At 51.8% G+C, this 70,561-nt stretch overlaps 4 protein-coding genes across 5 annotated transcripts in view; 1 reads left to right on the top strand and 3 right to left on the bottom strand.

The window, feature by feature from the left end:
* Positions 1-7,544, bottom strand: part of ILVBL (ilvB acetolactate synthase like) — a 10,662-nt gene extending 3,118 nt beyond the window's left edge. The window contains exons 1-9 of one of the 2 annotated variants that reach the window (XM_081091396.1): positions 7,449-7,544; positions 6,808-6,952; positions 4,917-5,118; positions 4,666-4,793; positions 4,446-4,584; positions 4,244-4,355; positions 999-1,098; positions 767-864; positions 515-651 (exon numbers count right to left, since the gene is read on the bottom strand). In XM_081091396.1, coding sequence (XP_080947522.1) covers positions 515-651; positions 767-864; positions 999-1,098; positions 4,244-4,355; positions 4,446-4,584; positions 4,666-4,793; positions 4,917-5,118; positions 6,808-6,936 — 1,045 coding nt within the window. In that variant the 5' untranslated portion in view covers positions 6,937-6,952; positions 7,449-7,544. The remainder of the gene's footprint in view (positions 1-514; positions 652-766; positions 865-998; positions 1,099-4,243; positions 4,356-4,445; positions 4,585-4,665; positions 4,794-4,916; positions 5,119-6,807; positions 6,953-7,448) is intronic. The other variant, XM_081091397.1, reaches the window with a different exon arrangement.
* Positions 7,545-25,361: 17,817 nt separating this feature from the next.
* LOC308519361 (olfactory receptor 10T2-like) lies at positions 25,362-27,578 on the bottom strand (the record flags this gene model as incomplete). The annotated part of the gene is made up of 2 exons (XM_081091326.1): positions 25,362-26,315; positions 27,570-27,578. The coding sequence occupies 2 exons, from the start codon at positions 27,576-27,578 to the stop codon at positions 25,362-25,364; spliced, it is 963 nt and encodes a 320-aa protein (XP_080947452.1).
* A 5,616-nt stretch (positions 27,579-33,194) lies between these two features.
* On the top strand, positions 33,195-34,797 carry LOC308519420 (atlastin-2-like; the record flags this gene model as incomplete). The annotated part of the gene is given in 2 exon segments (XM_081091405.1): positions 33,195-34,340; positions 34,342-34,797. Coding segments are annotated over 2 exon segments (1,602 nt in total).
* Positions 34,798-37,859: 3,062 nt separating this feature from the next.
* NOTCH3 (notch receptor 3) lies at positions 37,860-69,857 on the bottom strand (the record flags this gene model as incomplete). The annotated part of the gene is made up of 33 exons (XM_081091385.1): positions 37,860-39,950; positions 40,720-40,817; positions 41,580-41,727; positions 41,971-42,275; positions 43,835-43,997; positions 45,071-45,155; positions 46,125-46,350; positions 46,441-46,595; positions 49,092-49,424; positions 50,567-51,132; positions 51,485-51,603; positions 51,684-51,941; positions 52,025-52,157; positions 53,004-53,188; positions 53,584-53,737; positions 53,910-54,111; positions 54,528-54,753; positions 56,100-56,255; positions 56,713-56,826; positions 57,031-57,182; positions 57,263-57,455; positions 57,884-57,994; positions 58,102-58,335; positions 59,124-59,237; positions 59,482-59,595; positions 60,186-60,371; positions 60,459-60,614; positions 61,193-61,426; positions 61,521-61,643; positions 61,735-62,073; positions 62,151-62,293; positions 67,102-67,180; positions 69,758-69,857. 33 exons carry the CDS (start codon positions 69,855-69,857, stop codon positions 38,898-38,900), a joined length of 6,957 nt encoding a protein of 2,318 aa, XP_080947511.1. The 3' UTR covers positions 37,860-38,897.
* Positions 69,858-70,561: the final 704 nt, after the last annotated feature.

The following is a 70,561-nucleotide window of genomic DNA, read 5'->3' as shown; positions in this document are numbered from 1 at the left end:
CACAGCTGCCCTCCTGCCGCCTCAACCAGACTCCTGAATGAGCCCTGCCAAAACCAGAAAACCTACCCCCTTACCTGTTGGTGGGTCTTGAGAAATAATAATTGCATTTTAAGCCACTGAATTTTGGAAAAGTTATTACACAGCAATAGCTAACGGATACAAGTATTATGTGTCCGGCAGACTTCAAAGCACTTTATGTGAAAATGTATATGCCGTATGTGTACATGCTGTATAAAGGATAAATGCTGTATAACGTGTACAAATGCAAATGCTGTGCACAAAGTTCCACAGAGCCCACTATCTGTGTGTCCTCCTTTGTGCAAAGCTGGGTCACAGCACACAACTACAACCTGGCACGAGTCCAGGTGAATTTCAAATTCAGAGTTGTTCAAAACCTTGAAAGGGGCAGGGGTAGGGCCGGTGAGCACCAGATTAGGAGGGGCAGGATCACAGGGTAAGGGGGGGGTCCTGGAGTGAGGGAAAGGGAAGAGAGGGGGTAGAGGCTAAAGCCCACCTGCCAGGAGAACGACGTCTGCCTTCTTCAGGGCGGCACCACGGTTCTGCCGGATGTGCAGGGGGTGGTTTCGGCCCAGCAGCCCCCGTGCCATCCCGCCCAGGAAGCAGGGGACACCCAGAGTCTCCATCGCAGCCCTGCAGGTCCAGGTAAGCAGAAGTGAGTGTGGCCCCGGGCCTGCCAGTCCCCACAGGGCACCAGGGGACCAGGGACCAGGAATGTGATAGTAAAGGCAGGGCTGAGGCTTCTCACCGAAGCTTGCTGGCAGGTGTCGGGGGCAGTAGGGCCTGGCTCCCCAGCACCACAAGGGGCCTTTTGGCCCGGCTGAAGATCTCCACACAGCGCTGAACCTGGGGCAAGAGGTGGGGCTCAAAGAGCCGACCCTGAGTCACCATTAGCCCCTAAGATCAAAGTCCCAATACTGACTCAGGGACAGGCAGTCCTGCCAGGTGGAGTCCTTGGCCAGGAAAGAGGGGCAATTTACCTGCTGGGGGGATGCCTGGGGGATGTCCAGAGGTAGGGGCCCTTCGGGCCGAGGCTCCCAGGCTCCTGCAAAGAGATTGGCCAGGTAATTCTCTAAGTACCTGCGAAGAGGAAAGGAAAGAGTGGTTACCAGGATTCATTACTGAGGTTCCAGGAGCTGAAGGAGGGAAGTCGGACAGGCACAGGGGTGGTCGAGCAATGGCCCAGGGACAAACCCCAGTGGTCAAGTCTCCAGCAGCCAGTTTCCCCTTGGAAGCTTCTGATGGCCACTCCCACCCGACACAGGCCCTCAGAAACAAGTGACACAGGCAGGAGTGCCAGGATCAGGGACGGCTGCAGGCGTAGGCAGAGGTGGCTCTGCCGCTTCCTCGCTGTGTGACTTTGGGCAAATGATATAACTTTTCTGAGCAAACTGCTCTGTAAAATGTAAAAGGAAGCCTCCCTCCCAAGGCTCAGTGAACTATCCATTCAGGATACAAAGCACTTGGCAAAACCCTCCATCAGTGGAGCCACTCACATCATCAGTACGCTTGCCTTTCTCTAGCTTCCGACATCCCCTTCTCTGTCTCCTTACTCACTGGGACACAGGGCCCTGGTTTTCCATGAAGCCCCGTGCAGGGCTCTGAAGATACACAGATAAATCCTGCTCAGCCCTGCCCTTTAGAACGCCCAATCCAGCCAAAACCAGATACATGGGTGTTGGCAGGAAGCAGTCGGAACGGGAAGCTTCTGTTTCTCTTTGAAGTCAAACTGCAGAGAATGAGAAGGGGCCAAGGAAGGAAGCATGGAGACCCCCAACATGAAAAGAAAAGGCAAAAGCTAGCCTTGCAAGGGCTGAGGAGGGAAGCCTGGGAAGAGGGGAGGTGGAGGGGACTATGAGGCCAGGGAGCAAAGAGGCTGTCAGGGCCACAGAACAGAACTGCTTAAAACTTCTGCCTCCCAGATATGACTACTGACCATTTCCTATGTGTTAGGATCCCTGAGCCCCACTCTCTATTCCTGGTTCCCTAACCATGTTGAAGGAAGGATAGGAGACACCTTGCCTTTCACCTGACATGACACGGGATTCAGCCGTGTTCTTATTTAAAACTAGAGGCCTGGTGCACGAAATTCATACACTCAGGGGGCGGCCCTCAGCCTGGCCTGCGCCCTCTCGCAGTTAGGGAGCCCTCAGGGGATGTCCAACTGACAGCTTAGGCCCACTCCCCACCTAAGCCATCAGTCAGACATCCTTAGCACTGGGGCGGAGGCAGGAGAGGCTCTCACCACCGCTGCCACTGTGCTCACCAGCTATGAGCCTGGCTTCTGGCTAAGCAGCACTCCCACAGCACACTGACACCAGGGGGCAGCTCCTACATTGAGCGTCTGCCCCCTGGTGGTCAGTGCGCGTCATAGCAACCAGTTGTTCTGCCGCCATTGGGCTGAAACCAGCTCTCCCAACATCCCCCAAGGGGTCCCGGATTGCAAGAGGGCACAGGCCAGGCCGAGAAACCCCACCTGTGCACAATCAGGGCCAGGAGGGACGCGGGAGGTTGGCCAGCCGGACAGGAACCACGGGAGGGCTCCAGGGCGTGTCCAGTCCATCTCGCTCAGTCCCGATTGGCTGGACCCCAGCAGCAAGCTAATCTACCAGTTGGAACGTCTGCCCCCTGGTGGTCAGTGCACATCATAACAAGCAATTGAGCAGCCTTAGCATTCATTATCATATTGTGCTTTGATTGGTTGAACAGCAGACCAGACAACTGGACACTTAGCATATTAGGCTTTTATTACATAGAATAATAATGGTTAATTCTTTAGACTTGAGCATTTGCACTATCAAAACTATCTCATTTTATTCTTCACAGACTTATAGTCTAGTGAAAAGCAGGCAACATTCATTCATTTTACAGATGAGAAAGCTGAAGCCAAAAAAGGTTTAATCACATTATATGTAAGTCAAATTGTTATGCTTTACACCATCAACTGAGAGTGCTGTCTGTCAATTATATCTCAATAAAAATGGGGGGAAATGGTTTAACCATTTGCTCAAGTTAACACAGCTAGTTAGCAGTAGTCCTGGAATGTGAACCCATGTCTCTGGACTTCCATTTCACTCATTAGAGATGGCCCACAGCTTTGTGGGTAAAGCGCTTGAAGGCTCCTCCAGGCTGAATCCTCATGTGCCATTAACAAGCTGGATGACTTCATGCAAGTCATTCAGTAAAATACCTTAATTCGAAGGGTTGTTATAAAAGACATGGAGTAAAACCGCTACTCCTTGAACTGCCCCTCAAGGTGCATTTCCCAAGCCCAGGGTTCAGGAACCTGTCTGTCTTGTTTACTGTCACCCATATTCACCCTGGTACATGGCACATAGCACACTTGCTCAATATATAAAGGAGGACTGGAAGGAGCAGGGGCAAGGATGGGCAAAGGTGGGAGGGAGGATTGATTCTTCCTCTTCCTGTGCAGTTTCAGCCAGGACCATAAATGGACCCTTTCACATACCTCTGCTTGAGCTGTGCCCCTACCCCTTTCTATCTGCTCAACTGAAGGAAGTGCCCCTCAAACTCCTTAGCTCTTTTAAAACCTTCAGGTTTACCCCAGGCCAGCCCCACTACCCTGCTCTCTCCAAGATCCTAGCCACTTGCCACTCAAAGCCCCAGAGTGAGCTGTGCCCATGTCACAGGCCTGCAGGGACCCACTCCAGTCCCTTTCTCCAGGTACCCATTAGTGATCCATCCATGTCTCTGCATCCCACAGCCACTACCCAGATCCAGGCCATCATCACCTCTCGTCCTGGGCACAACCATACCTCCTCCCTGGCTTCCCACCTCCCACCCAACTGGAGTCCATTCTCCAAACACCAGAGGAAACGTAATAAAAGCCTGAATCAGGGTATCCCACACCTCTGATTAAGGCCCTGCAATGCTTCTTAATGGACATCGAATTAAAAGTAAAACTGCAGGCACTCCCAGTGAGCCATGCTGGCTGCTCTAAACTCAGCCCCTGCCCCCGCTCCTCTTTGCTCACCTGCTGTAAACTCAGCCCCTGCCCTCACAGGCCACCTTGCTTTCCCAACCCACCAAGTTCATTCCTGCCTCAGGACCTTTGCATATGCTATACCCTCCACCTAGAATTCTCTTCCCATAATTGGTTACTCTCCATTAATGTGCAAATCAATAAATAGCTCAAAGAGGGATAAATGCTGGCAAAAGGTTGCAGGACAAGGGAGGAGGTCATGGTGGGAGTGGGGATACCCACCAATAAACTGCTCGACCCATGAGGCCCTTGGGTGGCTTGGCTGGCACCATCTCCTTCTGGACCATGAAGTAGGGATACAGCACATCGATGGGCAGCTCCACAAACACAGGGCCTGCGGGAGTAGGGAGGACACTGAGCTTGCTGGACTTCCCTAACCCCCAGGTCCTAGGACCTGACCACTACCCAGCCCTCTACCACCTACCCGGGGTGCCCGACTGGGCAGCAGCCATCGCAGTCCTCAGAGTGGGCATGATGTCCCGCACTCTGTGCACAGAAGCACAAAACTTGCAGAGTGGCCGGAACAAGGACATCTGATCAATGGCCTGGAGTGCGCCCCGGTTCTGGTGGAAACGGGTTCAAGGGAGTTATGGGGGAGGAGCCCTCCAAACCTCCCTGGAGCCCACCTCCTGAGGTCAGGGTACCTGCAGCAGGGTACTGGCGGCCCCACCCAGAAGCAGTACTGGGGACTGGGCTATCTGGGCATTCTTCACTGCTGTCACTGTGTTGGTGAGGCCAGGGCCTGCCGTCACTGCCACCACGCCCACCGTTCCTGGAATATAGACCCTGTCACCCTCTGCACCTAATGCCCATCCTACTGGCCACCCCCCAAAGAAAACCCTGCCCCTCAAAGATCCCCCATCCCAACCCCTAGCCCTCTCTGCTCTGCCCTCACCAGTCAGGCGGGCCACAGCATCAGCAGCAAACACGGCTGTGACTTCATGGCGCGTGTCCACCACGCGGATGCCCAGCTTCTCACAGGCCACCAGCAGCGGGGAAATATGCCCACCAACTAGTGTGAAGAGGAACTTCACACCATGAGCCCTCAGCACAGCTGCCACGCTCTCCCCACCATGCCGGTTGCTCACCTTGTCCACCTAAGCCCATGAAGCAGAAGAGGAAGACTGTCAAGAACTAGGGCAAGGGCACCAGGGCAGGTGGGAAGAGGGGTGATCCCCCACACCCAGGAAGGAGGGAGGGAGCAGGGCCAGAAGGATGTGGGGAAGGCACATATCTTACCATCCTCATGTCATTACAGTTGACCCTTGAACAACACAGGGGTTAGAGGTGCCAACCCCCACAAAGTCAAAAATTCACTAATAACTTCTGACTTCCCCAGAACTTAACTACTAATAGCCTATTAACCATAAGTCTTATCGATAATATAAACAGTTGATTAACACATATATTGCAGGTTATATGTAGATTATGCTGTATTCTTACAATAAAGTAAGCTAGGGGGAAAAAATGACATTATTAAGAAAGTCGTAAGAAAGCCCAGCTGGCATGGCTCAGTGGTTGAGCGTCAACCTATGAACCAGAAAATCAGTTTCATTCCCAGTCAGGGCACAAGCCCAGGTTGTGGACTCGATCCCCTGTGTGGGGTGGGCAGGAGGCAGCCAATCAATTATTCTCTCTCATCATTGATGTTTCTATCCCTCTCTCCCTCTCCCTTCCTCTCTGAAATCAATAAAAATATAGTTAGAAAAAGAAGAGGAAGGAAAAGAAAATCATAACGAAGAAAAAGCACATTTACTGTATTCTGTATTTATTGAAAAAATCTGCACATGAGAGGGCCCATGTTAGTCAAGAGTCAACTGTATATCCTTTTGCAGCTAAGGGGACCAAGACTTGCCCAAGCAAGATTCAAAGTCCCATACAATCAACGTTGTTAAGCTCCCTGCTCTGTTACACTGTCCACCCAGAGATGTTGGGAGAATCAGGGAGAGAGGGGGAAGGTGGATCTACAACACCCAGGGAAGTGTGGCCAAAAGCACGAGGCAGGAGTTACCAGCTGTGACTCCAGAACTGCCTGCCCTCCAATATCGGGGCCTGGCAGCCTGACTGTTGACTCCAGACTACCAGGTTCCCTCCCACTCCTGGGCCAGACCCAGTTGACAGGCTGCCAGCCACCAAATGCCTGGGAGTGGGAGCGGCCTCCCAGCCCAGCTTCCACACAACCCCAAAAACCAAGGGCCCTTTGCCTTAAAGCTCCACAAGTCTTCAAGGCCAGTGGTGCTGCTTCTGTCTAAAAGAAGAAGTTCTGGGAAGAGATCAAGGTTGCTCCAGGCTAGGAAAGATTGGGTAAGGAATCTGGGGAAGGGGTAAATTTCTGAGGCACCAAGTAGTTCAGAGCCAGGTCCAGCTTTTCTGCAAAGAGGTCATTTGAAGCAAGCAACCACACAACCTCTCTGAGCCTCCGCTTTCTCGAAGGAAAATGCAGACAGAAACAAGGGCATCTATTCTGGGACATGTTGGGTACATGAGATAATCACTCTGAAACACAGAGCTCAGCAGAGAGCAACTGTCCCAGCCACATTCTCCTGGGCTTGCCTTCCTAGCAGGAGCAATGGCCCCACTGTGTTCAGGGAAAAGGGCTCGAGCCCCCTGGGGAAGGAGGTGGATGGGGTGTTGAGTGCCCTGGCAGCGGTAACTTCCCCATTACCTCTCACAAGGCAAAGTCCAGGGCGTGTATGGGGTAGGGCCCTGGAAAGACTCTCCTGATAGTCCCTCGCTAGGTCTTCCTTTGGCTGCCCCCAGCTCGCCTCCCCTCGGTGCCCCCGCACCTTGTGCATCAACCGATATAAGAGCCCCAGGCGGTGCGCGGCACCCAGCACGGCAGCCACTAGCGTCCCGCAGACCAGAAGCTGGAAGGAGGGGGAGAAGCTCCCCGCAGGGGCGGCGGCCGTGGACATCTCCTTCTGGTGACACCTAAAGGAGAAAGGGCGGTTCCAGGGCCAGAACGCAGAGATCAATTACCCAGAGGAAGGCACGCCCCCTCTCCCGCACGGATCCCGGGCCACGCCCCCTCCCCGGAGTTTCAGCGTGGCCACGCCCCTGATGCGGCGAAGTCCGGCCCGAAGCCACGCCCCCCAGGCCAGGCCAGGCCACGCCTCTCGGGATCCAGACCGAGCCCCTAGTCACGCTAGGCTCCCTCCTTTAAGTTGCCAACACCCCCAGACTAGGCGACTACAGATCAGTGCAACTACAATGCCTTCAAAATAGTTTTTGCCCGCTTACCTACTTCTCCATGGATCGCCTACCTTTTACGTCCAGGTGCCGAATCTCAGCCCCAGCGGAGAGCCCCACCCGTCTAGCCAGGCCCCGCCCCCGAGCGAGCGCCAGAGCCCCAGCCTGACCCCAACCCCGAGCTTAGGTCACTTCGGGATGTTTCTCCAACTTCCCGGGCACTTCAACCTTCACCTACAAGAAATGACTCCACAGGAATTCCGCGCACCTTCTAGTCACGTGATCCAGGCGAACGGCCGCGTTCCTTTCACCCAAACTGATGGGCAGCGCCAAGTAGTATGGCCACTCGCGCGTGCGCAGAGCCGTAGCCACGCTTCTGGACACAGGCCCCGCCTTTTCTCGCTTCTCATTGGTTCGCAGTGCAAGCCTCACGCCCTTCTGTACAGGAGGCCACGCCCATCGACGTCTGCCATTTGCCAAGGCCCACTCAGGCCCACCTTCCGTGGTCTTCCATTGGCCCGACGCTGCAGGCCCTTATTTCGGGCCTTCCGAGTCCAGCCCGCTTTCCATGCCAGCCGTGCGGTATACCTTCAGGTTGGGCGGTCGTGGAAGGTCACGGGGCGGCTGCCCAAAGTCCACCATCTGGGGCCTCTTCCCAAACAAGTCCCACCCCTCGTTCTAACACCAGGTTCCGCCTCCTAGCCAATCGTAACCCGGCAAAGGCAGATGCCCCGCCCCCCCGTCGGTAGGCCCGCCTCCGCTGTTGGCCCCGCCCCGCCCTTGGAGTTTCTGGGCTCCAAGTGCTGTGAGTCCATGGTTCAAGCCCGTATTCCAGCCGTCTGGCCTCGGGAAAATTGTCTCCCCATCAGTAAAGGGAGAATGACTCTAGTACCGAGCACCCTGCTCTGGTCCAAGACAAATCCTGCCATTTTTGCACTGGCTCCCGTCCCTTGACAACTTTTGGGATTTTCCTCCGAGGATTACACACCATCGTTAATTTCATCATCTAGACACTAGATTCTAGGGAATCATTCCTAGGTTTTAATTTAACCTATTTTGAAAAAAGAGAGAAAGAAAATGAAAAAATATATATTTTAATACTTTTGGCCCCACATTCTCTACCTGTTGCTGTCCCTTTGCTCCTCTAAATTTTTAGCAAAATTCCTCCAATGAGTTACTTGCACTTGCTGTCCCCCTGAACCCTCCTACTTATCTTCTTGAAGAAAACTCTAAACAGGCTCTTCCCCATCACTCTGAGAGCTGTTCTGTATTATTCCAACAGTCTCCAAACAGGTCCCCTCTCCTTCCTGTCTCTCACCCACCAGCTCAACCCCGCTCTATAATTAACAGGATAAAATGCAAACTTCCTAAAAGGGTCTTCTAGGCCCAATTAAACTTCCTAAGCTAATAATGAAATAGTGATCATTATTTTTTGTCAAGCACTTATGTGCAAGGAGCTGTTCCATGCACTTTTGACATATTAACTCATTTAATCCTCACAACAGCCCGGCAAGGGAGGTGTATGATCATTATCCTATTTTACAGATGAGGAAACTGAAACACACAGAGGTGAAGGAACTTGCCCAAGGCCACACAGCTGGTAAGAGAAAGAGGCAGAATGTGAACTCAGGCAGTGCTGCCTGGGTTCCCATAGTGAGAGCATCTCAAGAATGGGTACACACACACACACACACACACACACACACACAAAGAATGGGTACAGTGTTTCAACCATATGGTTTCCCAATGCTTGCAGGGTATAGTGTTTGGGGCCCACCCAGGTCCCCTTGTGCTTACATCAGGTTTTATTCTAAGTTACTTGGGAAGCCAGAGAGGATTTTGAATAGACTAAGTCACACAGAATGCACATGGTTGTTTATAGGAGCGTTATTAGTAATAGCCCAAAACTAGAAAAGTCAAAATGTCCTCCCATAGAGGAGTGGTTAAGCAAACTATGATCCATCCTCACCACTGAACACTATTCAGCAATAGTAGGTTCAGCCCTAGCCCAGTTGGCTCAGTGGATAGAGCATTGGGCTGCAGACGGAAGGGTTCCAGGTTCGACTCCAGTCAAGGGCATGGTTGCAGGCTCAGTCCCTGGCCATGGGAGGCAACCAATCGATGTGTCTCTCTCACATCGATGGTACTCTCTGCGTGTCTCTCCCCCTCCCTTCCACTCTCTCTAAAAATCAATGGATCTGGTGAGGATTAACACCAACAAAAAAGTTACACACTGTATGATTCCATTGGTTTGATATTCTCCGAGTAACAAACCCACAGTGAGAGTGTACAGAGGAGCGGTTGCCGGAAATGTGGGATATAAATGGATGTGCTAACCACCACACCCACAGCCCTTAAAAAGGAGGGGTGTTTGCCCCTTTGAGCCCCTACACTGTTTCCTGTAGCCTGGGATGTAGATGCGATGGCTGGAACTAAAGGAGTTACTTTCAACCCAGAGGTGGGAGCCATGATTTCATTAAAGTAGAGCCACTTTACCAGTCCTGAACCACACACCTCTAGACGGTTGTTACATGAGGAAAACATAACATCTCTCTATTTTCAGCTACTGTGTCTCAGGGTGTCTTTGTTATAGCAGCTCACACTGTACAAAAACAACATAAGAGTTAATACCAGAAGTTGATGCTGCAGTCGTAAATGCCAGAAGTGGTGTTCTGGGATCATAAAAACCTCAGCTATGAGGCATCGACTTGCCAATGAGGCCATGAAGACACAGATGCAAGGCAGAAAACCAGTGATCTACACAATGTCGTCCATGACAGACTATTGTCTATTGAGTCTGTAGCCCTCCAGCCGGGAGGTGGTTGGGAGAAGCCACACTATTTGTGTGTTCGCTTCTTGACACTGTTTAGAGAGAGAGAGAGGTGGCCTGGGCAAGCAGCGATGCAAGGGACCATAATCATATTAAGGTAGTCTCCCTTCCTGCAGGCTACAATTTAAATTGACTAAGTCTGGTGATTTGGGACTCACAGGGAAGCAATAATACAAAGGTGGCCCTGAGGAGGCAATGATAGCAAGATATTTCGCCTTTCTCAGCCTCAGGAGAACGCCAAGGTCCAAGCATGGAGGCCAGGAACTCAATAAGGGCAGCATTCAGGTTTGAGGACTATGTCAGGTGGATGAACCTCGAGGACATGATGCTAAGTGAAATAAGGCAGTCACAAAAAGACAAACACTGAATGTTTCCACTTGCATGAGGTACCTAAAGCATTCAAAATCATACAGGCAGACAGCAGACGGATGGTTATCAGTGACTGAGGGGGGAGAATGGGGAGTTAGGGTTTATTGGGGACAGAGTTTCAGTTTACTAGGTAAATCAGTTCTGAAGATGGATGGTGGTTGCTCAACCATGTGAATGTATTTATTGGCACTGAACTGTACACTTAAAATGGTTAAGATGGTCAAAAAATTTATATTGATCTTTTTTGAGAGAGAGAGAGAGAGTGAGAGAGAGAAATGGGGAGAGGGAGAGGGAGAGAAAAACTTCGATGTGAGAGAGAAACATCAACTGCCTGCTTCCTGCACACCCCCTACTGGGAATCCAAGCCCAAAACCCAGGCAATGTATCCTGACTGAGATTTGAACCAGCAACCTTTGGGTGCATGGGATAACGCCCAACCAACTGAACTACACTGGCCAGGGCAAAATGGTCAATCTTTTTTTTTTTTAAATATATTTTATTGATTTTTCACAGAGAGGAAGGGAGAGAGATAGAGAGAGTTAGAAACATTGATCAGCTGCCTCTTGCACATCCTGTGCCCGCAACCCAGGTACATGCCCTTGACCGGAATCGAACCCGGGACCTCTCAGTCCGCAGGCTGACGCTCTATCCACTGAGCCAAACCGGTTTCGGCAAAATGGTCAATCTTATGTTATGTGTATTTTACCACAATTTTTAAAATTGAAAAAGGAAAGAACTTTATCAGAGGAAATGTTTGGCTGTGGTTGCTTGCACATGGAGCTGCCTGGCAACAAAAAGATCGGATGCTACTAAATTTTTGAGAGGAACCAGACCTGGACTGGAAAACGCTATGGCTATTTGGCTTATAAAACCGTGTCCCAAGGTTGAACCATGAGGCCCTCAAAATTAGACCAACAGGAAATGAGGTGCAAAAGCTTCAGCAGTAGCCATGGGGGACAGAGGACAGTGAGGAGCCTCCCTGAGGTCAGAGCCAAGGACCATGGAGGACAATAAACAAAGAACTTATTCACAGCGAGGGAAGGAAACTTACAATTCCTGCCTAACAAAATTTAAAATTGCAAGACTCAAAACTTCTGTGTGTTTCCCATGCTTCTACTAAAATTTTTTTTACTATGGTTTTAGCATTTATTTCTCATTTAGATCAGAAAAAAAAATTTAATCCTCACCCAAGGGTATTTTTTTTATTGATTTTAGAAAGGAAGGGAGAGGGGGGTAGGGGAGAATACACATCAATGTGAGAAAAAAACATCAATCAGTTGTCTCCCATACATGCCCCGATCCGGTGTCAAATCCACAACCTAGGTATGTGCCCTGACCGAGAATTGAAACTGCAACTTTTTGGTGTATGGGTTGACACACCAGCCAACTGAGAAATCCAGCCAAGGTGATGTGAATTTTTTTTTTTTTAAGCTTGTAGGTCACCAGACTAGGAGAGGCCTTCCCAGGGCTTGAAGGACAGATCTTAGATTTCAAAATGGATGCAGTGAATGGATGGCTCTTCAGGCTATATTCCTTGGAGTGGGGTACTGTATGTATGAGAAGGAGGGATACAAGGATATTTTGTGACTTTGTATCTGGCTTACTTTACTTAGCATAATGTCCTCTAAGTTCATCCTCATTGTAGCATGTGTCAGAATTTCCTTCCTTTTAAAAGCTGAATATAAAATGGTATGTATATACCACATATTGCTTACCCACTCACCCATTGATGAACACTTGTGTCGCTCCCACCTTTTGGCCTTTGTGAGTAACGCTGCTGTGAACATGGGTGCACAATACATCTTTGAGATCCTGCTTTCAGTTCTTTTGGATGTATATCCAGAAGATGAATTGCTGCATCATATGGTAGTTCTGATTTTTTATTTTTCAATGAACCACCATAATGTTTTTCATAGCAGCTGCATCGTTTTATATTCCCAACAACAGTGTACAAGGGTTCAAATTTCTCCATATCTCTGCTAACACTTGTCATTTTCAGGGGGAGGAGGGTTGTACTAGCCATCCTTGTATTGGGGCGACCCACAGAGACGACCACCAGGGACTCAGATCAAAATTTAGGAGCCTTTATTAAGCTGGCCAGCGACTACAGTTACAGCACCCTGCCGAAGCAGAGGCTGAGCTGCAGTGCCGACTACAGGAGTTACAGCGTTTTTATTTGCAAAAACCACAAAGTTAGTTACAAAGCCTTGTTTACACAATTTGTTCCCGACACAGTACAGCATCAGTACAGTGACTACCTTCCTATCTATGTGTTCTAGGAACAGAGAGCACAGCGTGCCCTATCTGGCCGAAGCGCCAGCACATTCCTATCTATGTGTTTTAGGAACAGAGAGCACAGCATGCCCCGCCTTGCCAAAGCACCAGATATGCAGCCCAGCACATTCCCCACTGGTTTCATGTACATGAGTCAAATCATCGACTCTTTTGGGTCATTGTTGGGGAGGGAGTTATATTGACCCCTGAGGACTATAAGCTTGATAGAATTAATTCTTTGCCGAATAAAGTCAGTGGGCCTGTTTATAAGATGAGGGCCTGGAATGAGGGCCAGGAGTAATCTCTAGAGGGTCCGAAGAGTCCTGGACTCTCTATTTTGCCTGGGCTGTCTTAAGCCAGGTGTGATAAAGCCACATCAGGATCCCGTCGACCTTGACTGCCGTGGGAGTGGTCCTTTCCAGGTAGAAGTCAGTCCTTGGGTGGCAAATTTCTTTACCCAAACAGAGTTACCAGGTTGGAAGGGATAAACCGGATGCAGGCAGAGCATCTCAGACGTGCTTCTTGTCTGCTTTTTTTGGTAGACTGTAAAGCCTGAAAGAACTTGAGTAAAGATTGGTTATGGATTTCAGCTTTTCTAGATTGGGTTTCCATGTAAGCTGGTGAGATGGGTAGTTCAGGGTCTGGAAGAGTCACAAGAATCTGTAGAGGCCCCACTGGTTTTAGGGCAGCCTCCCGGGCTGCTTCATCTGCAGCCTAGTTTCCTCTTTCTTCTGGGGAGTCCCCTTGTCTTACATACATAGAGGTGGAAAGACATAGTTACATCTGGTAGTGCCAGTTGGCCCATCGTCCTTGCTCTGCTCATGTTTGTCTAACTGCCTCCTATATTACCTCAAGGATCCTGGCTCTGAATTCTTTCAGGGAAAATGGATGTTGGATTTCTTCTGTAATTACTTCCTGCTGAGGAGGGTCAGAAGTTTCTCTCAGAGCCAAGAGATCCTTGCTGTCTGTCAGAAGGACGATGAGGCCTGGGCACAGAAGGAGGTGGGCTTGTGACCTGGCAGAGACAAACTGTAACAAATGGTCTGGTGGGAGGGAAAGAAAATATTTCAGTTTTAATAACCTCTATTGAAATAGAGTTTTTTCTTCTTATAATTATCCCTCCATTTATTAAAATATTAATTTATTTACTGTATTCAATTTGGCCTGATTGTTTGCATAAACACAACAAGAATGGTAACTGACTGCCTTTGCTGGAATTTCATGATTGAATCTTAATGTGCCCCATAGGGCCAGGAAGTCAAGCCATCTAGCCTCCATCAGGCTGGCCTGCAGTATCTGCTGAGTTAGGTGAATTCCTCATCTGCAGTGGCTCTTCCTGGGCCCATTGTCCTTGCTTTAAGGCCCTTCTCAGCAGCCCTCCTACTTGTCTTGGCCCAGAGTGTGTGGGGGTTCTGCAGGGATGCAGAGGTCTCCTTATTGCTCCCCTTGTACTCTGACTAACCACCAGTGATGGTAGGGCATGGGCCTGATGCTCCAGCACCAGCTATTTTCAGGGCTACCAAGCAAGATACCAGGCTTTCTCCATGGCACTCTTATTGGCTTCAAGTCTTCAGAGATCAGACAGGGCTCTTTAAAACATGATACTCCAGTCAAAGTTTTCGGTCAATAAAACCACTATTGGAAATTGGTCTTATTGAATTTATTCAAAGAAATGTATTGCCATGATTTATTTATTAAGTATTGCCAAATTTCGGAAGAATTATATAAGGAGAAAAAGCTACTGACCTGCTTTAAGGTCTTCTGATTTTAACTTGCCAGTCCTTTTTATGGACTCTCCAGAGTTATAAAAAAACAGTAACTGTTGGATTTCTTTTATCAGTCCCCAATAAGTACTTTGGCATAACTATTTACCCTCTGTTTAGGGAGGCAGAATATAAATTATTTACTCTTTCTGGCTTACTGGCCTGTATCATTTAATTAATTTCTTTTCAATTTTTTTCTTCTTTTTATTACATACAGAACCTTTATAAATTTTATATTTTCAAATTAGCCTTTAATCTTCTTTCTATGTCCTTTAAAAATGCATAACTATGCCTCAGACCTTCTACTCAGTAATTCCTTATTCTTAGAAACCTCAATCCTTTAATGATTACTATAAAAAGCCAGTATTTCTTAGATTACTAAGAACAGGTAAGAACTGCTTCCTTATGTAATTTCAAGGATATTGTATCAGTATAATTTAGTATTGGAAGGGTTAAAGAGAACAAAACAGGACAGAGAAAAACTTGTGCTTAGTAACAACTTGCGGCCTTGAGTCCAGCATAGTTCAGATAAGTAAAAATCAACAAAAACTATCTCTCCCTGCTCTCCCTGCCGACAGCCCCCCCTTTCCTGCATTAACCATTTACTCTGTCCTTAGCTGCTCTCCCTCCTAGATTTTTCCTTCTTTACTCTAAGCCCCAGAGGCTCAAATCCTTCTCCTCCTTTACCACTTTTGACCTCTCTGACTATCCCCCTGTCCCCCAGCCTAAGGCTCCTCCATCTCAGCAGGCTGAGAGCCTACTACCCTATCTAGCGAATCCTACTGCCACTACCCCATCTCACACCCGCTCCGGAGCAGTTTTCGGTTCCCTTCCTCCCCCAGTCAGACCGGATGCTGTCGCCAACAGAGGTCTACGGTAAACCTATCAGGAAGGGCAGGCAGGTCGCAGGTCTCGGGACCACATGATAAAAATCTGGCAGTCCCTCTCCCTCACCCTACACAGGCCATGAGAAAATGTACTAATCTGAACCCAACAAGCCTTTGTTTAAACTTCTTTGGGTTGCAACCTTATACCTTTAAATTAACCCTAGACGTCTAAAATTTTAACCTAACACAGCAAAATTATACATCAGGGAAAAGCAATTAAAAGTTCTCTACTGTCTTCCCCCTAAAGTTGGGTTTGCCCTATCTTTAAACAAACAACAGAAAGAGATAACAAATACTGTCATGTGTACAGACAGATGGCACAAAGTAGCTTTCGCTTCACACAGACTCTCACACTTACATTCATACCGCAGACAGTCCGAGTTTTTGACTTCTACCAGATATTTACTCAGAGTTTAAACAGTCCAACTGACTCCTGATTAATTTGCCTGAGGAAGTCATTGACTTCCAGGGAGGTGATCAAGCTCCCCTACAACTCACTTGGAGTGGGCCTGACTGATAGGGGCCCCTACAAATCAAAATAATTAATGGGGGTGGCGTAGTCCTCTCCGCGTCTCTTGAAGTCCTGAAAATTCTCAAGAAAACTTTGTAAGGGGGTCGACGAAGACGACTGACCCTGACCCATTTTGACAAAGACAAAGACAACAAAGAACAAAGACAAAACAAACCAGAGAAATGCAACCTAAGGTTGCCCAGACCAGGACCCCTAGACGCCATCGCGTCCTGGCGGTCGGACTCTGAGGTTCTGCTGCGTCCAGCCCTCTTTTGAGTCCTAAAGGGAACGTTCCACAGACAGATACCAGATTCTTACCTCCCCGCTGGAGGTCCAGGTGGCTCGTCGTTTTCGGATTGCAGTTTTGGGAGGAAAACACTCCGACTCCCTGGGACCCGGGACAGAGACTGGAGTGTCCTCACCTGGGGTGTCCGGGGTGTCCACCGGCAACTCGGCAGGAGTGGATCTCTCTGGGGCCTCCAAATGTAATGGGGCGACCTGCAGAGACGACCACCAGGGACTCAGATCAAAATTTAGGAGCCTTTATTAAGCTGGCCAGCAACTACAGTTACAGCACCCTGCCGAAGCAGAGGCTGAACTGCAGTGCCGACTACAGGAGTTACAGCGTTTTTATTTGCAAAAACCACAAAAGTTAGTAACAAAGCCTTGTTTACACAATTTGTTCCCGATACAGTACAGCATCAGTACAGTGACTACCTTCCTATCTATGTGTTTTAGGAACAGAGAGCACAGCGTGCCCCGTCTGGCCGAAGCGCCAGATATGCAGCCCAGCACAATCCTGATAGAAGTGATAGCATAACTTTTAATTAATCATTTTGTCAACAGTCATTCTTTCTTTGATCTTGCCAATGCTTCTCCCAGGAAAGCGATAGAATGAAAGCCCTATCCTAACACAAACACACATGTCAAATTCTGTTGTGCTACCCAGTGTTGCTCAGTTGGTTGAGCGTTGTCCCATGCACCGAAAGGTCACCAGTTCAATTCCTGGTCAGGACACATGCCCAGATTGCGGTTTCAATCCCTAGATGGGGTGCATACAAGAGACAACTGATCAATGTTTTTCTCACATTGATGTTTCTCTATCACTCCCTCTGCCTTCCTCTCTCCCTAAAAAATCAATAAAAACTTTTTTTTATTCTGTTTTCCCAAAGAAGGGGTTAAGGTAATCCAGTCCCACTAAAGGAACACTACAATCCATGTTTGCCAACATGATGTTCATTTCTGACTAATTGTTTTCTAGAACAACTACCCAATTCCCCCAAAATTGTACCAGCAGGAAAGGAGTTGAGAAAGTTTCTGTAGAGGCCCTGGGGACAGAGGACAGAGAGGAGCCTCCCAGAGGACAAAGCTAGATATGGAAATAAAATGAGCCATCTTTACTCCCTATAACTTTTTAAATCTTGCCCCTCCTTCATTGGCATCTGGACAGTAGCAAGGGAAGGGGTGGGAAGTAAAACTATGTCAGCTTGAGGGGTGGGCTTTGGGCTGCAAGTATCGAAAAACCCAAATGCAAGTGGGTTTAAATGAGACCCATAAATAAAATGACAATTTATTCTTTGACACACCAAGAAATGTCGGAGGACAGAGTTTTTTCATCCTTTCTACTCTGCCATTCTTGGATGCTGTGTCACAATATGGCTGCAGAAGCTTCGGACATCACTTTCTCACAGAGACGCAAAGGCAAGCAAAGAAAACGTCTCTTCTCACAGCTTTTTTAAAGGTAAGGAAACTACAGACTCCTGTTCTGCTGCCTTCCCTCCCACTCATATTGGCTAAAACTGAGTCATGCATGTGCCCATTTCTATATCAATCTCTAGCAAGAGAATGTAGTTATGATTGGCTTATAATAATCATAATGTTCAACTCTGATCGCTTAGGCAGCACACATGGAAAAGTTGAAACGATAATTTTCAACTCGATCTAGCAGAAGCCCAACTTCCAAGATTTCCCTGAGACCTAATCTAAAGCAGGGTTCTGTGAGCAAGAAGAGAGAACACGGATGCTGTGCGAGCCGTCCGGCATCGTAGGCTCTTCCTAGAGTTCACATCAGGGAGAAGAAGGCCTTCAATGTGCTTCTTCCCCCATACACATCCCTTATTCGTTACCTAATGCTTCATTAACAGATTACCCCAAACTTGGTGACTTAAAACCACACATGTTTCAACGTGGGTTCAAGAAACCCATCCATTTAGGATTTTCAAAATCTTATTGCTAAGCTATGCAAAATGGGCCGTAAAATTAGAAAACAAAGAAGCCCGCCCTAACTGGTTTGCCTCAGTGGATAGAGCCTTGACCTGTGGACTGAAGAGTCCTGGGTTCGATTCCAGTCAAGGGCATGTACCTTAGTTGCGAGCACATCCCAGTAGGAAGTGTGCAGGAGGCAGATGATCAATGTTTCTCTCTCATCAATGTTACTAACTCTCTATCCCTCTCCCTTCCTCTCTGTAAAAAATCAATAAAATATTTTAAAAAGAAAATAAAACAAAAAGCCTGAAGAGGCACTCCAAAGGCAAGGCACAGTGGACAGTATGAGAAGTCAGAGAAATGGTGGCTAGGTTTCCCCAACATGATCAGAAGTGTATAGATAGGGAGAGTTTTTCTGAGGTTTTGCCTCCCTCCTTTTTAAGAGATTCCACTTGCAAGTGTACCAAATAGGATCCAACAGGAAACGGTTGACACACTCCTGATCTATATATATAAAAGGCTAATATGCAAAGTGCCCCCTCCAGAGTTTTACTGGGAGAACGGGCATTAGATCACTCACTATGACTTTCACTGACCACCAAGGGGAGGCGCAGAATGAAGGAAGGCCCCTGCTGGCAGCCGGAAGACCCCAATCAGCCCTAATTGCCAGACAGGCCTAGGGACCCTATCCGTGCACAAATTTCATGCAACAGGCCTCTAGTAGATAATATAGGAACAGATTCTTAACGGGGCTGTTGGTAAATGTATGGGTAGAGTTAAGGGCTGATAAAGCACCCCAGAGCTACAAAAACTGGAGATCTGTTTATACCTACTTGTCTGAAGGTACAAAGGAGAGGGTGGTTACAGCTACAAGAGTAAGTGGCCTAGTGGAAGGGACTGTGGTTTCTGGTTTTAAGAGAACAGTCGCCAATGGCACCACTTAGAGAGAGATCCATGGGAATAACATCATGACCTTTCCCTCCTCCTGTCCTCCACCTCCTGCCTGTGCCTACCATTGGCCAAAACCAACCAAAAGCCAGACAGCAGAGAACAATCACTGTGGTCCATACATTGGTCTCCTGAGACATAGAGCAGGTGGACCCGTAGGGACAAGTGGAACGTGCAGCATATTAAGCACAGACCATAGTTTCCTGGAAAATATCACTTTGGAAGAACCACCACCAGTATTTATCTTGATGTCTTTTCTAGTTCCTTGAAATTATTAAATTGGAATCTTTCTTCTTTTTAAATGGAAGCACTTACAGTTATGAATTTTCCTCTGAGCAATGCTTTTGCTGCACCCTCTAAGTTTTGGTATGTTGTGTTTTCATGTTCATACATCTCAAAGTATTTACTTTTTTTAATTTAATTTTGTTTTATTTCTTAAAGTATTACAAAGAGTATTACACATGTCTCCTTCCACCCCCTTGACATTTCCCCGGCCTCCCCTACCCCCCAGTGTCTTGTGTCCATTGGTTATTCTTATATGCATGCATACAAGTCCTTTGGTTGATCTCTTACCAGCCCCCCAACCCTCCCTAGGCTTCCCACTGTAGTTTGACAGTCTGTTCAATGCTGCTCTGCCTTTGTATCTATTTTTGTTCATCAGTTTATAATGGTCTTTATTATCCATAAATGAGTGAGATCATATGGTATTTTTCTCAGCTTCCAAGGGGCCATCGCAGCCTCGCAGGGGATGTTGCAGCCTTACAGGGGCTGTCCCAGCCTCACAGGGGCTGTCCCAGCCTCACAGGGGCCGCCTCAACCTCACCGGGGCTGTCCCAGCCTCACAGGGGCCGCCTCAACCTCACCGGGGCTCTCTCAACCTCACCAGGGCCGTTTCAACCTCATCGGGGAGGTTTCAGCCTCACCGGGGCCGTTGCAACCTCACCGGGGCCGTCCCAGCCTCACCGGGGCCGTCCCAGCCTCACAGGGGCCGTCCCAGCCTCACCAGGGTGACTTTCCCAAGACAGTTTCAAGTACAATAGAGAAAATAAACCCCAATTCCTGGACAGAGAGGACTTATAGCCTCGGAGGTCAATCCAGACACACTGCCACCCAGAGGCAGAGCCACGAACTGACTCTTCTGTAAATACAAATAAAGGCAGTCTGGGAAACAAATACGGCCTGCCTTAAAATCAGGACTGTGGTTTACAACATGGACGAACAGTGTATCGGAGGGAAATTCAACACTCTCCTGAATACCTGGCAAGACTAAGGCATGCCAAAAAGAAGAGAAGATTTGAAGCACCTTCATTACTGCACATTTTTTTTCATTCTTTTTTCACCTTTTAACTAAGAAAACAATTTTTTTTCTTTTTTCATCACCTCATTTTATCCTTTTAATTACTACATTTTTATTTTTAACCAGTATTATTACTGCTACCATTTTACCACTTTTTAAAGTGTCATTTTATTTTCTCTTTATTTTATTTTGCGATTAGTGTTCTACATTCTATTTTCATCATTCCTTTAGCATCATTTTTCTCTACCTCAATTTTACCTCTATTCTAAAACCCTCTTCCTCACTTTTCCCCCTTTGTTGTCCTGTTTCTCTTACCCTACTCCTGCTTTAGATTTTCCCTATTCCTTCTTTGTACCCCCTGTCAAAATTTCACCCTACTTACATATCCTATTTCCAATCGCCTGCTCTAAATCCTCATACACCTCTCCCTTATCTTTCTTCACTATCCAAATATTTTTTTCTTTTCTCTCTCTATTTTTTTGTTGTTGTTTGCTTGATTGTTGAGTATATTGATTTTTTTTTAGGATTGTTTGTGAGGTTGTTTTGCTTTTTCTTTTTCTTTTTCTGGGTTTTTTTTAATTTTGTTTTTTTTTTTACTTTGTTTCCCCCCACCCACACCCACCCCCCCAGTTATTTTTGTGCTTCTGTTTTTCCTTGCCTCGCTTGATATTATTGGTTGTTTGTAGTTTGCATTCATCTTCAGGGATCTGTTGCTGGAATTTGTTGGGATTAGTGGCAGTTCTATAGGAGTTTTCTCCTCATATAAATAGTCTCTTCCCCTCTTCTACTTCATTCTCTCTTTTCTCTCTTACTTTTTTTCCCCTCAGTTTTCCCAATTTCATTTTTGCACTCCTTTTTTTTTCTTTTTTCTCTTTTATCTTTTTCTCCTCTTTCTTCTTTATCCCCTAACTCTCTTGGCTCAGGTGGTCACCTTTATTTGGGGTTATTAATATCGTGAATACATTTGTGCTCAGTGCCTGGTACATGTGCCTTGTTGTGTTGTATTTTGTGCCTTTAAATCAACGCAGCAGATCCAAGCAACAGCGGCCTCCTGATCACCACACCCTCTGTCTGAGGAATAGCAGCTGTGTGTGAAGCCTCCCCCAACCAGCCAGAGGAGCCACCATGGCTGTGAACAGCACCCACCAGAGGACCGCTGCCTACTGAGGAGCAGCTGCTACCACAACCGCCCAAGGAGCAACCACAGCCTGAGGAGCCACTGCCACCCAAGGAGCAGCCACTGAACAACTCAAAATCTAGATATGTCGGTGAGATCAAACATGGGTAGACAAAGAAACCCCCAAAGGACAGAAAAGGAGGACTCGCCAGAAAAGCAGCTAAGTGATACAGAGGCATGCAACATGACAGAAAAATAATTCAGATTAAGGGTCCTAGAGTGCATAAACTGGATGGAGAGAAAAAATCAACAACTTATGCAAAAAGCAAGAAGAAACAGATGAAAAAATCAATAACTTATGTAAGAACCAAAAAGAAATGAATGAAAAAATCAATAACTTAGGTAAGAACCAAGAAGAAATGAAGAGTGATATAGCTGCTATAATAAACACCATTGAAAGTTTCAACAGTAGACTAGGAGAAGCGGAGGACCGAATTAGTGAATTAGAAGACAAGGAAGCAAAACACACCCAAACTGAACTGCAATTAGAGAAAAAAATTGAAAGACAGGAGGAGAGCCTAAGGGAGCTTTGGGACAGCATGAAACAAAACACCATATGAATAATAGGGGTGCCAGAACAACAGAAAGAGGAACAAGGATTAGAAAACCTATTCGAAGAAATAATATCAGAAAACTTTCCTGAGGTGGGGAAGAAAAAAGTCGCACAAGCACAGAGAGTCCCAAACAAGGTGAACCCGAAAAGACCCACATCAAGACACATCATAATTACCATGGCAAATGTTCAGGACAAAGAGAGAATCTTACAGGCTGCAAGGGAGAGACGGAAAGTTACATACAAGGGATCTCCCATTAGATTATCAAATGATTTCTCAACAGAAACACATCAGGCCAGAAAAGAATGGATGGAAATTTACAAAGTGATGCAAAGCAAAGGACTGAATCCAAGAATACTCTATCCAGCAAGGCTATCATTCAAAATTGAAGGGGAAATAAGAAGCTTCACAGATAAAAAAGGCTAAGGGAGTTTATCACCACCAAGCCAGCAATGCAAGAAATGCTAAAGGGACTGGTGTAAAAAGAAGAAATAAAAAGCTCAGAAAGAAAACAGCCACACACAAAAAAGAAATGGCTACAAACAAGTATCTTTCAATAATAACTTTAAATGTAAATGGACTAAATGCTCCAACCAAAGGACATCGAGTGGCTGAATGGATAAAAAAAAATGACCTATACATTTGCTGTCTACAAGAGACCCACCTCATTAGAAGGGACTCACACAGACTGAAAGTGAAGGGATGGAAAAATATCTTTCAGGCAAATGGAAATGAAAAAAAAAAGCTGGGGTAGCAATACTTATATTGGACAAAATAGACCTCAAAGTGAAGGCCATAACAAGAGATAAGGAAGGCCACTTCATAATACTAAAGGGATCTCTCACCACTCCTGTTCAACATAGTACTGGAAGTATTAGCCATTGCAATTTGACAAGAAGAAGAAATAAAAGGCATCCAAATTGGAAAAGAAGAAGTAAAACTGTCCTTATTTGCAGACGACATTATATTATACATACAAAACCCTAAAGACTCCATCAAAAAACTACTAGACTTAATACATGAATTTGGCAATGTAGCAGGATACAAAATTAACCCCAAGAAATCTGAGGCATTTCTATACACCAATAGTGACCTTACAGAAAGAGAGACTAAAAAAAAATCACATTTACCATTGCACCAAAAAAATTAAGCTACCTAGGAATAAACTTAACTAAAGAGGTAAAAGACCTCTACTCAGAAAACTACAGGACGTTGAAAAAAGAGATAGAGGAAGACATAAACAGATGGAAGAACATACCATGTTCTTGGATTGGTAGAATCAACATCATTAAAATGTCCATACTACCCAAAGCAATCTATAAATTCAACGCACTTCCCATTAAAATACTAACGGCATATTTCACAGGCCTAGAACGAACTCTCCAAAAATTCATCTGGAATAAAAAAAGGCCCAGAATAGCTGCAGCGATCCTGAGAAAGAACAAAGTAGGTGGGATCTCAATACCAGATATCAAGCTGTATTACAAAGCCACTGTTCTCAAAACTGCCTAGTACTGGCACAAGAACAGACGTATAGATCAATGGAATAGAATAGAGAGCCCAGAAATCAGCCCGAACCAATATGCTCAATTAATATTTGACAAAGGAGGCAAGAACATACAATGGAGTCAAGATAGTCTCTTCAATAAATGGTGTTGGGAAAATTGGACAGATATATGCAAGAAAATGAAACTAGACCACCAACTTACACCATACACAAAAATAAACTCAAAATGGATAAAGGACTTAAATATACGACAGGAAACCATAAAAATACTAGAAGAATCCAAAGGCAACAAAATCTCAGACATATGCCGAAGCAATTTCTTCACTGATTCAGCTCCTAGGGCACTTGAAACTAAAGAGAAAATGAACAAATGGGACTACATCAAAATAAAAAGCTTCTGCACAGCAAAAGAAACCATCAACAAAACAACAAGAAAGCCCACTGCGTAGGAAGACATATTTGCCAATGTCATATCTGATAAGGGCCTAATCTCCAAAATTTATAGGGAACTCATACAACTTAACAAAAGGAAGATAAACAATCCAATCAAAAAATGGGCAAAGGATCTAAATAGACACCTTTCAAAAGAGGATATTCAGAAAGCCAAGAGACATATGAAAACATGCTCAAAGTCACTAATCATCCGAGAGATGCAAATCAAAACAACAATGAGATACCATCTCACACCTGTCAGACTGGCTAACATCAACAAATCAACAAACCACAAGTGCTGGAGAGAATGTGGAGAAAAAGGAACCCTCTTGCACTGCTGGTGGGAATGCAGACTGGTGCAGCCACTATGGAAGACAGTATGGAGTTTCCTCAAAAATCTAAAAATGGAACTCCCATTTGACCCTGTGATCCCACTTCTAGGAATATATCCCAAGAAACCAGAAACACCAACCAGAAAGGATATATGCACCCATATGTTCATAGCAGCACAATTCACCATAGCTAAGATCCTGAAACAGCCTAAGTGCCCATCAGTAGATAAATGGATTAGAAAACTGTGGTACATCTACATGATGGAATAATATGCTGCTGTAAAAAAGAAGGAATTCTTACCATTTGCAACGTCATGGATGGAACTGGAGAGCATTATGCTAAGTGAAATAAGCCCATCACTGAAGGAAAAATACCACATGATCTCACTTATTCATGGATAATAAAGACCATTATAAACTTTTGAACAATAATAGATACAGAGGCAGAGCTGCCTCAAACAGACTGTCAAACTGCAGTGGGAAGGCCGGGAAAGGGGGTGGGGGGCAGCAAGTGGGCGGGGGCGGGGGGTAAGAGGTCAACCAAAGGACTTGTATGCATGCATATAAATAAGCATAACCAATGAACATAAGACACTTGGGGGTAGGGGAGGCCAGGGGATTGTCAAGGGTGGGGGAAAAAAGGAGACACATGTAATACTCTTTGTAATACTTTAAGCAATAAAACAATTAAAAAATAAAAATAAACTTCCAGCATGTTGACGTTTGTACATATGTGCTTTTAAAAAATATTTTTATTGATTACAGAGAGGAAGGGCGAAAAAGAGAGAGATAGAAACCTCAATGATGAGAGAGGATCATTGATTGGCTACCTCCTGCAAGCCCCCTACTGGGGATGGAGCCTGCAGGCCGGGTATATGCCCTTGGTCTGAATCCACACTGGGGCCCTTCCTCAGGCCAACGCTCTATCCACTGAGCCAAACCGGCTAGAGCAGACTATGTCATTTAAGATTCTGGGAGCTGCCCCCGTTTTCCAGGAGGAGAAATTGAATGTCAGGCAGGACACACGACCACGAAAAAGCTAGAGCCGCAATGCAGAGCGAGTGGTCATTTGCAAAGCCCGCAGCTGCGCGCCAGGGTCCTCCTCAGAGCCACCCGCACCTCCTTGTTGCGCAGAGTGTACACCAGCGGGTTCAGCAGCGGCGTCACCACCGTGTAGAAGACGGCCACCAGGCGGTCCTGGGCAGGGTTTCCTGCGGACGCGGGGCGCAGGTAAATGATGGAGGCGCAGCCGAAATGCACGATGACCACGGTGAGGTGGGCCGCGCAGGTGGAGAAGGCCTTGCGCCGGCCAGCGGCCGCAGGGATCCTCACAATGGCAGCCACGATGAAGGCGTAGGAGAGGAGGATGAGGAGGAAGGACACCAGCACCACCAGGACGCTGAGGAAGAAGATGCCCAGCGCTTTGCCTGTGCTCTGGGCGCAGCTGAGCTTCAAAACAGGGGCAATGTCGCAGAAGAAGTGCTCCACGCGGTCGCTGTGGCAGAAGGGCGACGAGAAGATCATGCTGGTCTCGATCAGGGACACTGAGAACCCCAAACAGAAAACCAGGGCTCCCAGGCAGAGGCAGACGGTGGGTCTCATGATCACCGAGTACCGCAGCGGGTGGCAGATGGCTACGTAGCGGTCATAACCCATCAGGGTCAGGAGGAAGCAGTGGCTGCAGCCCAAGCCCAGGAAGAAGAACATCTGAGCCCGACAGCCGGCAATGGAGACGGCCTGGCTCTCCATGAGCAGATGAGCCAGCATATTCGGGATGGTGACCAGCGTGTAGCAGGTCTCCGACAGGGACAGCACCGCCAGGAAGCGGTACATGGGGGTGTGAAGGGTCCGATCCACATGGATAATGGTGATGATGGTGGCATTGCCACTGAGGGTGACCAGGTACATGAGGAAGAACAGCGTGAAGAGGGTGGTCCTCAGGTGTGGGAGGTTGGAGAAACCCACCAGCACAAACTCTGTCACCAGCCAGGTGGCATTTTCCCACTGCTTCTTAGGAGTCTGAGGAGAGAGGGCTGAGAAAATGCAATAGGCCAAGTTACTGAGGGTCAGCTACACATCCTTGTTCTACAAAAAGGAAAAGAGAGACTCGGAAAGGGTGTCACACAGACAACAGGGTGGTGATGGGGGAGGTGGGGCGCAGTGGAGGTGGGAAAGTGTGAAAGGGGGGCAAATGGTGATGGGGAAAAAAGAAATGATGTCACTTGTTTTCCTAATATCACCCAGCTAACAAGTGTCTCTTTAATAACAAGGAAATCATAGATGTGGGAACAGCCTAAGTCAGCCGTGGGCAAACTACGGCCCGCGGGCCTGATCCGGCCCGATCGGCTGTTCTATCCGGCCCTCGGAGCCGAAAGAGCGGAGGGTTCTCTTGCTCTCCCCTCCGCTCCTGCACCAGCAGCAGTGTTAACATGGCAACGTCGGGAAACACGGCCGCAGCTCCTTCTTCTGAGCCCAGTTTAAGAACCCACTGTGGCCCTCGAGTCAGAAAGTTTGCCCACCCCTGGCCTACGTGCTTTTCAACAGGTAAGTGGATAGCGGAGATGTGGTGATATATGCAGTGGAATATTATTCAGGCACTGGAGGCCTGATGCAGGAAGATTCGGGCAAGAATGGGCCTTCCTTCCCCTGGTTGCCAGCACCGCCTTCTCTCCCTCCTGCCAGAGCCACCTTCCCACCTTCCCACGCTGCCCAGAGGCCCAGAGCGATTGGGGCGGTGCTGAATGCCTGCCTCCGGCCCCCCCACCACCACTCTGTGCCTGCCTATGCAAATTAACCCGCTATCTTTGTTCGGTTAATTTGCATGCTCATTCCTGATTGGCTGGTAGGTGACGTGAAGGTACGGTCAATTTGCATCATTCTCTTTTATTAGTTTACATGAGAGAGACTGAAATCTTGCCATATGCAACAACATGGGTGGACCTTAAAGGCATTATTCTAAGGGAAATAAGTCAGACAAACACCATTTGATCTCAGTCATATGTGGAATCTGAAAAAGTTAAACTTTCATAAAAACAGAGTGAAATGGTGGTTGCCAGGGGCTGAAGGGTGGAGGAAGAGGAGAAATATTGTTTAAGGATATAAACTTTCAACTAGGAGATAAATAAGTCCCAGAGATCTAAGGCATAGGAAATGAATATACACAACAATATTGTAGTATAATTATCAAACTTTCTAAGAGACCAGATCTTAACTAATCCCACACACAAAAAAATGATAATTTTGTGACACGACCGAGGTGCTAATTATTGGTACAATGGCCATTACGTTACAACATATGAAAGGATCACATTAGCATGTTATACGCCTTAAACTTACACAATGTTACAGGTCAAATACATTCCAATTTTTTTAAATATATTTTTATTTATGTCAGAGAGGAAGGGAGAGAGAGAGAGGGAGAGAGAGAAACATCAATGATGAAAGAGAATCATTGATCAGATCCAGCCTGCAACCCCGGGCATATGTCCGGACCAGTAATCAAACCGTGACCTCTTGGTTCATAGGTTGAAGCTCAACCACTGAGCCACGCCCACTGGGCAAATACATTTCCATTTTTTAAAAAGAAAAGAAAATCACAAAAATCTGTAAGGAATAGATACTGATACTGGGATTAGGGAGAGGTGGTAAGAACACCAGGGCCTTAATCTGAGTCCCCTAGACACAGATACTGAGGCAAGGATTCAAGAGCAAATAGTTTATCTAGACCAGTGGTTCTCAACCTTCCTAATGCCGCGACCCTTTAATACAGTGCCTCATGTTGTGGTGACCCCCAACCATAACATTATTTTCGTTGCTACTTCATAACTAATTTTGCTATTGTTATGAATCGTAAAGTAAATATCTGATATGCAGGATGCATTTTCATTGTTACAAATTGCACATCATTAAAGCATAGTGATTAATCACAAAAACAATAGGTAATTATATGTGTTTTCTGATGGTCTTAGGAGAACCCTGTGAAAGGGTCGTTCAACCCCCAAAGGGGTCGTGATCCGCCGGTTGAGAACCACCGATCTAGACCATCATCCTGCAAAACATAGGCGGGAGACTGGGGGAGGGAGAGACATAGCAAAGGCACGTTGTCAAGGAAATTACCACTGGCAACTAGACTTTAATCCCACCTGAGGAGCCCTAAGGGACAGTGAGGAAACTGGGGTGTTTACCCATCAACTCCCTTTTGCCATTGCTTGAGAGTTCCTACCAGGAGACAGTAATCGCCCAGCACTTCTAATTTGCCACCATGTGCAGAGAATTCAAGGACATAATAAAAGCCAAGGGGGTGAGGGCCAAGTATTTACTCCTGTGTCTGCTACAGTTCAAATATCCGAGAAAGGCAAAGCTTGTAACACTGTCATTATCTACATTTTTTTTTTTTTTACTTTTTAAATGTTTATGCTTTAGGGCTGCATTGGTGTAAAGATGAATGCACGCTTCAATCCTAAAACTGCATTTATTCCTTCTGATCTTAAAAGAAATTTAAACAACATCATGGGTCCTCTTAATGGTAAGGCGGGCCCCAGGCATTGTGCTCCATGGACACATCTCTGTTCATTAAATGGAACATAAGTCTGAAATAATGGGCCATTTTAATTGAAATTATGAGACTTCAGTAGAAATAGTGAATGGTTATCATCGATTACGCTCTACCTCAGAAAAAAAAGATACAGTATCAATATTAGAGTATTTCTAGGGTATTTTTCACTCACTTGGAACATGGGACTCTGCTTTAAGGGAGATGGTCCAATGCAGTCTTTCCCTGCTTATTGAGAGTTAATTGGTTGAGAGATAAACATAGTTCAGCCTGGGGAGCCTCAGAAACCAACTCAGAGACAAGAAGGTGGGGTCCACAGAGAGCAGAGTCCTGATTTATCCGCCATCTAGTGGCACTTGGGGTGATCTGCAAACCAGTGGTCCTTACAGGAAGAGAAAAAAATGAATGACTGTGCCCCTGAAAATACCCACAGCAATGGGGCCAGAGAAATTGACAAGGGCCATCTAAATGTCTTGGAAGTTTGCTGCAAGTTTAATTCTGCAAAAATCAATTAAGGGAAGAATGTTCTAACTCCTCACATTGAGAAACATCCCTTCAAAATGACCTGTAAATGGCAGACAGGAATAGCTCAGACCTTGTCAGGCATCTTAAAGATGCACTCGGTGTAGGCGTCTCTTCTACCACAACCATCCACCCTCTACTCGCAGGCCTCCAAGGACAAGAAAGTCACTCCCTGACAATCACCCCATGACGTGAAGCAGAAATTCTGTGCTCAAAACAGCCCTTCTGGTACCTGCAGGGACAACCACGCCGAGCTCTGGAATCAGACAGGCCTACGTTTGAATGTTGATGCCTGCACCTACGAGGGCAGTGTGTCCTTGGGCAGCTGGTTTGGGCCCTGGGGGTCCCATCTATGAAAGTGGGGACGGATCCGTGAGCTCTCAGATAAGAGTTTGAAAGAGGCCCTGAACAATGCTACAAACCCTGTGGTCTCAGAATTCTTGCAAGGAGAGACGGGATTGTCGTTCCCGGCTTTGCACTGCTGAGGAGGCAGAGCATATAGGGGTAATCTCTCATCTCACCATGGTGGTGCCGGGAGTCAAAGCCAGGACTGTGTCGCTGGAGGGTGTCCTTTAACGGGCTGTGAGTCTGCAGGCTCCTTTTCATCCCACACTTATTCACTGAGCACCTGTTCTGCGCTGGGTGCTGCTCTGGGCACTGAGGACACAGCAGGGAACTAAACAGGCAGCGATCCCAGCCTCGGAGGAGCAAAAAGTTCTAGAGACGTGAACCAGGCAATAAATAAGGAACGCGATAAGTAAGTGAGAGGGCATATTGGACAATAAGTGCCGCCGAGAGAGAGAAGCACTGCACTTAAAGGGTAATCGAGGGGTCTGAGGAGGGTGGCAATTTTACAGAAGATGGCCAGGAAACGGCTTGTTGAGGCTTACTGTTCAGTCACTCAGAATTCCTTGTTTCCCCTCCCTCGTTTTCAGATCTCACAGGTCGGGCTGGGGAGGGGCCAAGGTGGCTTCTCCAGCAAAGCAGAGGCCCTGAATTCACACTTGAAAGAAAAGGAAAAGAGACCAACCAATAAAGTTGTTTGCATACGTGCCTGACCCTTGGACAGACAGTGGAGGGGGGTGAGGGCCTACAGAAGGGGAAGGGTGCAGGGAGGCGGGGGAAGGGGAGTGGAGGAGGGAGGATGGGAGCAGGCTGGAAGACATTAATGGAGGGAAAGTAGGACCTATGTAATACTTTCAACAATAAAGAAAAAAAAAGAAATGAGCAAATGAGTCAAGAGAATCCTAGGGGAAGGAAGAGTCCTAGGTAGAGGCCAAAGCCAGTGCAAAGGCCCTGAGCAGGACTGTGCCTGGAACAGGAGCAGCAGGAGGGAGAGAGGGGCAGAAGGAGGAAGTGAGAGGGAGGGGATGGGGGTGGGCGGTGATGGGAGCATGTTGCTTAGGGTCTTGTGGGTCTCAGTGAGGACTTCAGGTTCTACACCTAGTGATGTGGGAGCCACGGAGGACTCTGAGCAGAGGAGGGACCTGACCTAACTCGGGTGTTCCCGGTGCCCTCTGGCCACTGTGGGAGAACAGAGTTTGGAGAACATGAGTGGGAAGGATGAGGGCTGGGCCAGGGAGGTGGTGAGAGGTGGCCATTTATGGGCAGAGTGTGCAGGTGGAGCCCACTAGATTTTCTGACAAGATGTGGGTGTGAGAGAAGCAGTGGGTGGGAGCTGGCAGAGCTGCAACAGGAGGGTGGGGTGGGGCCCATCCTGTCACAGGTCAGAGGAGACTCTGTTCAGCTCTGGGAATGCCAGAGGCAGGCACACACCTAACATAGTGGACACATACGGTCATCCAGGCCCCGGGCCACCCTCGCCACAGAGGTGGCATGTGTGCCAGCCCCTTGCACACACCTCAGAGAGAAGGAGGAAGGGAGACTTCCTGGATGAGGCTGAAATTGATCCCTGCAACACCTGAGAAGCTGTGACTTTGAGTTTGCCTCAAAGTGTCCAAATTGTGACAGGTGAGTGTCTGGCCAAAAGGAAGTCAGCTTACAGGACGAGGAAGTTCTTATTTGCATACCTGGAACCCATGAAAATCACACCTATGGCGAGATCCCCTGGCCAGCTGCTGGCTTGGTGGGAGAGTTAGGAGGAGGCAGCAGGTACTGAGCTCAGGGTCAGGCCCATGGCACTGCCAGGGAGAGGGTAAAGGATGAGGAACACACAGGGACTGGAGCTTTCTTTTTCCTCTTCCACTTTCTTCTCATCAGGAAGCTCTCCCGGAAGCAGGAGCCCCTGCCCCACCACCTTTAAGCCCTCGCTGCTGAGTAACTCAATGAGCATGTGTGCATTCACGCCTAGGAAGCTCCAGGATATATGCCTGCTTGTGTGTGCCTGCTGCTTGCAGGGCATGCGTGTGTGCATTTGGTGCCCCATGTGCTCAGACCACCCATGAGCTGGGGGTGGGCTTGGGCGGCTTCTCCAGCTCGGCAAAGGCCCGATTTCATACTCACCATGGCCAAGGGAGCTTCCTGCCTGCATGGCTCACTGCTTGCAGCCAAAGAGGGGGAGGCTGAGGACCTGGGCCCTGTTATACACGGATCCCTAGAGCTGCTGTCTCAGGGGCCCCCAGCCGCTAACAAGCCCCCCAGGGCTCAGGCAGGAGAGACCCTATGAGTTTCTCTCCCTCCTGGAAACTGGAGACCCCAGGGTCCACTTCTCCGGCCCCTAGGCTCTGGTGGCAAAAAAATGGGAAAGGACTAATGATGATTTCTTGTGGATGGCTGTCACAAATGCTCTCTCCACCCCATCAGTGCTCCCCAGGGCCTGTCAGTGCCCACCCTGCAGGGCAAAGCTGCTACCCAAAGAAAATGCCCCTTGAACCCTGCCCTAAAGGAGGGAAGGAGGAAGTGGATCCCTTGGTGTTGTTATGCAAATGTTCCCCAGGCTCAACTTCTTAGAGTGACCACAGCCCCTCGATCCCTCTCCCTGTTCTCAGAATTAGTCGCCAAATCTTCTCTACTCTTCCTCCCCAAGTTCCCATCCCATCAGCCCCACCCGAACTCAGGCTACGACATTCCCACCCGTTGTAAAAGTTTGCAGCATCGCCCTGACCGGTTTGGCTCAGTGGATAGAGCGTTGGCCTGCGGACTCAGAGGTCCCAGGTTCAGTCCTGGTCAAGGGCATGTGCCTTGGTTGCGGGCACGTCCCCAGTGGGGGGGCGGGGAGGGGGGGCGCGAGGCAGCTTATCAATGTTTCTCTCTAACCGATGTTTCTAACTCTCTATACCTCTCCCTTCCTCTCTGTAGAAAATCAATAAAGTATATTTCTTTTAAAAAATCTTTGTTTTAAAAAAAAACAGTTTGCAGCATCACCTTCCTCTAGTCTGTCCTCTGCACCGGCCTCCAGAACAGGAGTCCTGGCTGTGTTCCCTCTCTACTCACGGACCTTCCAATGCCCCCCATTACCCTCAGAGTAAAGTGTAAAATTCCCCATCTTCACATTTAAGACCCTGTGATCTGGTCCCTGGTACCGTCTCCAGTTCCAAATCCATTCATTGCTCCATGAAAACTGTCACAAATCCGTTTAGTAAATTAGCAACAAGAAAGTGAGGCATAGCTCTGGCTAGTTTGGCTCAATGGATAGAGCGTCAGCCTGTGGACTGAAGGGTCCCAGGTTCGATTCCAGTCAAGGGCACATGCCCGGGTTGCGGCCTCAGTCCCTAGTGGGGGGCATGCCGGAGGCAACCAATCAATGATTCTCTCTCATCATTGATGTTTCTATCTCTCTCTCCCTCTCCCTTCCTCTCTGAAACCAATAAAGATATATTTAATTTTAAAAAAAGAGTGGGGAGTTAATTTTAAATCGGTACAAGATGGCGGAAGGGGAGGAGGTGGCGCGGAGGCAGCAGCCGCACGTGGAGCTGCGGCGCCGGCGGCGGACCAGCGACCCCCGCACCAAGGTTAACCACGTCTGGTCCACGACCTCGCTAGGTGAGGATTATGAAGATGAGAACCTAGTAAACTCTGATGAGGTGATGAAGAAACCATGTCCAGTACAGATTGTTCTTGCTCATGAAGATGACCATAACTTTGAGCTTGATGAAGCAGCTTTGGAGCAGATATTGCTACAGGAGCACATTCGTGATCTTCACCTAGTGGTAGTATCCGTGGCAGGAGCTTTTCGTCAAGGGACATCATTTCTACTGGACTTCATGCTTAGATATATGTCTAACAAGGATCATCACAGTTGGATTGGTGGAAACAACGAACCATTGACTGGCTTTACATGGCGAGGTGGTTGTGAACGAGAAACAACAGGCATACACGTCTGGAATGAAGTGTTTGTGATTGACAGACCTGACGGAACAAAAGTGGCTGTGCTGCTAATGGATACTCCGGGTGCCTTCGACAGCCGGTCAACAATCAAAGACTGTGCAACAGTGTTTGCTCTGAGCACTATGACTAGCTCAGTCCAGGTATATAATCTGTCTCAGAATATTCAAGAAGATGATCTTCAGCACTTGCAAGTAAAGCAAAATCAGCATGAAGAGCTACAGAATGTAAGGAAGCACATTCACGATTGTTTCTCAAATCTTGGTTGCTTCCTTTTACCACATCCTGGTCTTAGAGTTGCAACTAATCCTAGTTTTGATGGGAGATTGAAAGACATTGATGAAGACTTTAAACGAGAGCTTCGAAATCTGGTGCCATTGCTGCTTGCCCCTGAGAATTTGGTGGAAAAAGAGATAAGTGGATCTAAAGTCACTTGCAGGGATCTTGTAGAATATTTTAAGGCTTACATTAAAATTTATCAAGGAGAGGAACTTCCACATCCAAAGTCCATGCTTCAGGCAACAGCTGAAGCTAATAATCTTGCTGCAGGAGCAGGAGCAAGAGAGATTTATTGCAGAAATATGGAACAGGTATGTGGTGGAGACAAGCCTTACATTGCACCTTCAGATCTGGAACGAAAACATCTGGATCTCAAGGAAGTGGCAATTAAACAGTTTCGTTCAATTAAAAAAAATGGGTGGAGATAATTTCTGCCGTCATTATCAGGACCAGCTTGAAGCTGAAATCAAAGAAACCTATGCAAATTTCATAAAGCACAACGATGGCAAAAATATCTTCTATGCTGCTCGTACACCTGCCACACTGTTTGCAGTCATGTTTGCTATGTATATAATCTCAGGACTGACTGGCTTCATCGGTCTAAACTCTATAGCCGTCTTGTGTAACCTGGTCATGGGTTTGGCACTCACATCTCTTTGTACTTGGGCATATGTTAAATACTCTGGGGAGTTCAGAGAAATTGGAACAGTGATTGATCAGCTTGCTGAAACACTGTGGGAACAGGTATTGAAGCCCCTGGGTGATAATTTGATGGAGGAAAACATAAGGCAGTCTGTAACAAACTCTATCAAAGCAGGCCTGACTGACCAGGTGTCTCATCATGCCCGGTTAAAGATAGACTGACAGTTCATCTCCTCATGGACTCCACTCTCCCTCTTGTTCATGGTTCCTGTACAATGAGAACTCAAATACAAATAAACCAAAGTTTACAATCAACTGTAGAAGTAGTTTAGTACAACTGGCTTCACAGATGGCTGCCACAGAGTGTGAAAATTGTTGGTTGGTTTTAAGCATTCTGTTCATGGCTCCTAAGGCATGGAAATTGGCTGAGGAGCATTAGTTTATCATGCACATTTGTGCCATGTTTTTAAATCTTTCTTTTCCTTTTTACTTAAGCTAATGTTAGTGAAATTTGTTTTATGTAAAAGGATATTTCAGGGAAATATTTTAAGAAATCTATTTAGAGTCTCTCTAACAGTGTCCCATTGAATTTTAATTTTTAGAGAAGCTATGAATCACTGTATAAAGAATCAGATTGGAATGACAATGAAGCCTTTATTGAGCCACTACATTAAAAGTATATATTGCTTTACTGCCTTCAATACCAGTATTACATAAATGCATGTATCAGAAACTTCACAGAAATTACATGACAACTCTTGTAGCTAAGAAAGTGATTCTGAGGTGTACATTTGTCTTGCCTTTTGAAATTTATAAACCTGCCCTAAAAGGAGATGCATATCTGGGAATCTGAACTGTCATGCGGTTTAGCCTTCATGTACATAAAATATGCCATTAATTTTATTGGGGGAGGAATTCCATCCAAAAATGTTGCCTACAGCTATGAGTTAAGAGTGTCTGTACAGTGTGTAGCTTTTATTTTCTAAACTCACAGATAGGGCATGTATATGAAATATAAATATATAAATAACAATTTTGTATTAAAAGTTTTGTAGTTTATGGCAAAATCTGCTTCTGTGGTAGGCTAATAAGTACAGTCCCTGTGAAGGAATGTTTGTGGCTCACGTCGGTGTGTGAATGCATAAACTATTTGAAGTTTTTGATATATTTGTGATATTTATCTTCCTTGAACACTGCAATCTCACCCCCAAGGGAATCCAATGGGAATGTTTATTGTGACGTTGTTCTCTGTTGCATTTTAAAGTTATTTCCTGTAATTTATTTTCAGTACATAATTAAAAACTTGTTGTATATATAAAAAAAAAGAAAAAAAGAAAGAGAGGCATAGACCCAGCCATTCCAAACTGCTGACCCTTCCTATGAGACCTCCATGCTGTATCCCACCATTGTGCCCCTCCCTATGCTATTTCTTTTCCCCTCCTCTTACCCTCCTGGCAAACTCCTAGCCCTGCTGAAAGACACATCTCAACCAGAAAGAAGATAAACATACATCGTTAGCCATTCATCCATTGACTGACATTAGGTTCTTTCCATATTTTGGCTCACGTGAATAGTGCTGCAATAAGCACAGTTCTGGCTGAGAAATTTCACTTCATGAATTAAATTTCATGACTGGTCATGAGTGTCATAATTTAGCAAACTCTGCCCTATACCAACAACCCCTGTCATATTTGGGGTCCTCCCAGAAGTGACCCTGAGACAAGGATTTGAGTAGAAGTAAGTTTACTTTGGAGGTTACCCAAAAAATACAAGCAAGGAAGTGGAGTATTGAGAAAAGACAGGAAAAGAAGGTAATAGGGCATATGCTATCAGGCAGCTTACCCCTGTGGCAGCTGGGAGGCATTCACTCTGCTAACCTCTGGGAAACAGCATGGAGTTTTATTAGCTGCTTACACAAAATTCCTTCTTCTCTAAACCTGATTGCCCCTCAGTTTACCCCATCCCCAGTTCAAGAGCACAGGCTGACTGCTTTCAAAAATCAGCACATCCCCTATCCCATTACCATAATGTCTGGGTAGAGCAGCAGTGCTGAAAAGCAATCCCCCCCAGCCACCATCACCAGGGGACAACTGGCAATGCCTGGAGACTTTTTTGGTTGTCACAATGGAAAAGGGGCATCTAGTGGGCCCTGGGCCAGGGATGCCATTAAATATCCCACAATGCACAGGAGACCCCCTTTGGTAAAGAATGAGCTGGCCACAGATGTCAATAATGCCAACATTGAGAAACCATCAGTAAGAGGACGGGCACATGACCCAATTGGAATCAATACAAATCAACTCCAAGTCTAGAAGCTTCTCAGGTCCCTGGAAAGTGCCATATGGTTAATGATCTTTGCACTTATTTTGCTAACACAGAAGGAGCACTATAGCTGTGAGGGTGGGAAGAGAAATTGGATTGGGTACGATGTGGAGCCTGAGGATGACACTGATGCCCAGAGAACAATCTGTAGAGATGAAGAGAAATTCAGCCCTCTTTTCTGTCACTGCATCAAATCTCCCTGAAGCTGGTCCTTCCTTATTAGTTACATGAGCTAATAATTGTGTTTGTTTGTTTAAACCAGCTGGGTTAGTTTTTGTGTCACATGCAACCACAAGCACTCCACGTGACAGGGGAATCAATGAATATTAACCCATCCTCTTTTCCTGGAGGATGCCCCTATATGAGCACAACCTTGTCTTGGAGTACAATTGGTTGCAAGATATAGAAACCCACCCAAGCTGGTATATGTAAAGGAGTATTTATTACAGAGCTGCAACATTGTCTCCATACCCCAAGGAAACATGAAGTAGAGGTGACTTTCATGCAAAACTAGCATCAGGCACTTAGAAGGCAATGAAAAAATAACTGTGGTGTCAATGGAATGAATGCTCAATTAACTGGAATTGATACTTCTGAAACTAAGATACCCATGCCTTCCAACTCTAGAACCATTGGAGCACTTTTCTCTGATTCTCCCTGCATACTAGCTCCATTCTTCTGCTGTTTGCAGACGTACCTACCCCTCCAAATTGGCCACCCATAGTTCTTAACCTGCTGGTGACCTTAAAAGCTCCACCAACTGACAGCTTTCTTAGCATTCCCATTAAACAATGTTTCCAAGCAAATCTGATTGAATCAAAAAAAGAAGAAACACAAGCGGGTAAGCAAGCTAAATGGGTTTAACCTAAGATGGGAGCTCCTTAGCTTTGGAGAGACAGATGATCCACCACTATCACTCCCCCACCTTATCTAGACACAGATCAATGACACTGAGTGTTAACTATTCCTTTATTAGATGGTGAGGGGAGTGGGGGCTGTACAATGAAAGGCCTGGGAACTTAGCTACATAGAAATTGTGATCAGAAGCCATATTACAAAAATAGCCAAAAAATACTTATATTCTGCCATGGCACTGGGCCAGGGGAGTCCCAGGAGAGGTGCCACTCAGGCAGCTCCTTCCCATCTTGCAGTCCCATTTGTACAGGGACACAAAGTGAAATGCACATATCTCCCCTAATCCTCATGTTCCCACCACCCACCCCCAAGTTCCCAAAGGAAGGTGGCCCAGGCTCAAGGGTGGGGAGACAATCTGGGGGTGGGCTCTCTGAGATAGAAGAGCCCTTTCCCCAGCAAAGCTATAGAACAAGTTCCATCTGGAATGCAGTGAAGTGAGGGACGTGGGGTGGGGAGGAAGCTCCCACATCTTGCCAACCCCTGGCCCCAGAGGGTGCGCCCAAGGGTGACTACTTGGTACACACCAGGGTCATGTACTCGGTACACAGGATCCCAGTCATGCCTGTGTACTCGGTACACAGAATCCAGCTTGGCCAAATGGGCCCACAGACTCAGCCCCATGGGGGCACTGGGGGGTTTGCAGGGGGGCAGGGAGCATCTCCATATATATATTTTGTAAAAAATAATAATAATAATAATAAGTTTGTTTAAATGAATTTTGTTTCTATACAAAATGTAAAAAAAAAATAATAATCCACTCATGTCAGAGTGTGAGGAGTGAAAGAGGCCAGAGGAGGCAAGAAAGGAAGGAAGGGTGAGTTGGAGAGTAGGAGGAGGGGAGGACAGGAGGAGGTCCCAGACTCATCACAAGACCCAAGGGTGGGGGTCAGCCTGAACCCCTTACAAATAAGGGAAGATTGAAGCCCTAGGCTGGTAAACTATGTCAGTCACACTGCAGGGGTAGGGGGTGCAGGGGGATTGGAAAAGAGAAAAGAGAATGAAAAGGATTAAAGGAAAATGGGGGAGAACAGAATCAGGATAGGGTGTCTCTTCAGTTGCCCAAACCCCAAGAACTGAGGAGCATCTCAAGCCAACACCTGCCTCTTGGGAGTGACTTCAGGCTGGGGCCCCAGCTGGGTCTGAGCCTGAACTAGGGGGCCAGGGACAGGCAGGGAGAGTGGCTGGGCAGGAAGTGTCCCCGCAGCTGTGGCCGTGGCCCTACTGGCAGTGGCTGGGCTGGGTGTGGAATCAGACCAGTCTGACAGTGAGGGAGGCGAGGGGCTGGCCCAGTGCTCAGGGGACTCGGGGGATGGGGTCAGGTAGGGATGCTCACTCGGGACCCGGAGGAAGCGAGCCTTGGGGGGGCTGCCATGGGCCCCAGGTACTGGATACTCCTCACCATGTCCCGGAACAGCCAGATATGGTGGGGGCCGCTCCTGAGGAGACATGGGGGTCCCAGGGTTCAGCAGCTGGGGTCCCGGTGCCAGTGGCAGCAGGAATGAGGGACCTGGTGGGGCAGGTGGGGGCAGCCGGGCCCAGTCAAGGGGAACGGCCACAGGTTTCAGCAAGCCCAGGCTGAGTACACAGCCCCCGGGGGGCTGGCGCCCTAGACCTGCCCTGCCCACACCACCAAGTTGTGCCAGGGACACAGCCGTGGTGGTGGCACTCATGTAGGGCCCCTCGAGGGGGAAACCTCCAGGGGATGCAGGGGGCCCACCAAAGGGCCGTGGGGAGTCCAGAGAGTCTACAGGCGACAGTGTGACTGAGCTCTCAGCCAGAGGACCTGGGCAGGCCAGCGTCAGCTTCTTGCCCCGGCCCCGGGTGCCCTGTGGTCCCAGCCCTGCTTTCCCTGGTGGCCTTCGGCTCTTCTTGCCCCCCGACTGTGCCGCCTTGAGGCCAGGGAGGAAGGCCCCGGGCGGGCAGAGCAGGGGCCCCAGGCCATGGGAGCCCGGGGGACTGCGCGGCCCACTGGGCTGGTCTAGCAAGCGCACGATGTCCTGGTGCAGCCTCTCCTGGGCCACGTCACGGGGCAGCCTGTCCAGATGGTCAGTGATCTCCCGGTTGGCAAAGTGATCCAGCAGCAGCTTGGCAGCCTCATAGCTGCCCTCCCGGGCAGCCAGGAACAGTGGTGTCTCCTCCTGGGGGGAGCCGAGAACCAGCCAGGTGTCAGGGTCACAAGGGCCGGCAACACCAGGGCCTCCGTCCTCTGATGGAACCTGAGAGCTAAGGTTCCAGCCTGACCGACCTGGGCTGGACTCCCTGCTCTGATGGGGAAGCCAAGGCAAGTTCTTTTATTTAAACCACAGCCATGGTGCACCTACTCAGTGCCAGGCCCCAGTGCCAGGAACAGGGTGAGAAGAGTAAGGCACTCGCCTTAGGCACACATTTTAAAGGGGCAGCAAAACTCTCAGTCACCAAAATTAATATTTTAATGCAATTTTTTAATTAATGCCAAAATTCCATTAAAAAAGTATGGAAATTTTAAATAAGGACAGAATCCATCCTGCACCCCTCTGAGACTCACTCTGCTTATCTGAGTAGAGTAACACCAGCTTCCAAAGCTTTTTAAACAACGATCAAAAAGTTACCTTCTATTGAGGTAACACATTACCTCACTGAATCCTTGGGAGAGGCAATGAGATAGGTGCTGTTGCTTCTCCATTTCACAGATGAGACGACTGAGGTCCAGAGGAGTTAAGCAACTTTCCCGAGGTCACATAGTGACTGCCACACACTTCCTCTTCTGATCTACTGTTGGAGCCTCTTGAGCCCAATTCTCACCCCTGAAAGCTGGCTGCAGGCTGGGTGAATGCTCCCACTTGCCTACTCCACCCCACTCTCTGCTACCTGGTAGGGGGAGGTCTGTGCTAGGGATGGCTCCCTGGTGAGCCAAGGGGTGGGGCTCACCTTGCTATCTTGCATGTCCTTGTTGGCTCCATTTTTGAGCAGGGCCAAGGTGGCCTCCACGTTGTTGACAGCTGCCGCCCAGTGTAAGGCTGATTTCCCTGGGGGGAGTGCAGAGAGGTCAAGGTCAGAATCAGGCTCATGTCCTGACCCTCCAAGGCAGAGAAGCAGTAAATGCCCAGAATATGGCCTGGTGAGAAGAAGCAGACCTGCCATGAGGATCTGAGCACCTGTGTTTGGGTCTGTGTATGTGTGCAGATCCGTAGAATGACTCTCTGTCCAAGGGAGACACTGTACAGGTGTCTTCCATGGCCTGGGGCTCCTGTACATGTCACTCTCCATATCAGAGGGAACTATGCAGCCCTCACTTGTTTATTCCTAGAGGTGTGCTATTTGATGCAATTGCCACCAGTCCCATATGCCTCTTTAGATTTAAATTAACTAAAATTAACTAAAATAGGTGTCAAACCCATGCAGTGGGGAAAGAATAGCTTTCTCAACAAATGGTGCTGGGACAACTAGATCTCCACATGCAAAAAAATTAAGGTGGATCCCCTACCTCACACCATATAAAAAAAATCACTCCAAGACCTAAATGTAAAAACTGAAACTATAAAATATTTAGAATAAAATATAGGAGTAAATCTTTATGGTCGTGAATTAGACAAAGATTCTTAGATATGACATCAAAAACAGAAGCAGTAATACAACAAAAATACGTAAACTAGACATTATCAAAATTATGTTATGTGTACAGGAACTTCAGTGATTGGATCAGTGTTCACAGTGGGTGAGGGTTCACACAAACAAGACAGTCAGGGTCCATGTGACATCCTCTCAGCCCCCACCACCCACCAGCCTACCAAGTTCGTCCACAGCATTGACATCAGCGTGGCTGGCAATGAGCTCTTCCACCATGCCCTCCACCGCCAGGCGGGCCGCCAGGATCAATGCGGTCGACCCATCTGCCATGCGGGCATCCAGGTCTGTGGAGCGGTTCCGGATGAGAATCTAGGGGAGGGAGGTGCAGCAGGGGGAGTCATGGCAGACACAGGGGAACCAGGAGCACCTCTAAGCCCTCTGACGACCCAATCCCCACATCTCCTGGAATCAATGAGATTCAGGGAGACACTGTACTCCCATATATCCCCATTTTACAAAAAAAAAGCTCTGAAAGGCAGAACTGGGGCTCCAACCCAGATCAGTCCGATGCCTGTCTCAGCTCTGATGTCCAAAGCGGCAGGCCCATCTCACCTGGAAGACGCCCTGGGCATCGGCAGTGACAGCCGTGTGCAGGGGGGTGCGCCCTGAGTGGTCTTGGGCATTGGTATCTGCTCCAGCATCCAGCAGCCGCTTGGCGGCATCAGCCCGGGCATAACGGGCGGCCAGGTGCAAGGCCGTCTCACCCGTGCGGTCAGTCCGCGCCCCAAGCTGGGCCCCCTGGCAGATCAGGTCTGAGATGATGCTGGCTGACGTGTCTTCTGCCTCGTCCTCCTCAGCTGGCATGGGCTCCAGGGCGCCCCCGCAGAAGGAGGCCAGCATTAGCGGGGTGAAGCCGTCTGCAGGGAACAGGAACATATCACGGGAAGGTGGAAACAGGGGCCTTTCCAGGGAACCCTGCTGAGGTCACTGCATTGGGAGGAAGTGCGACAAACGGAAGTACATCTGCATGTACACACACACACACGGAAGTACATATGCATGCACGCACACACGGAAGTATATATGCATGCACACACACACGGAAGTACATCTGCACGCACACACACACACGGAGGTACAACTGCACGCACACACACATGCGGAAGTACATCTGCATACACACACACGGAAGTACATCTGCATGCACACACACACGGAAGTACATCTGCATGCACACACACACGGAAGTACATCTGCATGCACACACACACGGAAGTACATCTGCATGTACACACACACACGGAAGTACATCTGCATGCACACAGACACGGAAGTACATCTGCATGTACACACACACACGGAAGTACATCTGCATGCACACACACACGGAAGTACATCTGCATGCACACAGACACGGAAGTACATCTGCATGTACACACACACACGGAAGTACATCTGCATGCACACAGACACGGAAGTACATCTGCACGCGCGCTCGCACGGAAGTGCATCTGCACGCGCGCACGCACACACACACACACACATCTGTGCCAGGGGCCCCAGAAGCCAACCCAGGATGAAGATGCATAGGCATGTGATTTGCCCCAGAAGGGCTCCGAGGCAGAAAAGGACAAAGGACAAGGGAGGGAGGAAGACAGACACACGCCCCTCAGACCAATTCCCAGCGGGTTATTTCATCCTGATCCCAAAGGGGAAGGCTGCGGCTGAGTTATACCTACAGTTACACTCCAGCTCGAGGCAAAGGGGCTGTGCCTTTCAAATGCCCACAGCCACCAGTTATGAGCACCCCCAGGGACATGAAACCCTTAGGGACTTCAAAAGATGCAGGCCTTTTGGAGCAAAACAGCGCTAGGGGGAGAATACCCTGAAATATGGCAAAGATGAATCCAGCAGGAGCCAGTTAACATGGTCAGCAGCACTCCGTGAGCATTTGGCCTGGTTTCCTTAGGGAGACACTTGCACCCCATTCTCCATCCTCAAGCTCGGGTTAGAGCCAAACCCCCTCCCCCAGGGACAGGCATAGGGCCCAGCTTGGTCAGTCTGCATATTCCAGGCCCCGGACCACACTGATTAGTTCAGGGATGAGCATGTGACCCTGGTCCGTCCAATCAGAACTCATTCTGGGACTTTTTCTGGTGTAGATGGGAAAAAGGTTTTATAAGGCTGGTCCTGCCTGTGGTCATAGCGTCCCCAGGAAAAAGCCTGCCTGGGCCAGAGCCAAGGGGTGGTGAGTCCTGGATCCAAATGCACCTGATGCTTCAGTTACAAGAGCCAGTAAATCCCCTGTTTTACTTAAACTTGTATGAACTGGGCTATTATCACTTACAACCAAGAGTCCCGATTAACAACCAGCCCCATAGACAAACACCCAGACATACCTCGCTCTCCCCAGAACACAGACGCAGACTCAAACCCTCACAAGTAGGAGCGGGGAGCGGGGGGTGCCATCACTGACCTGGGCCACGCACGTTGACATCCACGCCATCAGCATCCGCATCCCCCTGCGGCGGGGTCAAGGCCATGGCTGGTGCCACTCGGATGTCAGCAGCAACCAGGTGGTGCTGAGTCCACTGGCGGCAATCCACAGCGTCCTCAGCCCCCACGCCAGGCTCCTCTACCTGGAGGCACAAGGATCCAGGTTCTCACAAGGAGTTGGGGGAGACAGAGGGACAGTCTGGGTTTCTCTCATGGAGAGGCACACACAGCCGCCCCCCCCCCCCGCACCCCCCGCAAAAAAAAAAAAACAAAAAACAAAAACAAAAAAAAACGAGTGTTTTCTAGATAAGGAAACAGGAAATTGACATATAGGAGGTCAGAGAACTCGTTAGAGGAAAAACTGGAATTTTAATCCAAATGGGAAAGAGGAAAGGGCTTGGAACCCAAGGTGGGTGATCAAGGAAGAGACACAGCATCGTAACTGTCAGCACACACCTGTCTATACACTAGTCTAGTGGTTCTCAACCTGTGGGTCGCGACCCCTTTGGGGGTCAAACAACCCTTTCACAGGGGTCGCCTAAGACCATCGGAAAACACATCTATAATTACATATTGTTTTTGTGATTAATCACTATGCTTTAATTATGTTCAATTTGTAACAATGAAATTGGGGGTCACCACAACATGAGGAACTGTATTAAAGGGTCGCGGCATTAGGAAGGTTGAGAACCAGTGCACTAGACACAAACACACCGAAAACAAGATTAAGTTGACAATTCTACTGACAACAGCATCCAGAAGAATAAAATATTTAGAATTATATTTCCCAGGAAAAAAATGAAAAACTTGTATTCTGGAAACTAAAAATCATTGGAAAAGAAATGTGGGGGCAAGGGAATCCTTCAAGGACCAGGATTAATCTGGGCACGTGAATATGATCATGAGGTATAGGGACCGAATAGTCACTCACGAATGTATCGATGCACCTTCATGAGCATAGCAACTGGGCCCCTCGCAGGAGCTTGATAAATTTCAGACCCACGGTCCAAAAGGCATGAGTGATGTTATGGAAACAGGACAGAATATTCTTAACCAGTCTGCCAGCTCACTTAAGAGCCTTTGGGCACCAAACACAAAGCCTGATCAAGCTAGACCTGAGCTTAAGGATCCAGGTGACGTCCTCGGAGTTCTCCCACTGGCCTTCGGGGCCCCACCCAAGACCCTGAAAACAGGGTTCAGAAGAGGGGGTAACAACCTTCAGTCGCTTGGCCTCTGGGCACTCTGTGTCCATCCAGTCTGTTGCCACCTCCCCCATCAGACTCTCCCCCTTGGCCATATTCCTGTGGAGACAATGGATAGGGGGACGGGTAGAGGGGACAGCTGAGACATGTGACCTGGAAGATTTGGGGTGGGGTCACAGCAGAGGTCCCAGAGGTGAGGTCAGGGTCTGGAGTTGGGATAGGTCAGTAGGCACAGGGAGCAGGGTCGAGATTCAGGGTCCAATGAGGGAGTGAAGTCAGAAGTTACGGTGAGCGACAGCCAGGGTCTAAAGGTGGAACTGTGGAAGGAGACAGGAGTGGGGGCAGGAGTCAGAGTAGTGAGCTGTGGGATAGGTGAGGGTCATGGCCATACATCCAGGGTTAGAGAGGAGGATGTCGTCACAGAATAGAGTTCACTTCGTAACAGGTAAGAGACATAGCCAAGATAAGGAGGTTGTGGAGAGGGGTCAGGGAGTCAGGAGGTCACAGGAGAGGGGTAAGTTCAGGGGTTAGGCCAGGGTGGGGTTTGGATCTTGAGGAACAGATCAGGGAAGTTAGAGGTGGAGCCTAGGATCAAGGCCAGGATTGAGGATGGTGGGGAATGGACATTGAGTTGGGATGGAAAGGGGATCAGAAAGGAAGTCAAAGGTCAGGGTGGGTTAGAGCCAGAGGTGATGGGGGTCACAGAGGAAAGGCTCAGGGGTCAGGAAGGGTTTGGGGTACCTAACAGGGGTCATGGAGCCAGCAGTCATGTAGGAATGAATGCTGAGTATTAGCATGAAATCTGAGAAGCGAGGGCTGGGGTCAAGTTCAGGTGGGGTCAGGATAGAATTTGAGTTAAAGAAACTGGGACACAGGAAATGGAATCAGGGGTCACGAATCAGGGGTGATCCCCAAGGGATCATAGAATCACTAGTCAAGGGGATAGATACTGGGGTCCAGGCTGAAGTCTGAAGTTAGGGTCCAATTAGGGTCAGAGTCAGGTCAAGATGGACTCAAGGGCTCACAAGGCCCCTAAAGTCAGAGACAAGGAAAGGGCAGGGTCCTCACTTCATGCCAAGTGCATCTTGGCCCACAGGCTCCCTCCGGCCCTTGTGGCCAGCGGCCACGTCCTTGTGCAGCGCAAAGCCCTCGGGGAACCAGAGGGTGCTGTGCTCACGCTTGCGCCGGGCCACCATGACCACCAGGACAAGGATGACCAGCAGAAAGACCGCGCTGGCCGCCAGCAGCGGCAGCAGCGGCACACCCAGCGGCTCCAGCGGCTCCAGCGGCTCTCCTGCAGGCAGAAATGAAGGACTTCAGCCACGGCCTGGACCCCACCCTGGGAGCCCCGGGGCCACCCTGCTCGCCCCCCAGCCGGGCTCACCCCGCGCAGCCCACAGCGGGTATGGGAAGTCCAGGCGCTCCACCGCGGACAGCGCCCCCAGGTAGTCGGCCGCACTCTGGGCGTCAGGGAAGCAGTGGTCATTCTCAGGCAACTGCAGACACAGTCGGTTGTCAATCTCCAGCATCACCACTGAGCTGTGGGGACACAGAGGAGAGATCAGCCGGCTTAGTGGGCACCTACTGCCAGGCTGGCACCAAGCCCCATCTCCCACCCCAGTGCCAGGCTCCGAAGAGCTGTGTCCACTCACATGTCACCATGGCCCACCTGCCCCCATCTGGCATCCAACCCCACCACACTCCCCAAACCAGTTTTGCTGAGGCCACCAGAGTCCCCCAGACCATGGCTCCCACGGGCATGTTTTCATGGCAACATCTCTCGTGGCTGCTGTCGGGCACAGGCCCAGATCTCCCTTATCAGGTTGCTGCATCCGTCTCCGGACTGCTATGAGCTCTGGCTTCTAAAAGTGGGAGCCCGCCCCTCCACTTCTCGGGAGAACTGGCCTCACTCGGCAAGGTGGGAACCCTCTCCCTTGGGAAGCGACACCTCTTAGGGGAGCATCAGCCAGTGACAGGCTGATGTGAGATATACAAAAGCTGGCCCTCCTGTCTCAAGGTGGGACTGGCACTGAGGTGCTATTCATGCTCGGGAGCGAGCACTCCAACGAATCAGGCTGAAGCCAGACAGTGGCTGGGGCTCCCTCCTGCCTCAGTTTCTCCCCTACCCCATCCTGCTCTCTTCATCCCTCTCTCCTGAGAGCACCCTCCATAGGGCACAGATATCTGAGTGCCCATCTCAGGCTCTGCTTCCAGGAATCCAACCCTCCAAATCCCTTTTTCCTCGGGATCCTAAGAACCCCATAACCCATCTCTTCCTATTTCTCCAGCTGCCCCTTTTCCTCTTATAACCACAGAACTGGTCCTATCCTATTTCTAACAAGACCCCAGAACTAAAGTTTAAACCATGGGTAGCCCCAGCTGGTGTTGCTAAGTGGTTAGAGCATCGGCCCAAGGGTCACCAGTTCAATTCCAGGCTCCAACCCCAGCCCCAGCCAGAGCACATGCACAAGGCAGCCGATCAAGGTGTCTCTCATATCAATGTCTCTCTCTCTCTCTTTCCCCTCCCTTCTCCCTCCCTTCCACTCTCTAGAAATCAATGGAAAAAATACCCTCGGGTAAGGATTAACAACAACAACAAAAAAAACACCTTGGATACACCACTCATGAGTAACTTATGAACCCTCAACTGCTCTCCCCACAGAACCAGAGAACAAGCACATGACCAGAACCTGAATACTGGAACCTTTTGAGAGGTGAAGGGTCCAAAGATCTGACACTGAAACCCCTTAAATCTTGCTCCAAACCCTGGATCAGGGAAACAGACTTGAGCCTTGCCAGTGCCATAGTATTGGCTTCCATGCACCTCAGGCAGCGAGCTCTTGCTTGGTGCCTCTCTTTTCTGAGCTAATTTCCCTCAACCAATCCTTAGGTCTCCGTGTTTCCAGATCATTCTTTAAAATAGATAGATAGATAGATGATAGATAGATAGATAGATAGATAGATAGATAGAGATAGATTATTGATTGATTTCAGAGAGGGACAGAGAGAGAGAGATGGAAACATCAATGATGAGAGAGAATCATTGATCGGCTGCCTGCATGCCCCGCACTGGGAATGGAGCCCACATCTCATGCATGTGCTATGACGGGGAATCAAACCATGACCTCCAGGTCAGAAGTCTATGCTCAACCACTGAGCCACACGGCTGGGCCCCAGATCAGCCTTCTATCCCCACCTCTCTCCCCATTTCTTTGAGTCCTTCTCATGACTTCAATGATTGCCAATACTCTTTTGTCTTTCTTGTCTCTATCTTCAGACCCTGGTTGCTTTCTGGGGATCTCCAGACTCCTCAGATTCTACAAGCCCGAAAGCAACCCTAATTTTCACCCTGTGTCCTCAATTTGATGAGACACCTGCAGCCACTTGCTCACCCCAGCCAGGGTCTGGCACATAAGCCACCCTCTTCCACCACCACCGGCACCCCCCCAGCCCTCACCCCTCCGCCAAGCCCAGCTGCATCCCATCAGAGACCATGGCCCCATCTCTAAAACTCATCCTTCCTCTGTGTCAGGGCCCACCCAGCTCAGAGACCACACCACTCTCTGGCACTGTCCGGCCTGGTAGACCAGGCCACCAACAGGAGAGTTCCATGTTTTCCATTTCTAAGAAAAAACTACATACATACGTTCTGAACTACTCTGCTATACCCCTGCCTGTCCTGAAGGAGGTAAGTCTATATCCAGGGGCAATTCTGCTCCCCAAGTGACCCTGGCCCATATCTTGGGGGCGGGCTGCTACTTGTATCTAAGTGGGTGGAAGCCAGGGATGCTGCTCAGCTTTCCACATGCACAGGACACTGCGCAGCAAAGAATGATCCTGCCCCAAACGTTCATGCCGTCAAGGTGGAGACGTGCTGGACTTATTGGCAACAAGAAGACTCCCCAAGATGTTAAGGGAAGTGAAACACACCAGACCTCACCCACGGTGCCCCTTCCGGTCCCCCACGCGGTACCTGCGCGGCCCCCACAGCTCTCAGGGTAGAGCCCCCACAGCTCTCAGGGTAGAGCCACTCACCCAATCACCTCGGGGGCCAGCTCGCGCAAGTGCGGGGCTTCCGAGCCGGGGTCCTGCCGGTGGTAAGGGAAGACCATGGCCTGGCCGCGCTCGTCCAGGCGGAAGCGCAGGGAAGTGCGCAGGATGGCACTGAGGCGCTGCAGGAAGTCGGTGCCCGCGTGCAGCACCTCCGTGGGCGGCAGCAGCACGGTGAGCACCAGCATGCCGCGGGCCAGCAGCGCCGGCACCTCGCCCGCGCAGTCCAGCCCGTCCCAGCCGCACTCCTCCGTGTTGCAGCCCTGGTCGCAGCGGCCGTCTGCAAAGTGGTCCGCGCAGTACTTCTCATAGACCGGACTGGGGGCAGGAAGGGGGTGCCGTCAGGGCGCCTCCAGCCCCCTGCACACAGCGCACCCCAGCTCCGGAGACAGAAGGGGGTCAGACAGCAAGCACAGAGGGCTGGAAAGTGTCTGAATACGTCAGGCTTTCTGGAAATCCAGCCACTCGCTCAGCAACTATGAATAAATCACTATGGATAACACCTGATAGGTGCTGAGCCTGCTGCGGGCACCCAGGATAGGCCCAGGCATACCCGTGAACAGTGGAGCTGGCATGCCGGGGGTTGGGGACAGATGGTAAAGGAGAGGATATAACACATTTCCTTTACATGGCAGTAAACGCTAAATGTAAACAACACACAGAGAGAATGCTATGTAGGATTACATGCTAAGGAGGAAAATACAGCAGTGAGACAGAAGGGACAGAGCACAGGATGGACAGATGGAATGCATGGGACAGACAGATGGGGCATGGATAGACACAGAGAGGGGCAGGACAGACAGGCAAGGGCAAGGACAGCTGTATGGGCATATAGAGAGGCAAAAGGGGTGCGTGGAAGGACAGAAGGACAGACAAGGAGACATAGATGAATAGGTGGGACACAAAGATGATCAGATGGACCGATATATGAGGCACATGGACAGACAGACTGGCATACAAACAGATAGATGCACAGATGAGATGGACAACATACAGCGTGGCGCACAGAGGGGCGAAAGGAATTCGTGAATGGACAGCAAGACGGACAAACAGGGCACAGGGAGGGAAAAATGGAGTGCAGAAGTAGACAGAAAAAGAGAGAGGCGGGTACATGGATGGACAGACAGATGGGAACATTGGGACAGGCAGGGCCCAAGGATGGACAGAGAGGGCACATGAGCAAGGATGGGCCAACAGACAGAAGTGGCACTCAGCTGGGCAGGACAGGTACACTAAGAAGCAGACAGGGCAAATGAATGGACGGCCCAACAGTCTAAGGATAGACTGAAAGACAGACAGACCAAGGCAAATGAGTGGACAGATAGGGAGGCAGGACCCCGGACGGTGAGATGTGGCGCGTGGACAGACAAGACACAGACTGGGGCGAATGGATGGATGGATGGATAGATGGATGGACAGAGGCGGGGCCCATGCACAGACAGACGGAGGGAGGGGCTCACTTGCAGGTGCGCTCGCGGCCTCCAGCCCTGCAGTCAAAGTTGTCGTAAAGGCAGGCGGGGGAGCTGCAGGCGGGGTCGCAGCGGCTGTTGTTGAAGAGGCGCCAGCACTGCAGCGCCGCGCACTGCCGCCAGGGGTCGCCCACGCTCAGCGAGCAGTCGCCGCCGTCCCAGCCGCAGCCCGGGCTGTTGCATTCCCGGTCGCAGCGCTGGTCCCCGCTCTTGGCCTCGCAGGCGGCGCTCGGGCACAGCGGCTCCTCGGGGGCCTCGGGCGCCGCCGCCGGCACCTCGCAGCGCGGCCCGGCCCAGCCGGGAGCGCACGCGCAGCGGAAGAAGGGCGCGGAAGGTTCCGGGATGCACGAGCTCCCGTGCAGGCAGGGGGAGACCACGCAGCTGGCGTTGGGGGCCCCCGGCGGCAGCTCCGGGACGCCGCGGCAGGCGGGCCCTGCCAGCCCCAGAGGGCAGGCGCAGCGCGGCCCACGGACCGTCTGCTGGCACGGGATGCCCGCGGGGCACTGCAGCTCCCGGCACGATCGCGCCACCCGCTCACACCGCGGGCCCCAGAACGGCTGGGGGTGGGGGAGAGAAAAAAGAAAGCCCGGGGCAGGGGTTGGAGGAAGAGAGAGAGGGGGGAGGATGGGAGTCAGGACCAGGGAACGCTTGGGCCTCCAGTCTCCCCAGGTCGTACCAAACCTCTCCCCCTTCCGCTGGATGCCCCACTATGCACCTACGCCTTGCCTTCCCCAAGAAGCCACGCCTCCAAGCCCCAGCCTCACCCCTTCCCGCGACTTCCAGGTAATATCAACATTTCCCAGACCCGTTTCCCTTGCGCCTCTTCTCCCCTAAAGGCACGCCCTCCCACCAGGCCACAGTCCCACTCCCTCCCGGAGACCCTGATGTGACCGGCCACCCCCCGCTTACCGAGACACAATGGCAGGTGAAGGTCAGTGCACCCCCAGAACCTGGGCCAGGACGGCACTGGCCTCCGTGCTGGCAGGGCTGGGACTCGCAGGGAGACAGGACGGTCTGACAGCGGGGACCTGGGCAAGCAGGAGCCGTGGATCAGCCACGATGGGGGAACACAGGCCGGAGCCTAGGTCAGCCCCGGGCCCACCCTTACCTGCGAAGCCGGGCCGGCAAAGGCAGCGGAAGCCCCCACCGGGGTCCTGCAGGCAGTCCCGGGTGTGTGCTGCGTGGCAGGCGCCCGGGCGACACTCATTGATATCGGCCTCACAGCGCAGGCCCGTGTATCCTGGGGGGCAGGCACAGCGGAAGCCGCCCACCAGGTCCACACAGGTACCATTGTGCAAGCACCTCGGACCTGGGTCCCGGGGCGGGCCTGGGCCACAGTCGTCCTCATTAATCTCACAGAGAACCCCTGGGGAAGGAAGATCAGGGGAGGAGTCAGGGGCGACAGAGAGCCCGCCTCCCAGCCTGCCCCCGACCCTGGCCCTGGCATACCCAGCGTCCCAGGAGGACAGGAGCAGAGGTATCGGGCCACAAGGTCAATGCAGAAGCCCCCATGCTGGCAGGGCTCCGAGGCACACTCATCCACGTCATCCTCACAGTTGTCACCAGCGTAGCCGGCTGGACACTGTGGTGAGGGCGAGACAGGGACCCACTCAGCCCCGAGGGACACAGACGCTCCGGTGGAGACAGAAAATCCCAGCACAAAAAGACACACACAGTCGCCCAAAACACAGAGGCATGCCCAGGGTGCAGAAAACACACACCCAGGCACAGAGGACCCAGGCATACCCAGTGCAGATGGACACACTCCTACAGACACACGGCAGAAACACCCAGATACCCAGATCTACCCAAGACACACAACCAGGAACGCACACTCAGGCACCTGCAAGTGCCTTCGTGCCCAGAGAGACTCCATGCACAGACACACAGGTATGTCCAGGAACCAACCAAAGACAGACACACACCCAGACAGACAGAAACACCCCCAGAGCTACCCAGGGTGACACCCACAAAGACATACTCAGTCACAAAAGTAAAAGCCCAGACATGACGCCCTGGCTGGTGTTGCCCCATGGTTAGAGCACTGGCCCATGCACCAAAGGGTCTCGGGTTCAATTCTAGTCAAGGGCACGTACTTGGGTTGCAGGTTCAGCCCCCGGCCCAGATGGGGGTGCATGCGGGAGGCAACCAATCCATGTGTCTCTTGCACATTGATGTTTATCTCTCTTTTTCCCTCTCTCTCCTTCTCTCCCCCCCTCCCTCCCTCCTTCCCTCCATTCCACTTTCTTTAAAATTCAATGGAAAAATATCCTTGGGTGAGAGCTAACAAAAAACAAAACAAACAAACAAAAAACTAGGCTCGCCTAGAGAGACACACCCACACCAGGCTACAGACACACAGAAACGTGTGCCCAGACACACCTACATGTAACTCGTTCCCCTCTCCCCTCCCCTGGGTGCCCCTTACCTCGCACACATAACCCCCCGTGTAGCCTTGGCAAGTGCCCCCGTGCTGGCAGGGCTGGGCCAAGCAGGGGTCCACTTCTTGCTCACAGTGGCTGCCTGTGCGGCCCTCTGGGCACACGCAGTAATGGGAGCTCTCCTTGTCCACACACTGCCCACCAGCCTGACACAGCTGCTCCAGCCGCACCCCTGCACAGAGAGGGGTGTCAGGCACACACTCCCCCCCCACCCCCCGCCCGCAACACACACAGCACCGCCTAACACCCCTGCTGCCACCAGTCACCAGGGTCCCACCACCTCCATCTGGTTGTCACACATCCCTCGACACTGCACAGTTCTCATCACTGGCACACACGTGTTTGCTGCCCACGCCAGCTCAGCCGGACGCTGCAGACGTCATTCCAGTGGTCTTATGGGGACAGACACACACACCCTCTAGTCATGTCACACAGTCACACTCAGCCGCACCCCCCCCCCCACCCCGCCCATGTGTGCTGTCACAGCCCCATTGGGCTCACCCTGGCAGGAAGTACATGCACACACGCCCTCCCCGGCGGCACACACCACCACACACTCCCGCTCACCCAGCTGGGCCGCCGCCTGCCGGCAGGGCAGGCTCTGGATGTCGCAGAGGCTGCCGCTCCACCCCGGAGGACAGAGGCAGTAGAAGGAGCCCCCCATCTGGGCACAGCGACCCCCGTTCTGACAAGGCTCAAGGCGGCACCAGTCTACCAGTGTCTGCAGGGGAAGCCACAGTCTCAGCACCCAGCGACCCCCAGAAATCACTCCCCAGATTCTCCCCCAGGGTGCCCAGCAGGCCCCCTGCCCAGGATCCCATACAGGCCCCTCCCCCAGGACACCCCTCCAGACACCTCCCCCCAAAACCCACCTCCCAGTGACCCCACCCCACCTGACACTGAGCGCCAGTGAAGCCCTCTGGACAGGCGCAGATGAAGCCAGGGTAGGTGGCCGTGCAGACACCCCCGTGCAGACAGGGCCGGGAGAGGCAGGGGTCGGCCTCCTGCTGGCAGTGCGCGCCAGTGTAGCCAGGGCGGCAGAGACAGCTGAACGAGTTCACTCCGTCCAAGCAGGTCCCACCATTGAAGCAGGAGCTGGAGGGAAAGCGAGGGTGGGTCAGGCCCCGCCCCCTTGGAGGCCCCGCCCTCCACCCTGGGCCCTGCCGAGCCTTGAGTGCCTCTACTTGGACCCCTACCCGCTACCTCCCGCCAGGAGAGACTGCAGCCCTGTCCTGTCCCTTAGCCCCAATTTACCAGGTGCTTCGGCACTAACGTGGGAACCACGTGGAGGCCCCACTCTGGTCTGGTCTCACCCCCTTAGGGACCAGCATCTCTAAGATGACCCTGCCCCTTCTCACACCGCCCCATCAGGCACCAGAGTCCTGAGTTGGGTGCCAACCTGAGGACCCGCCCTTCTTAGCCCCACTCCTGCTCAGGTCCCATCCCCCCCCCCCCGCGGCCCCCCCCCTCCCCGCCAGGGTCCCTGAGCTCCCAGTAGAGGGTCCATCCACCTGGGGCTGCAGTCAGGTAGGTTCTGCTCACAGCGGAAGCCTCCATAGCCTGGGGGGCAGGTGCAGGTGAAGGAGGCCACGTGGTCGGTGCAGGTGCCGGGGCCACAGGGGCTGCTCAGACACTCGTCCACGTCGCGGGCACAGCGGGGGCCAGCAAAGCCTGGGAGGCAGGAGCAGGAAAAGGAGCCCACGCGGTCCTGACAGGAGCCACCATTCAGGCAGGGATCTGTGGGCAGAAGGGAGCGAGGTCTGCTCACTCACCCATCAGCCTTGACTGACCTGGCCAGGCCTTGCATAGCGGGAACTCGGAAGTAAGCCAGGCTTATTTGGTCAGAGCGATCAAATCGTCCCCTTTGTTGCCGCAGCCCCTCCCGTATCTGGAAACCTCACTTTGGTGGAAGAGGACGAGCTTGGCAGAACCTAGAGGGCCTCTGAGCTGTTAAGCACATGCTGTCAGGTGTGTCCGCTTAATCCCTTGACTCAGCACAGGGGGCTTCCTCCAGACCTGCACTGGCCAGTATAGTGGCCACTTGCCACATGTGGCTATTAAGACCTTGACATGTGGCTGGCCCAGATTGAGATGTGTTGTAAGTGTAAAACAAACACCAGATTTCGGATTCTGAAGGCTTAATATATATTTTAAAAAAAAAAGAAGAAGAAGAATATAGCCCTGGCTGAGTTGCTCAGTGGTTAGAGATTCGGCCCTTGGACCAATGGACCAATGGATCACAGGTTTGATCCCTGGCCCCAGACCAGGACAAGTGTGGGAGGCAACCAACTGATGTCTCTCTCTCTCTCCCTTCCTTCCCTCCTCCTCCCTCCTGTCAATGGAAAAAAATATCCTCGCTGAAACCGGTTTGGCTCAGTGGATAGAGCGTCGGCCTGCGGACTGAGGGGTCCCGGGTTCGATTCCGGTCAAGGGCATGTACCTGGGTTGTGGGCACATCCCCAGTGGGAGATGTGCAGGAGGCAGCTGATCGATGTTTCTAACTCTCTATCTCTCTCCCTTCTTCTCTGTAAAAAAATCAATAAAATGTATTAAAAAAAAAAAGAAAAGAAAAAAATATCCTCGAGTGAGACTTTAAAAATAAGAAGAATGTAAAATATCTCAATAGTTTTCTATTGATTATATGTTGAAATGATAATTTCATATATTAGGTTAAATGATATATATTATTAAATATAATATCACCTTTCTTGGTTTTTTTTAACTTTTTAAATGTGAGTACTCAAAAAATTGTAATTGCTTATGCGGCTTGCGTTGTCTGTTGGACAGCACTCCTGGAGAACTCACTAGGGGTCTCTGATCTCATACTTTACACACAATCCTACTCGCTTGGTCACAGAGACTGGGCGTCAGGCAGACCTGTCCTCCGATCCCAACTTATCCCTTACCTGCTCCGTGACCTTAGGCAAGTCACGTAACCTCTTTAGGTCTCAAGTTCCAGGAGTAAAATGGGAAAAATAAGAGAACTACGAAGATGAAATTAAAGCACAATGCCCAGCACACAGTATAGGCTTAATGAACATGTTTCCTAGGGCAGCGCCCCCCACAGGCTCCCCTGAACTCACTGGGGTCACAGTCATCGATGTCCTGGTCACAGGAAGAGCCACTATACCCCCCATGGCAGGTGCAACTAAAACTCCCCGCCAGGTTGGTGCAGGTCCCGTGGGGGCCGCAGGGTGAGGGGCCAGCACACTCGTCTACATCCTGCTGACATCGAGGGCCTGGGGGTGGGAAATAAGGTGACATCTGGGGTTAGAGGGTACAGGGTGGGGTCTGAGGGTGCCTGTCACACATGAAGAACTTAAAGGCTGAGAGGTGAAGGCAAGAAGGAACTCTGCGCTCCCTGTCCTCCGGGCATTTTGCACACACTGTCCTAGGGCTGCCTTCTTGCTGCAGCGGGTGCTGACTGTATGCTCTGAGTTTTACTCGTCCAGGAAGCTTCCCCAAATCCCAGCCTGAAACCGAGCTTCCCCAGCCACCTATCCCGTCTTCTTCTCTAGCAATGACCATAGGGGCTGCCAGTGTCTGTGTCCAGCTCTGTCCCTTTCCAAAAGGAAGCTTCCCAAAGAGATAGGGTCAAGGGTGAGTCCCCCACTGGGCCCCCAGGGAGGAGAGCGGAAGGGGAAGAGGAAGTGGAGAAGGAGGAGGAGGAGGAGGAGGAGGAGGAAGCTCATGTACCTTGCCAGCCAGGGGGGCAGGAGCAGACAGCCAGGTGGCCAGGACCAGGCTCGCAGTGGCCCCCGTGCTCACAGGGGTTCGGGGCACAGGGGGACAGCAGCTCACACTGATGGCCTGTGGTGGGCAGGCAGAGTGAAATAGTCTTAAGAGATTCCTTGTTCCCATCCCCCCTAGCGTCCCCACCTTGATACCCACCTCCCAAGCTACAAGGGGGGAAAAGAAAGAAAGGCAAACACACAGGAGGAAGAGAGTGGAGCAGAGGGAAGGAAGAAGGAAGAGGGAGACAGAGAGCCTGGGCAGGACAGTGGGGGCACACACCTTGCATGCCGGGGGGACAGGTGCAGTGGAAGTCCATGCCGTTGCTGGTGCAGGTGCCACCAGCCCCACAGGGTTGAGACTCACAGGCATCTCGAGTGAGACTCTGGCTGCACTGGGGGCCACTCCAGCCAGGATCACATACACAGCGGAACCTGAAGGGGGCGGCAGTCAGAGCCGGCAAGTGGGCCGAGAGGCAAGGGGGGTCGGGTCATGAGATGGGAAAAGGCCTCACCCTCCTGGCGCGTCATGGCAGACACCGTGATTGCAGGGCTCTTGGGCACAGGGATGGCTTGGGGGCAGGCACAGTGGAGGCAGGGAGCCAGGTGGGCAGAGGCAGTGGAAGCCACCTTCCCCATCCACACAGGAGCCGCCCTCCCCACAGGGGCCGGACGCACACTCGTTGATCTCCATGTTGCAGAGAGGCCCTGGGGAGCACACAGGCCACCTCAACCAAAGGCAAGGACAACCCAGCTGACAGAGAGGGACGCCCTGGAGCAAGGACATTCTCCGTCTCATAACACATCAGCTCTTCTGCAAACCAGAACAGCCACTCCTCAACCCAGAGCTGCCCTGCCCCCAGATCATCTTCATTCCCAAACTTACATGAAGTCATTTTCATTTTCACTGAAAATCATGTTGGCCCACTCAGAAACACCCCCGCCCCATCAGAACAGCCTTATCTACGTTCCAGGATAAACTCGAGCCAATATGGGGACAAACAGAGAGACCGTAAGGTGTGGGCAATCTCATCAGCCAAGCCAGTGCAAAGAGACGGGCAAAACCCGGCCAAGAAGGATGGGCGGTTTCACCCTCACCCTTTCAGGCCCCCTTCCCGTGGCAGCCCCTTGCCCACCTGTGAAGCCAGGCTGGCAGACACAGTCATAGCGATTGATACCGTCCCGGCAAATTCCGAAGGTGCAGGGGTTGCTGGCACAATCGTCGATGTTCACCTCACAGTTCACACCTGCAGAAGGAGAACAAGACAGGGGTAGAGCGCCGGGAACACCATTCCCGAACTCCCGAAACCCTCCGGATGTACTGTTGCTGCCCCAGCCCAGCCCCCGGTCCCACCTGTGGTGCCAGGAGGGCAGCGGCAGAGGTATTTGTCCACCAGATCGAGGCATTTGCCCCCGTGGCGGCAGGGCTGGCTGCGGCACTCGTTCACCTGGCTCTCGCAGCGCGTGCCAGTGTAGCCCGGGGCGCAGGCACAGGAGAAGCTGGCGATGCCATCCACGCAGCGCCCGTGGTGGCACGGGTCGGGAGAGCAGTCATCCACGTTGAGCTCGCACAGCGTGCCCTCGAAGCCTGCAGGGCCAGAGGGTCAGGCTCCGCCCCCTGGCCCAGGTCCGGCTCGCAGCCACGCCCCCAATCAATCCTGGCTCAGCCCTGCCTCAGGCCCATCGAGGCAGCAGAAAGCGGGGGCAGTTCCGGCCCTGTCCCTAGTGGCCTCACTGCGTCCACAACTCGCTACACAACTCGCCCCGGACCGAGACCCTCCCACGAGCCCTGGCCGGCTTGGCTCAGTGGATAGAGCCTCGGCCTGCAGATGGAAGGGCCCCAGGTTTCATTCCGGCCAAGGACACAGGCCTGGGTTGTGGGCTTGATCCCCAGTGGGGGGCGTGCAGGAGGCAGCCAGTCAATGATTCTCTCTCCTCATTGATGTTTCTCTCTCTCTCTTTCCTTCTCCCTTCTTCTCTGAAATCAATAAAGAAATATTTTTTTTATAAAGACCCTCCCACGGTTAAATCCCACCCTCAGTTGTGACCCCGTTTCCAATTCCTACACTCTCAGCCCAGTTCTGCCTCTCCCTCAACTGCCAATGGGGACACATGGGAGGTGCCTTGGGGTAGCGTTGGTCAAGCCTCGCACACTTCCCTGCGCCCAGTATCCCGCCAGGAGCTTTGGCCCCTACCCCTGCTTTAAAGTTCTTCATTGGCTCCGCCCCCTGGCTATCATTGGCCCTGACTTGATGCAGTCCTGCCCCGAAGCCCTTTCCAAGGCTGTTATTGGCCCTCACACACACACACACACACACACACACACACACGCCCCGCCTCCAAATCCCTGCCGGCCTGTGATTGGCCAGCCCTCACCCTCGGCGCAGCGGCACTCGTAGCCGTCAGGCTGGTCCACGCACTTGGCTCCATTCCTGCAGGGCGTGCTCGCGCACTCATCCACGTCCAGCTGGCACAGCGCCCCGCTGAAGCCTGAGTGCGGAGGGAGTGGGGTGAGCCGAGGCCCAGACAGGGTCAGAGCAGTCACCCCTCGCCAGTTCTGCCTTGTCTGGGTGGGAAGCCCATTTACTTAGTTTTAAATCCATTTCAAATTTTCTCATGACGCGGTTTCTATTGCAATCGTTTTCCGCTAACACGGTCTCTCAGGCTCCCATCCTGGAGCTTGTGCCCCTGCAGGGACCTCCTGTGTCAGGCTCCCCGGCCCCAAGGTCCTCACCAGAGGGACAGGTGCAGCTGAAGCCATTGACTCTGTCCTTGCAGACCCCGCCGTTGACACACGGGCTGCTCTGACACTCGTCCATATCCACCTCGCAGAAGGTGCCTGTGAAGCCTGGGGGCGGGGGGGGGGGGATATTAGGGTCGTGGGGTTTCCCTCTGGCCTGAAGAGAGGGCAACGGGGTAGGTACCCCCCCTTCCCAATCAGTTCCCCTCAGCGTTGGCCTTCCCCCCAGCGCAACCCTACATTCACTTTTTGTCCTCAGGCCGGACCCTCACCAAGCTGTGGTCCCCACTAGTCCACGGCTTCTGAGACTCCTCCGTCTGGACCTTGCCTTTAGACCACCCTCTTCCCTCTCCAGTCCACAGGCACGCCCTGTCCCCAGCTCCCAGGCCCAGGCCCCACATTGCCTTGTGCACACCCCAGCAAGTCTGCAGGCTCCACCTAAACCTCACTCCAGCCCCTGCCCCGCTATCGTTCATGCCCCACAGCCGGTCCTTAGGTCCAGACTCCACTCTCAGCAGGAGATTCCATTGGTTCCATTTGACCACGCCCCCAGCTTCTCACAAGGTTCTACTCTGGCCCCACCTCCACCTCATCCCAGGCCTCACTTTCTCAGAGTCCCATTGGGAACCCGGTTCCACCCCGTCCCTTCCTGCAGGCACCCAGCCTTAGGCCGAGCCTCTACCCCGTCCACCACGCACCTGCCATGCAGATGCAGGTGAACTGGCCTATGCGGTCGAGGCATGTGGCCTGGTTGTGGCAGGGCCCGGATAGGCACTCATTGACGTCAGACTCGCAGCGGGGGCCCGTGTAGCCTCGGCCACACTGGCACAGGAACGAGCCCTGTGTGTTCACACACTTGCCCAGGTGCTCACAGGGGTTGGCGCCTGCAGAAATAGGCACAGCCGGGGTAGGTATGGCCCGCTGAGGAACGAGCTGTCCCCTCCTTCTAACTCAGACAATGACCCCCTCACCAATGGAGCACTCGTCCACATCCTGGTCACACGCGCCACCGGTGAAGCCCGGTGGGCAAGTGCAGATGGCCCGGCCATTCACCGGGTTCGTGTCGCAGATAGCATCCTCATGGCAGGGATTGCTGACACAGGCATCGTCCAGATGACACAGAAGCCCTGGGAAGGGACAGGCAGAGGTCAAGGGCAGGCCCTCCGGCGCTGTCCAAAGGTCCCACAGCCCCGCATTGTGTTTTACGTTTTGTTTTTATTAACCTGTAGCATATTTAGTAGCTCCTCTTTCCTAATTGTTTATGATGAAAAGTTTTAAACATACAGAGAAGTTGAGGTATACACCCGCCACCTAGATTCAGCTATTGTAAGGCTGATCTATCCTTTTTTCTGAGTCATTTGAAAATGAGTTGGAAACATGAAAGGCTCCTACCTCAAGCCTTTGCTTCTGTAGCACCCTCTGCCCTTCCCTCCATTTTCAAATCCCCCTTCCAAACACCTTCTCTGAGCTTTGCCACTTGCAAGGGTCTCCTCTCTTTCTTACTTACAGTATATCTCTCTATTTCCCTGGCTTCTGTCCTGTCCCACACACAACCCCTCCTCCCAGGCCTCTCCCAGGCGTACCCTTCTCCCCATATCTGGCCTCCAGCATAATCATTCTAACACTCAAGTCAGATGCCATCCTTGCCTCCACTCAAGAGCCATCAATGGCTCCCTTGCCGCCTCCATGGGAAACAGCCACTCACCGGTCTTGCCCATGGGGCAGGCACAGTAGAAGGAGGCCACGCGGTCGTGGCAGGTGGCCCCGTGGAAGCACACGGCCGTGGCACAGTCGTCAATATTCTGACTACAGCTCTCACCAGTCCAGCCATTGACGCACACACAGCTGTGGCCACCCAGTGTGTTAAAGCAGGTGCCCCCATTGTGGCAAGCGTTGGGCTGCAGCTGACACTCATCCACGTCCTCCGTGCAGAACTGGCCTGTGGCACACAGATGCACCAGTACAATCACCTGGACTGTGCATCCCCCCCCCCCACGGTCCGCCACCCAGCTCCCTTCAGCCCCAGTGCCCACCTGTCCACTCCGGAGGGCACTGGCAATTGTAGGTGTTGACGCCATCTACACATGTCCCCCCGTTTAGGCACCGGTTCCCTGGACAGTCATCCACATTCACTTCGCAGTTCTGGCCCTCGAACCCTAGCATGGGAGGAGGAGGCGAGTATTGACACTGTCGGCTGGCCTGCTGTTTTCCCACCCCTGCTGCCTCCCCCGAGAGCAGCTTCCTCACCAGGAAGGCAGGCACAGTCATAGGTGAGATCGCCATTCTGTCTACAGGTGCCTCCGTTACGGCACGGTGAAGGAGCACAGGGCACTGCAGGGGTCTCACACAGTGGCCCCATGTAGCCAGCTGGGCACTGGCAGTGGAAAGAGCCAGGTGTGTTGAGGCATGTGCCACCGTGGTGGCAGGGACCTCCCCCCCGGCACTCATCCACGTCACTTCGACAGCTGCGGCCCTGGTAGCCAGGTGGGCAGGAACAGAGGTAGCGGCCATCAGGCCCCACTGAGCAGCGGGCCCCATGGGCACAGGGGCTGCTGAGGCAGGGGTCTGGCAGGGAGCAGTCAGGGCCTGGAGGGACCAGAAGAGGGTGAGTTAGGTGGACCACATCCTTACTACCTCGGGGTCCCTTCCAGATCATCCCTTACCTCTGAACCCACGGGGACAGCGGCAGGAGAACCGGGCAGTGCCTGCTACCACCGAGCTCTGGCAGACACCACGACCAGCACAGGGGCCCGAATGGCAGGGATCTTCCAGCTGGCACCGCTCACCCACCCAGCCTGGTGGGCACCTGTAGGCAGAGACAGCTCAGTGGGGGCAGGAGATACACAGACATACACACAAGACAGGCAAGAAACACATTCACTCACGCAACATTCACTAAGTACCTATTATGTTCTTAGCAATTGGAATACAGCAGCAAGCACAATAAAATGGTCCCACCCTCTTGATGCTCACAGCTAGCTTGGGGGAAGAGAAGATATACAAATCACACGTTAGTATACAGCATGCCGGCAGGGGGTGGTGGGGGCATGATGGCCATGAAGGGCATGGTATAGTATAGAGTGGTGGCCCTAGGGAAGAAATGTCCACACGTCCCAGAAGCCGTGGCTGACATTATTTGGAAAAAGAGTCTTTGCAGATGTAACTAAGTGAGACATCAAGATGAGATCATTCGCCCAGCTGGTGTGGCTCAGTGGTTGAGCTTCGACCTGTGAACCAGGAGGTCACGGTTCAATTCCGGGTCAGGGCACATGCCCGGGTTGAGGGCTCAATTCCCAGTGGGGAGCATGCAGGAGGCAACTGATCGATGATTTTCTCTCCTCCTTGATGTTTCTATCTCTCCCTCTCCTTTCCTCTCTGAAATAAAAAAATATATATTTTTTAATCGTTTTTTTTTTAAAGAGATGAGATCATCCTGGGTTTTCCAGGTGGGCCTACATCCAATGATAATGTTCTTTTAAGAGAAAGGCAGAGGGCGATTTGGGAGAAAGAAGAGAACGCCCTGCAGAGCCAGAGACTGGAGTGGAGTGTTGCACCCACAAGCCAAGGAGAGCCCGGAGCTACTAGAAGGCGGCAGAGGCGGGAAGGACTCTCCCCAAAGGCCATTGGAGAACGGGTGGCTGGGTGGCTGCCAACACCAACACCGTGGTTTCAGACTTCTGGCCTCCAGAACTGTGAGAGTACATTTCTGTTGTTTTAAACCACTCCGTTTTGGGTAATTTGTCACAGCAACTACAGGAAACGGAAGCTAAGACACAAAATAAGGGGCACAGAGGAATGGGGGCAGGAGGGAGGAGGCCATGGGCTGTGTGGGGAAGGGTGCTCCAGGCAGAGAGAACTAGTCTCAGACTCCAGAAGACAAGCAGCCAGCACACACAGACAGATCCGGGAACATACACAAACGTACCAACTCCACATATTGCCTGGCAAACACTCAGACACCAGCCCACAGGCCCGGCCACAGAGAGGGGCAACGTTCACATGGATAGACAGAAGGGCCCCACAGAACATCTACTCCTTTTCTGGGAACACATACATCCCTTCTTTCCACTGGTGGGAGCGAGGTAGACACTAACAATGATGCCCTCTTTAGCGGAGGGGGGGCTGGGGGCTGAGGGGGGGGGGTTCCTTTAGCACGCAGTCCCCTCCCCAAAGCCAGCTGGACGGAGTGTGAGGGAAATGTGAGACCTGGAAAAGGGGTGGTCTTAGGACTGGAAATCTCCTGCCTGGTCAGTGGGAGGGGCCTGGAGAGGCTCGAGGACCCAGACCCCACCCCGACGCTGCCCACCCTCCCGCTGGTCCCTCCCTCTAGCTTGTTCCAGGCGCTTAGGGCTAAACTCAAGCAGCTGAGTCAGTCCTCAGCGCCACCCACAAGATCCCCCCACCCCGGCCCCCAGCGAAACAGGTCGGGACATGGCCGGACAGGGGCGCAGGTGGTGTCCTGAGGGGAGAAGCCAGCTCCCAGCCCCCTCCTCAAAGGCCCGCAGGGCCAGGACAGCCACCACCACTGCGCGCCAGGAGGGGGCGCGCTGCACGGGGGGGCGGGGGGCAGGGGCGCGCTGCACGGGGGGGTGAGGGGGGGCGCCCCGGACTGCGGGTCCCACCCGCCAGGCAGGGCGCGGCTCGCGGCCCTCTCCCCGCGCCCCCGGCGGGTTCCCACGATCTGTGCCCCGCGCCCCTGCCGACCGGTCGGGCCGGTTCCAGCCTCCGCCCGTGCCCCGCCCCACGGCCTGGGTTTCGGGGGAGACCGAGGGGAGAGCTGACTTGGGGGGCAGGGGAGGCGAGGACTGGGAGACAGAGACAAGGGCTTAGAAGCCTACTTTGGGGGCAAGACTTGAGAGTCCGTGGGGGGGCGTCCCTGAAAGCACACGAGTATTTGGGACGTGTAAGGAGACTGGGGGTGCGTGGGGAGTGGATCCCACAGCCCAGCTCCGGGGAGTGAGTCCGCTCCACTCCAGGGAATCCGGGCTCCGGGCGGCCACGCGCGCCGGTGATTCACCTGTCGAGGGGCGGGGCAGCCGCGGGCGCATTCACCTGTCGGCAGGATTCCAGGCGCGGAGCTCTACTGCGCAGGCGCCCGCCCGCGGCTCCACCTCCAGGTGAGTGGCTTCAGGTCGGCTCCCACTTTTCCCTGTTTTCACCTTTGCGGACTCCCAACCCGAAAAGCCCGCTCAGCCAGGCTAAGCCTCCCCACCCAGATGGGCTCAAGTGGTCTCCATTCAAAGTGGGTGTATGCCTTCAAAGCGGCCCTCCTGGGTCTAAAGTCACATGTTGTTGAATACATGAGTAAAGCAATGAATTAATGGCTACGGGATGAACTGCTCTTACTAAGGACAATATTACAAAAGGAACCAAGCATTTCCCCATAATCTTGAGAGGTTCCCCCTTATGGCACCTACTTCCTGTGTCTCTGCTGTTATTTATAACTAGAGGCCCAGTGCTCGAAATTGGTGCAAGGGGCTCGGCCCTTGCAGCCTCGCTGGCCCTAGAAGCCCTGGCTTCATCCCGAAGGTCGAAGGTCGTCAGGGGGAAGGTGCTTCTGCTGTTTGGTCTAATTAGCATATTAGCACTTTATTATATAGGATGATAACCCCTATTGGCCCTCCTCACTAAAGACAGCCCAGAGAGGACAGCAATGAAGAAGACGAGGAAATCAAGGTGATGAGACCCAAGGCGAGCAGCCACAGCAAGGATGGTACCGGTACCGCTGCAACTTCCATTAGCGATGCAGGTGCCCAGAAAGCCCTAAGCCACAAGATGGCAGAGACAAAAGCCGCAGATCTTCTGGCTGAGAGGCTGAGCATTCGTTGCCCCAGAGGCTGAACTGGGCGGGCTGAGTAAATACCATCTCTACCCAAAGTGTGACATCTGATTTAGTCATCCAGCAAGAAGAAATGAATATGAAATTCCAGCATTAAGAAATGAACATAAGATGGGAGCTGAAGACCTTCAGTGCTGGCTTTTTGCCCAATGACCAGATACGCATTTTTTACCTAAAGATGTCTCTTTTTGGTAATGACAAATATGGGTGTGTTGTTTTTTTTTTTAGGTGGGTTTTTTTTTAAGCCTAGTTTTTCTCAATTCACCTATAAAAGTTTTTAAATTGTTTCATATCTGTTCAAGTTGTGTTTTTTAAGATCCTCATTTTTAGTTTGTAAATAAAGGTTTACAACTTTTTTAAAAAGTCAACAAACTGCAAGCACCTGTCAATAAAGCTCTTAAACAATAAAAATAAGCCCTATTTATTGAGCACTTGCTGTATGCCAAGCAGTATGCTGAGTTCATTGTATGAAGGATTTATTTAAATCTGTACAATCAACTCATAAATAAGCAACTGTTATTGCCCCAATTTGCAGATGCAACAACTGAGGCTCCGTGAGCTCAAAGCTCTTGCACAAGGTAACCCAGAACCCAGAATTTAAACTGAGCTATTTGCCTCTGCTCAGTTCTCTCCCAGCCTCTTCCCTACTCTCCCCAGCCCTCTGCCTTTCCCAAACTCTTGGGCTCCTTCCTGAAGACAAGCCCCTATTTCACAGATGCTGTGAGATTCAGAGAGAGGAAATGAGTAATCCAAGGTCACACAGCAATGAAGTGGCAGAGCTGGGCTGTATTACAGGCCTCCAGTGCCCCCACCTTGAAATCTTGAGCTAGGGGAGGGTGCAGATGGTGTACCCTCCCAAGCCACTGCTATTAGTCCTTGAAGATTTGTTGATTAAATTATAACTACCGCTCTGACCGGTTTGGCTCAGTGGATAGCGCGTCGGCCTGAGGACTGAAGGGTCCCGGGTTCGATTCCGGGCAGGGGCATGTACCTTGGTTGTGGGCGCGTCCCCAGTCGGGGGTGTGCGGGAGGCAGCTGATCAATGTTTCTCTTTCATCGATGTTTCTTACTCTCTATCCCTCTCCCTTCCTCTCTGTAAAAAATCAATAAAATATATTGAAAAAAAATTATAACTACCTCCATTAGGGGCTTTACATGTGACCACAGGCAGCTGAGAATTCTGTGAGGTTGGGATTACTGGGCTCATTTTCCAGAATAGGACACTGAGATTTAGAGTTAAGTCCCAGCCCTGGCCGGTGTGGCTCAGTTAGTTGAGTACCATCCCGTGCACCGAAAGGTGTAAGGTCGCCTGTACAATTCCTGGTCAGGGCACATGCCCAGGTTGCAGGTTTGATTCCCGGTCCGGGTGCATGTGGGAGGCAACCAGTCCATGTTTCTGTCTCACATCAATGTTTTCCTCTCTCTCTCTCTCTCTCTCTCCCTCTCCCTTTCTCTCAAAAATCAATAAACATATATATATATATATATATATATATATATATATATATATATATATGGAGAGAGAGAGAGAGAGAGAGAGAGAGAGAGAGTTGAAGTCCCAGCCAGTCTGCAGCATGATGTGGGACTTGAAGCCAGGACAGGCAGATGTCAGAGCTCCTGCTCTTAACCCTGCTGATTCCAGGAGAATCGAGAAGTTGCCCAAGCCACACATGTAGGAAGTAGTAGAGGCATTCACGGTGGACACAGAAGTAGGGGGGCAAGACAGACTGCGTCCCCACACAGGGCCCACGAATGGCTCTGAGCCAGGCACTCACAGGCAGGCAGCCTCCCGGGAGGACAGCTGGGTGCAGCGACCTCCGTTTGAACACGGGCTTCCGTCCAGGCAAGGGGGAGCTGTGTGGGGCGAACAGAGGTGGGCAGGTCAGCCAGGTGCCCAGGAAACCCAGCTCAGAGTGACAGCCCCCCTCCTTCCCTCTTCCAGGCAACAGCTGCACGGAGCTGGGGGTGTCTCTGAGGGTGCAGGGAGCCCCTCCATCTAAGGTTCCCACGGCTCCCCACCCTGGCCCCAGCTGTTGGGGCCGCAGCTGTCCCTGCCAGCTTGAGCCCTGGGAACCACAAGGCAGGGGCGGACAAGAGGAGGTGCTGACTTGTGCCAGATGTGGGGGCTGAGGAAGTGGCCAAAATGGGGGGTGCAGAGGCAGGAAGTGAGGGTGCTGAGCATTCAAGGGAGGTCTGAGGCTGTGTACCCAGATCCTGGGGTAATGGAGGGGGCAGCGGCAGGGAGTCCTGGGCTATGGCTCCCTCTCTTCCAGTGACGTTGGGCATCTTCTCCAGCTGTGCAGCCCTGTGCAGCGGCTCTAGGGAGAGAGGCCAGGGCATGTACCCCAGGCGTAGCCGGCATTGGGTGTTGCAGGGTGTGTGTTGAAGGGAGGGGCAGCTGGCCCCAGACATGTACTGCCCTGTCCAGCGTCCCCAACCCTGAGGGCTGTGTCCCTCTGGGGTGTGGCACGGTCTAACTGTCCTGCCAGACGGGTCTGGGGCATGGCTGGGTGTGAGCTAGTGGAGAAGTGTGTGTGCTGGCAGGTGTGGAGCCACCGTGTTCGTGTGTGTGTCACAGAGATAGAAAGATGGAGGGAGATAGGGAAAAACAGAGGCAGATATAAAAAAAGGAAACGAGAAGCAGGCAGCACGAGAGAGGAGACAGAGAAGCAGAGAGACAGAGAGAGAAAAGGAGACACCGTAGAGACAGGAGTTAAGCGAGACATGAGCCTGGGCCAATATGGCTCCCGAGGAAGGGGACAAGCAGGGACAGGACACTGTCACCCCATAGGGGCCGATGGGTGTTTGCAAACTCACACTGGGGGCCAGGAGACCCAGCCTGAGGGCCTCTCTCAGCTGTGGGAGCTGTGAGCCACGCATGTGTACGTGATGTGCGTGGGAGTTCAGACGTGTGTGCCATATGTGTGCAGGCTGGGTCTGTTGTGTATTTGGGTGTCTGTGTGTGTACGTGTGGCTGTGCATAGGTTGGATGTGCCCATCTGCACGTGTGAGCTGGGCATGCCCTTGGATCTGTGTGGGTATGTGTCTGGGTGTGTGAAGGCAGCATGTGCAAGGCCTTGGGCCGGTGTGCACACTTTGTGTGAATACGTGTGATTAGATGTGTGCATCAGTGTGTGAGCTGTGTGTGCCTGGCTATGTCTTGTGTGAGCTGGGGGGATGGGGGTGTCTGGGGGTGTACTCTGTGTGTGCACATCTACATCTCGATATGTGTGACCCAGGGCTGTGTGTGCCTGCGAGTGTGTGACAGACAGACCATGTGGGTGCCCGCTGGCCTGGCGGGGGCGGCAGCTCTTGCCCGGTCCTGCCCGGAGCGGGTGGGGGCAGGATGGGAGGTGGGGGTGGTGTATGGGCTTGGGAGGCCCTCGTGCGCTTCCACCCCTCCCAGAACCCAGCCCCACAGAGGCGCCCCCGGACCCTCAGCCAGGCTGCTGGGCCCGCGTCCCTCCTCCGCCCGCCCGGCCTCCCTTGGGCGGGGGGGATGCGCCCCCACAGCCCCCGCTCGGCCCCGCCGCCCATCCCGCTTTGTCTGGCAAATAAAGCGCGAGGCCGGCCGGGGGGAGGGGGTGTCTAGACGCCGCGGCCATTGTCCCAAGCGAGGGAGGGGAAAATGTGGAGGGGGAGGGGCGGGGGGCCCCCCGGCCGGCTGGGGAGGGGCTCGGGCTGCAAGGTCCGGGCGCTGAAGTCGAAGAGGAGCACGTGGGCTCGCCCCCGACCCCCTACCCCCGCCCTCCCTTCCCAGGGCGGGGACCGGGTCCGGGCCGCCGGATCCCGACGGCTGGGGGAGGGAGCGGGGCCGGGGCCGGGGCCGGGGAAGGGGCGCGGGTGCCGCAGCGACTCCGGCTCCCGCGGCCGCTCCGGCTCCGGGTTTTGCCGCGCTCCGGCCTGGGAAGTTTCCTCCGAGCTCGGAGCTGCGAGAACTTCGCGCCCCCTCCCCGCCCTCCGACCCCCGCCCCGCGGGTCTGAGAGTTGGGGGTGGGGGTGGGGTGGGGCTTTTGTACGAGGGGTCCCCGCCCTGGGGGCACTTGAGCTCCAGTCGTGACCTTCCCAGGACTCCGGATGAGCGTGGGTGGAGAGGGAGCCCCAGATTCTGGGTCCCCCCCCCAATTTTGAGTCCCTGGTCCCCGCACCTCGAGCTCCCAGTCCCGGCCTTCTGGGTCTCTATATCCCCAGCCCTGACGCTCCTGGGCCCCTGTGCCTTGGGCCTCTGGGGTTCCCCGCCCCCCAATTCTGAGTCCCTGTCCCGTCCCCCGGGGCTGGCACGCAGTCCGGGCTCCAGCGCCCCTGCGCCTGACCCTGCTCTGGTCCTGGGCTTCCAGGGTCCCCCACCAGCACCAGACTTAGGGGTCCTTGCACTCCGCTCTCCTCCCTTCCTCCCCGCATTCGTTCCACCCTCGGGTCCCGGCCCCTCACCTGCAGCCCCGGGTCCCGCTAGCAGCAGCAATAGCAGCGGCGCCCGCACGGACGGCGGCGGCATCAGGCCGCGGCGGCGGACCCGGGTCCCCGGCCCCATGGCGGCCCGCCGCGACCCTCCCTCCTCCCTCCTCCCTCCTTCCCTCGGCTCCGGGCGCGTCCCGGGCCAGCCTCAGCGCCGCCAACTTCGCCGAAGTGAGGCTGTCGGGCCGCCCCGCCCCCAGCCCCGGCGGTTCGCCCCGCCCCGGGCCAGCCCCGCGCTCCCGCCCCTCGCCCGGCCTCCCAGGGTCCCTGCCCACCCTCCACCCACCCACACAGCGTGGGACCCGCGGACCCTCAGAAACTCAGGCCGGCCCCGCGGGGAGATGCGGGGCCAACCCACCCGCGGGGGCAGACATCCCAGCCTGGTGATCATCTCCGCTCCCCACACACCCAGAGCCAGAGACAGGCAGGGCCCGGACACAAGCACAGACCCCCCAGACACCCCGACACTGAGACCAGACGGGTCCCGAGAGGCTCAGGAGCACACAGCCACCAGGCACAAATGCAGACACACGCACCGAACCTCACGGGGACTTTAAACCTCCAACGCTGGAAAACCTGAAACTCAGGCCCAGCCAAGCCTTGAGCCCGGGGCCGTTGGCAGCCTCAGACCTCAGACGCCAGCTAAGAGGAGTCTCATGAATAACGGCAAAGGTGCACATACACACTCCGACCAGCCTTCCGCTGCACAACCCTGTGTGAGCCCCAGCGGTGACTCCTGTCCCACCCCGTACCCCACACAACTCTGCCACTCAATTCCAT

The sequence above is a fragment of the Myotis nattereri genome (genome assembly GCF_964212035.1).
Source record: "Myotis nattereri genome assembly, chromosome: 5".
In the NCBI taxonomy this organism is placed as follows: domain Eukaryota; kingdom Metazoa; phylum Chordata; class Mammalia; order Chiroptera; family Vespertilionidae; genus Myotis; species Myotis nattereri.
This window is presented reverse-complemented; position numbering and strand designations above follow the sequence as displayed.